General features: G+C 57.1%; 8 protein-coding genes across 8 annotated transcripts; 2 read left to right on the top strand and 6 right to left on the bottom strand.

The window, feature by feature from the left end:
* Positions 1 to 31800: 31800 nt before the first annotated feature.
* On the bottom strand, positions 31801 to 33139 carry BXZ73DRAFT_57463 (kinase-like domain-containing protein; the record flags this gene model as incomplete). The annotated part of the gene is made up of 5 exons (XM_048021586.1): positions 31801 to 32040; positions 32094 to 32412; positions 32466 to 32503; positions 32566 to 32832; positions 32885 to 33139. 5 exons carry the CDS (start codon positions 33137 to 33139, stop codon positions 31801 to 31803), a joined length of 1119 nt encoding a protein of 372 aa, XP_047871166.1.
* Positions 33140 to 33560: 421 nt separating this feature from the next.
* On the top strand, positions 33561 to 34467 carry BXZ73DRAFT_108366 (uncharacterized protein; the record flags this gene model as incomplete). Its single annotated transcript, XM_048017148.1, has 4 exons — positions 33561 to 33778; positions 33833 to 33974; positions 34030 to 34087; positions 34139 to 34467. 4 exons carry the CDS (start codon positions 33561 to 33563, stop codon positions 34465 to 34467), a joined length of 747 nt encoding a protein of 248 aa, XP_047871165.1.
* Positions 34468 to 37997: 3530 nt separating this feature from the next.
* On the bottom strand, positions 37998 to 38357 carry BXZ73DRAFT_57469 (uncharacterized protein; the record flags this gene model as incomplete). Its single annotated transcript, XM_048021588.1, has 1 exon — positions 37998 to 38357. A coding segment is annotated over one exon (360 nt), but the record flags the coding sequence as incomplete, so codon positions are not given.
* A 2758-nt stretch (positions 38358 to 41115) lies between these two features.
* On the bottom strand, positions 41116 to 41541 carry BXZ73DRAFT_57462 (uncharacterized protein; the record flags this gene model as incomplete). Its single annotated transcript, XM_048021585.1, has 1 exon — positions 41116 to 41541. A coding segment is annotated over one exon (426 nt), but the record flags the coding sequence as incomplete, so codon positions are not given.
* A 3678-nt stretch (positions 41542 to 45219) lies between these two features.
* Positions 45220 to 45822, bottom strand: BXZ73DRAFT_57482 (uncharacterized protein; the record flags this gene model as incomplete). Its single annotated transcript, XM_048021589.1, has 1 exon — positions 45220 to 45822. A coding segment is annotated over one exon (603 nt), but the record flags the coding sequence as incomplete, so codon positions are not given.
* A 651-nt stretch (positions 45823 to 46473) lies between these two features.
* On the bottom strand, positions 46474 to 49230 carry BXZ73DRAFT_83070 (uncharacterized protein; the record flags this gene model as incomplete). Its single annotated transcript, XM_048023856.1, has 10 exons — positions 46474 to 46848; positions 46907 to 47587; positions 47638 to 47667; positions 47733 to 47774; positions 47911 to 47940; positions 48019 to 48100; positions 48258 to 48333; positions 48384 to 48717; positions 48738 to 48909; positions 48971 to 49230. The coding sequence occupies 10 exons, from the start codon at positions 49228 to 49230 to the stop codon at positions 46474 to 46476; spliced, it is 2082 nt and encodes a 693-aa protein (XP_047871161.1).
* An 807-nt stretch (positions 49231 to 50037) lies between these two features.
* On the bottom strand, positions 50038 to 51296 carry BXZ73DRAFT_57464 (WD40-repeat-containing domain protein; the record flags this gene model as incomplete). The annotated part of the gene is made up of 5 exons (XM_048021587.1): positions 50038 to 50497; positions 50545 to 50601; positions 50649 to 50788; positions 50831 to 50968; positions 51024 to 51296. 5 exons carry the CDS (start codon positions 51294 to 51296, stop codon positions 50038 to 50040), a joined length of 1068 nt encoding a protein of 355 aa, XP_047871160.1.
* Positions 51297 to 51571: 275 nt separating this feature from the next.
* BXZ73DRAFT_108362 (uncharacterized protein) lies at positions 51572 to 52982 on the top strand (the record flags this gene model as incomplete). The annotated part of the gene is made up of 4 exons (XM_048017147.1): positions 51572 to 51688; positions 52009 to 52653; positions 52710 to 52851; positions 52924 to 52982. 4 exons carry the CDS (start codon positions 51572 to 51574, stop codon positions 52980 to 52982), a joined length of 963 nt encoding a protein of 320 aa, XP_047871159.1.
* Between the last annotated feature and the right edge of the window lie 5631 nt (positions 52983 to 58613).

Here is a 58613-nt window from a genome sequence, read left to right as displayed (position 1 = left end):
TCAGCAGAGCTTAGAAGACGGGAACGGCCTATCAGCGCCCCCTATCAACGATATCCCAGACGACGTGGACGATGTAATGGATGAGCTGCCATGGAAGCCGGTGGGGAGGGGCATAGAGATGGGCGAGGAGCATGCGAATGATTGTCTGCATTGGATGGGACGCAAGGTGCTAGAACATGCCGGGTTCCAAGGTGAGTCATCTATTCGTTTTGGTGAGTCCATGCGTCCAACCCTTGCATCCAGGAACCTCTAAGATGGCACTGGATGTGTTGTCGAGTGTGATGGCTGAATACATGCACAATGTTGGTAGGACAATGCGGTTCTTGTGCGACAAGTACGGAAACCAGATGACGGCCGAGGTGCGTCTGTTCTCACTAGTGTGGGCTCCCGGTCTAATCTCTGGGCTTAAGGAAATCATCCTACATACCCTATTTGAAAGCGGCATCACAGAGGTTAGCGATCTCGAACGCTATGTCAAGGACGATATTATTCGATATGGCGGCCGTCTCAACGAGCTAGAGAAGAAGCTCACCAACGCATATAGCGAGGCTGTGAGTTGACTTTAGTCTCATAAACCATCTACGATCACTTATGCTATCATCAGACAACCGAGGAAGCTTGGGACGACGAAGCTTTGTTCCGCATGGAAGGAGACGAAGAGGAAGGCGGAAACGAGTTTGTGATGTGCGTCCTACGACTTCATAGCAGTCACGGTCTTGAGCTAATGATTGATTTGCAGGGGCAACTTCGCTGATTCGTTTGGCGACGATTTCTTTGGACTGAAGGAGCTCGGTATCGCCGACGAATTCGGGCTATCGAGTCTCACCGTCCCGAAACGGTTGCTCAAAGGCAGGAAAGCCGGACTCAAAGAAGGACCTTCTATGTGTGTCAGATCCCATCACCTGCTCTATGCACAACCACTGACATGGCATACAGCGCGAAGCCGACCGAACCACCCCCGCCATTCCCTCCTCCTCCACCTTTCGTGCTCTTGGATTCGAACAGTGTCGACGATCAGATTGGATTGCTCAGGTCGTTCTACCAGTCCCGTGTGTCGGAGATATCCACCTCCGTCGTCGCTGCTCCACCAGTGTCCAGTCTCCCTCCTCCCCTCGCTCCGCCCGGTATGCCCTTCGCTCCTCTCCACCCAGGAAGCCTCGCCCCCATTCCTGCTCTCGCACCACCTTCTTTCATGTCCGTCAACCCCACCTCCGCCGAGGCAGCAGGTCCCTCCGAGCCTCCCGTCAATATTATCATCCCCGACGACGCCGCCTCGCCATCACATGCGAAGATTGGCCCGCTCGGCACGATCAACAAGGCAACCCCGGCCGCGAGCACCGCGAAGAAGAAGAAAGCGAAGCCTCCCGTCGCACCCGATGGTGCCGGAGACGGCGACGCTGGACCGACCGCTGGTGGCGGAGGTGGGGATGTGAGACCTCCGATGACCCCAGCACTCGCAGCCGCGCTGCCCCCGCCGATGATGAGTGCGTCGAGCACGGGCAACGGGAGCGCGGGCGGGGATGGGCCTAAGAAGAGCAAAGGGACGCCGAGCAAGAAGAAGGCCAAGGTGGACCCGTTCCCGCCAGTGGTCATGGCGAGCGCGTAGAGCGTCCGTGGCTTGTCGCTTCTTCTTCGTGCCGTGTTGATGACAGGGTAGCCGTTGCGGGGGAGTTGATTATGTTTACTGCTGGGGACAGTCAGCTATTGTTGTCGGATTTGTGGTGCACTATACCTGTATCATTATCGTATCGTTGGATATTCATTGCCCTGTGGGCATCAGACCTGGAGGTCACAGCTATCCGCGCATGAAGCTGCATTAGTCTCATCATTTCCTCGCAGAAGGGTCGACCGAAGGCGAAGTGCAGTGGATTGATTGGTTCAACTTCGGATCGAATTTGGTTCGATTGGTGGCGCTTACTCAGCAGGGGTTCACTGACTGACCCATTGGCTTACTAAAGCCTTCACTCTCTCAGCGACCATGGGACTGCAGCCCGTGAGCTCAGGCTTCCGCCGTTCCACGACCATCACACACCAGTACGCTGCTCAACCTCTGCACAATGCGGGCAATTCTTGTGAACGATGGCAAAGGCCCAGTTGAAAGCTTGTACTTGGGGGAAGCCGAGCAACCCAGACCTGGCCCAGGGAAGGTACTTGTAAAGGTTTGTTCAATGATCTGCATTTTTTCAATACATTCACACTGTTCCACATCACAGGTCAAGGTATTCGGTTTGAATCGCATGGACATCCTCCAGCGCGAAGGAAAATATCCAATGCCTCCGGGCGCGCCCACGATCCTCGGCGTCGAGTTCTCGGGCACCGTCGTCGAGATCGGCGAGGGCGTCGTCGAGTGGCGCGAAGGCGACGAGGTCCTCGGACTCGCTATGGGTGTGAGTCTTGACCCTGTTGACCCACGAGTGTCGAGCACTAATTGAAAGCAACGCCCACGCGACTTCCTTGAAATTCCCCTCCGACATGGACAAATTACGAATGATATTCCATTGACCAGGGAGCATACGCCGAGTACATCATCGCGCCGCACCGGAACCTGCTCCGCAAGCCCGCGCACCTTTCTTGGGTCGAGGCGGCTAGCATCCCTGAGGTGTTTCTCACCGCTTTCCAGGCGCTAGTCGTGCTCGCGGAGGTGAAGAAGGGCGACGACGTGCTCGTGCACGCCGGAGCGTCGGGTGTAGGTCTAGCCGCGATCCAGTTGGCACGTCTCAACGGGGCGTGAGTCTATCCAGCGCATCCAATCTCTGCGAATATGAGCTCATTTGCCTTTGATGCGACAGGAACACGGTGACCGCCACGGCGTCCACCCAAGAGAAGCTCGACATGCTCCTCAGCATTCCTGCGGGCGCAACGCACGCAGTGAACTACAAGACTTCCGACTTTGCCGCCGCGGTCAAGGAGACTACGGGCGGGAAAGGCGCGGACATCGTCATCGACTTCGTCGGAGCCTCGCACTGGCAAAAGAACATCGACGGTTTGGCGTTCGATGGGCGCATGACGATGCTCGCGCTCCTAGGCGGTACGTCTATGTCGGTTTTTTCATACATGCCCTCTGTCGTTGATGACTTTACCCCCAGGCTCGCTCGTACCCGAGTTCGACCTGCGCATGATTCTGTACAAGCGGCTGAGGATTCAAGGATCGACGTTGCGAGCTCGTTCGGAAGATTACCAGGGAGACCTTATAGCTCGGTTTGCGCGCGATGCCTTCCCTCACATCACTGGGGCTGAAGGCAGCGGCATGATCAAGACCTACATCCATAAGGTATACCCGTGGACGGAGATCCAAGAAGCTCATAGTGAGATGGAGGCCAACAAGAATAGGTAAGCTCTACGCGTGTATAAATCTCCCTCAACGGTATTGATTGTGGTTTCAGCGGGAAGATTATGTGTGAGATCGTTTGAGGTTGAGGCAGTCTACAGTGTACTCTAGACGAAGTTCAAACAATGAATGGTTGCGGAATCCCAAGTATGACTCATGCGAACCCACTTACTACACGGTATCGACCCGCGGCTTCCACCTGCACCGGGGGGACATGTTGATGTCAGCTGACTCATCGTCTTAAAACTAGCTCCACCATTGGATCCCCCTCTCACGTTATCCTTCAGCTTGGTATCAACATCGTCTTACCCACCACCACTGCCAACCGACCACCTCGCCGTTCGTGATGGTCAAGTTTGCAGTCACAGGAACCACCGGCGGACTTGGATCTCACGTCTTCACGCACCTCCTTAAGCTCGTCCCAGGTGAGTGAATCCAGATCGGCATCGACCTTCTCTCATCCGCCGGCCTTCCCCTCCGCAGCCTCCGACCTCGTCGTCTCCTTCTACAACCCCGCCGGGCCGTCCCCCGCCGCGCTCGCCTCCGGCGCGACGTTTCGCCACGGCGACTTCGCCGCCCCCGCCACGCTCGACGCCGCCTTCGCCGGCGCGGACGCCCTCCTCCTCGTCTCCTACCCGTCCATCGCGCACGCGGTCCGCGTCGAGCGCCACCGCGCCGCGATCGACGCCGCGGTCCGCGTCCGCACCGTGAAGCGGATCTACTACACCTCGCTCGCGTTCGCCGGCGACAGCGCCGCGGCGGTCATGCACGCGCACAGCGAGACGGAGGCGCACCTCAAGCGCTGCGGCGTCCCGTGGACGATCGTCAAGGAGGGCATATACAGCGAGAGCTTTCCGCTGTACTTTGGCCTGTGGGACGCCGCCGCCGCCGCCGCCGCGTCCGTGGACGCGGGCGCGGTCGAGGAGGTCGTCGTCCCGCACAGCGATGGGGGGATCGCGTGGGCGAGCAGGGAGGATCTCGGGGAAGGGACGGCGCGGGTCATGGTCGACGTGAGTTTCCGCCGGTATCTTGGGAATCGCGTCTGGATCGCGCTAACCGTGCTTCGTCGGAAGGGAGGGTACGAGAACGAGACGATACTGCTGTCGGGATCGCGCGCGATCACGCTGTCCGAGATCGCGGAGAAGGCCTCCGCGCTGCTCGGGCGCACAATCAAGCTCAGGGTCGTCTCGGAGGACGAGTACGTGCGACGTAATATTGGGAAGGGGGGGCCGCGCGGCGAGGAGGAGTTCTTGCGGAGGTGGGCGACGACGTACGTCGCGATGGCGAAGGGGGAGCTGGCTGTCGTGGACCCGCTGCTGCAGAAGGTGCTGGGCAGAGACTTGAAGAGATTCGATGAGACGTTGAAGGAGACGTTGTTCAAGGAGGCATCGAGTGAGGTCATGACACAGTATGCAAAATAGATGCTGTATATGACTGCAATCGGGGCTGGATGATAAAACCATTGAAGTCATCGATATTTATTTGTTGTAACAAATGGAGAGGACGAAGGTCCTTTGCAGGCTATACAACGGTAAGTTGATACACTTCTCGATTATCCTCACAAAGCATTCGAACGCCATCTCAGTCGCATCGTCAAACGGGGAGTTGACCCGGGAACGAGGAGCAGCTTTAAGCCGCCACCGAGACTCGAAGCGGCATCGCTGCACCTAGCTCAGGCTTTCCGTCCACCATCGGCATCATGATTGCCGCAGGCGTGCGGCGAATATGCGGCTTGTCGAGCGGGAGCGCGAACTCGAATTGCTCGAGGAGTTCCGCAGCCACCGCTTGTATCTGGTACAGTCTAAAGGTAATCAAAAGTGAGCAAAGTGACGGACGGGTGGGGGGTGGGTGAACGCACCCGAACTTCCATCCAATGCACGCATGAGGACCCGATGCTAATACAGTGATGGTGAGGTTGTGAATTATATGGAGTAGTAATCTCTTACAAAAGGACATTCTGCAGAGCATGGGTCGGTTAGCCGATAACCCAGAACCTTCGCAGCAGTGGCAACTTACAGATTCTCGTAAATGCCGATCTTGACCTGCTTCGCGGGGTCGAGCGTGAACCATCTGTCCGGATTCCACTCGTGCGCGTCGTCGCCCCACGCACTCTTCAGTCTACAGAGACCCCGTGCACGCCGAAGGTGAATTCATTGCTCTCACTGCATCGGGGACCGACCAGACGCACCGGTGGTAACCACACACAGAGATGTGGACGCCCGTCCCGGCGGAGATCGGGATCTCGTGAACCCACTGCCCGTCCGCGCCCACGACCGGCTCGGAAAGCGGGATTACGTCCGCCACCGCCGCGACGCGCCACAGGTGGAACGCGGTCGGGTGGTAGCGCAGCGTCTCCTGCTCGCCCCGCGTAAGCCCTCGGATCTCGTCAAGACCGTCGCCGATACGCGCGGACGCGACGCACCTTGATCGCGGCGCCGAGCAGCCGCATGCCCTCGAGCTCCTCGACGGTGAAGCCGTCGGGGCGCGCACCCGCGCGCGCGTCGCGGACTTCCCGCCGGATGGCCGCTTGCACCGCGGGCCGCTTCGCCAGCTCCCAGAACATCCAGGAGAGCGTCGTCGCCGTCGTCTCCTGCGCCGCCGCGGTCAGGTTGTGCATCTGCGCGAGCACTTCGTCTTCGCCCAGGCGGGTGCTCGCGCGCTCGGTCCGGTTGGCCTTCACTGTATAACAGTCGGTCGAGTGTGAGCGAACGTTTTCAGGCACAAGATATCTGCCCGCGCGCGAGCACGCGGAACGGCAACCACTCACCCAGCACGCTGAGGACGTCGCGGCGGGCGGTGCGGTCGCCTGACTCCCAGGCGTCCGCGGCGACGCCCTCGCGGTAAATCGGACGGCCGATGGCGGCGAAGCTGGCGTTGAGCCGGCGGAAGCGCGCGAAGGCCGCCGCGGGCGTGTGCTTGGTGAGCAGCAGGATCCGTTCCGGGAGGAGCGTGAAGAGAGCCCATACGGCCAGGATGCCCTTGCTGGGCGCGAGCAGGGACTCGCCACTATCGAAACGTCAGCGCCGGCCACGCGGAGCGCCCTAGCGGGCGGAGGGAAGCCTGGAAGCGGGGGCCGCGGAAAGGACGCACATGACGGCGTTGATCTCCTTGCCCAGCGGGTTCTCCTGCCCATCAAGGGCACCGAAGTCGTAGTCGAACGCGGCTGTGGATGGGAGGCGCAGTCAGTACGTCAGCGGTGGTTTCGCGCGTAAGGAGGGCCGCTCTGCGCGCACCTTCGCCTACGATGTCGAGCGAGCCGCGCGCGAGCCACTCGTTCACGAGCAGCGGTTTCCCCGGCGCCCTCGCGATCTCTGCCCGCCATCGTTGCGCGAGCTTTCATCACCGAAAGATTGAATGGAAGCAGAATTGGAGCCGGGAGCGGAGATAAGGAGGACATGAGCACCGTTGATAGCGGGGAGCACAACGCCCACTAGGCGCGGTCCCGAACGCACCTTTTGTGCGGTACGCTGGAAGAGCGGCACGAAAGCACGGATCTGGGCGGGTGCAAATGCTGGGTTCATGACCTTGCGGTGTCGGTGGTGCTTCTCGCCTAGTTGAAGGCAAGAGGCGGTTGAGTAACAGACGGCGTGAGCACGACATCAGTTCATTCACCTTCCGCCCACAGAACACCAGGACCAAGCATGAGATATGTCATGTGGTTGAGGTCCACACGTTTGTAGTAGTTGTATCCGGCCTTGTAGATGTGGGCGAGAGCCTGCAAAGGGCCAATAAGAGACTTCATTAGCGAGGGTTCGAGGTCGACGCTGGGTGCCACAGGCACACCTTGGGGTCTGTCGTCATGACCTGCTCGGCCTGGGATATGGTGGAGTCGTGGTGAGCGATGAATGATGGATAGAATGGAAGGGACCCACCCCAAAGTACCCGTGGGTACGCCAGGTCGGGCCATATTCCCTCATCCACGCAAAGTCGAGGTCGCCAGTCTCGGCCTGATGGAAGAGCTCGTACTCGTTGCCTGTGTGATGGGGATGAATGAGCATCGCGAGTCGAGGCACGCAAGACGACGTACCGAACAGCCAGGACGGGGAGGACGGCCCGCGGATGTTGCGCAGACTCCGGCGGCGGCGGATCCTCGTGAGGACGGCGACGGCGACCGCTGCACCACAAAGGGCGTACGCGTATATGGGTTCCATGAGGAGGGAGCGCTGAGTCGCTCAGGCCTCAGATCCCCTGCGTTTATATCTGGAACCCGAGCGGCATGGATGGCAGTCCGGAGGGCGCAAGGTTCCGCACTTGCCCAAGGTCTTGTTCGCTTCCCCCGACCGCCCCGGAAGGTTTAATAGCGGCGCTCGGGCCAAACACTGGCAAGATGAGCGCGAGGCGTGGGCTGCGCGTGCTGCTCGCCTGCGCTAAACACATGTGGATTCAAGGGGCGCGCACCTCGAAAACAGCCCGCGTGCAGTGCGCGGTGACCGGAGGTGAGACTGTCGGCCCCACGTGTAGAGGATTTTACACGATCTGTGATAGGGCCCGACAAGCTTGACAGATCAAGAGTGTTGAGGCAGCTAGGAACGCGAGTAACAATAACTCATCTCCATCAGCACCAGCTTGCCGATGAAGTGCATCTCTGATAACGGCATGCATATACGATTGGGGGATCTGATTCCCGGATGAGCTCGCAAATCTGAGAATTGCTGGAGGTCATGCACATCGTGAAGAAAAACTGAAAATCGCCATGGTTATATCGCACATCCCTAATACACGTTGTCGTATGAGCTACGGCAGCGTTCTCATTCATCCAGCCATTTGCACTGCAGAAGTACGTTAGTCAACGATATGTACGGGCGCATTTTACTCACAAATTGACGGAAATGGATTGTCTTGCCCTTCTCCATGATCTCTGCCACCTCCTCGGAGGTCAGGTCCGGCAGGGTCTCCGTCGCGAGATATTCCTTGATCCGCTCCACCTTCGAGCTCGTCCTGGGATACAGCCACAATCAGCACATGGTAGTAGAACCCCGCCTCGTGTGGGAACATACGTGATCTCAACGACGTTCTGTGCCTTGAGCCAAAGACCGAGAATCTGGCCGGCAGAAACAGGCTTCCCGGCATCCCTCTCGACGCGCTGCCGCACCGTCTCGAGCACGGGGTCGATCGGCCCTCCCGGCTTGCGCACAATGGGCGTCAGGCCGCCGTAGGACGCGGTGACGATGTTGAACTGCTTCTGGTACTCGATGATTGGGGCCGCCCACGCCGCCGTGTACGGGTGGTACTCGATCTACAGCCAGGTCTGAGCAACACTGACTACATGCGCATAGAGAGATTGCGTGCGCACCTGGTTCACCGCGGGGACGATTCGCGCGGTCGGCATAAACTTCTCGTAGTCTTGAACGCGGAAGTTGGAGACCCCGATGGTGCGCGCGAGCCCGGCGTCCTTGCATTCCTCCATCGCGCGCCAGACGGCGGCGAGGTCCGCATGGTGGATCGGCATGTGGATGAGGAAGAGGTCGACGTACTCGAGCCGAAGCTTCTTCAGGGACGCGACGAGGGTCTCGCGCACGGTCGTGCCCTCGGGGACCTTGCCCAACTTGGTGGTCACCCAGAGCGCGTCGCGCGGTCGGCCGCTCGCAGCGATCGCGGCGCCGAGCGAGTCTTCGTTTCCGTAGAGCTGCGCGCCGTCGAGGTGGACGACGCCCACCTCGATTGCGCGTTGGACGGAGGCCTCAGCGTCGCGGCCATAGAGTGCAGTGCCTGTCCCAAAGCCGATGAAGGGGATCTTGCGGCCATCGTTGAGGGTGATGGTGTGCGGTGACATGGCTCGTGCGGGGATGGGGCGAAATTGGGCTCGGAGGGAAGTTGAGAGGGTTGAGACGAGTAGGGGAGGAGGTTGGAAGAGGGGCTTTATCTGGCGGACAAGCATGGATAGGATGGGAGAATGCACCTGCGAGAGGGGCGCGGGCCGCGACCAGCTCCGTGGATCCTCCCTCACTCATGCTTTGTCAGGACGAGTGCATTTGTCGGGTACATGCATACCCGTGCGACAAGTGCGCATGGACGACGATGGTGTCGTGCGAACAGGCTCGCATGGCGACTGAGAGAAACATCGACGAATTGTTACTTAGCACTTTGAGCTTCGGCCTTGCGGGAATGTCGATGGCTTGAATGCGCATTCGAGCAGTGTGTATGGAGGAGAGTTGGTGGTGAATGGGGGCAGCGGAAGCCGGCGGACCCACTCGTCCCGCCACCAAGTGCTCACGCGCTCACGCGGCTCAACGGACTGACAAAGCGCGGCCTTCCGACTTCATGCATGATCAATGCTTTACCTGTCCCCATTAAAAAAAGTTGAGCTTCAACACTTCGCCAATATTCCGACCGTCAGAAACCAAGGCTCGTGTATGCGCCTCCAATTGTTATACAACTGCCAGGGAAGAATACCACTGATGACATCATACGGGAGCGCGCAGGGAGCGCAACGACCAGCATATCACGCGCGCCTGTCAATGCTTGAACCTGGCCCACTGCCAGGCAGAGCACTCAATCTGCGGTGGTACTCGGGGATCGCACCAACACATCGAACCGACATTTGATGTCTTCTGTGAGTCATGCAGTACTCCTCTGATTCCCTACTATGCTCACCTCCTCGTCATCAATAGACTGGAGAGCACCCTCCGTGCCGGGTGGAAGGTGAGAGCCTCTCATTCTGATTTTGTCATGGATCAGTGTGCCAAATTTGCACCGACTGCGAAGGTACATGGTAATTTGAGCGTATTTGCAACCCAGTCTATACTGATTGCAAATATACGCTCTAGTATGTCGATGATGTCGTCTGCGCGCCGTGACGAATCGTACAATGACATCCGCCGGGGTGCTTGCTAATCTGTTCTCACTCGCAGCCTGTGCGCTGCAATCATGTCTAAACAAGAACACGTACGCTCCTGACAGATGCGACGACCACGTCCGCAAGCTGTATAGATGCTGCATGCACATGTATCGCGAGACGAACGGAAAGGGCGAGTCGACAGCCTGCCCGATGGAAAGCGTGGTGAAACGGTGGCTCAAACGCAAGGGACTAGACGTACAATAGCGCGTCCGAGAACGCCATATGATTTCGAGCCGAATATCGCTCACAAACATGGTTTTATCCGTGTTCTCTAGCTGGTCTTCTCGGAGATGGACCTCTGATGAATCATTATTCCAGTTCGAATATACATACTGCTGTCGCTCAGAAAGGCTGCTCTTCGAAGTCGCCTTCGAGCATACAGCCGTCCGCCACAGATACAAGAGGTGGCGATTTCGGGCGCGAGGGTACCGATAGAGCATTACCCTCCGTGAGCGCGGGCCAGGACCTTAGTGAATGCGACCCGTTGCCAGTCGCAACCTCCAGCCAATTCCGCGGCTTTGACCAAGCACCTTGCGTGCCGAGGGCCCTCTTGCTTCCGGCGGTAACATAAGCAGCAGAGCCTGTAGGGGCAGTAAAAACCCTGACTGACGCGGCGGCGGGCTTCTTGGTGACTCCAGAGGCAGGCGCAGAGAGGCTCTCGTCGATAGAAGCTGGCCTACAAGTCGTCTCCGACGGCGTCCGCGCGTTCGCTGCCGGGGCCGCGGCTTCACGCACGACCGCAGCCGCGGGCCCGCGCGACAGGTGCGCGGGCATCGCGCGCCCCCCACCCGCGCGTCCGTCTTGCACAGGCTTCCCAGTCCCATTCTCGCCGCGGCCGTGCGCGCGGAGATGCGCGGGCATCTGGCCGCGCGCCGCCCCTGGCTCCTTCGCCCTGGTGCCACTGGCGGACGCCGCGCGGTCAGTCCACCCCTTGCAGGTCGAACGCCGCCTGCCCTTCTCCACCCGGCGTTGCTTCAGGGCCTCCTCCTTCTTGCGCGCGGCCTGCAGCGCGCAGATGCCGGACGAGCACAGTGCGCCGTGCACCTCGCAGGTTTCCTGGACTGAGGCGTCCTCGGTGTCGTACCCCGCCCATAGCGACTCTGAGCGTCGGGGGACGGTGGAATCAGGATCGCCGTTGCTGTCTGTGTCGGTTGTCAGGGGCTCTGTGTCGCCCTCAGCCGTCGCTGGGTCACGATTGGCAGGTGTAAACACCGGAGCACTGGCTGGAGGGCGAGCCTCGAAGTGCGCCTGAAGAAGAGGTCGGCAAATGGCGACTGCAGTGACGTTTTCCGTAGGAGGCTTGCAGAACGTAGAGGGTGGGTAAGGGAACACTACTCTGCTGGAGATGGGAAATGTCAGAAAGTCGCGGCGGAGATCACAGAAGGTATGAGGAACATACTAATCACGTTCTGGGGACCACTTGTTGAACCAGGCCGTAGAGAAGTCGGTCCGCATCCATCGGGCCTTGTCGAGATCCCAGGTGTTGTTCTTCGTGCATTGGTATACGCAGGTGGCCTGCGTCTTCTCTTCCATGGAAGCATCTTTCAGTAGCTCGCCCCACTTGTGCTGGCCTAACAAAAGACGCTGGTCAAAGCCATCCCTTGTGGTTTCCACAAGGACTATGTTCGAGGACTATGGACACGGGAAGACACATGGTTTGGTCAGCTTCCAGAAACCCGTAGAATCATCAACGGGGACGTACGCTCGGTTTGTACCAAAAGGAGATTAGGTTTTCTGCACCCACAATACATGCCAACCATCGCGCAAATGTCTTCTTGTCGGCGAGGGTTCCCTGCGGCTGGCATGGATACGGGTTGAAGACGGCGAAGAAGGCCGAATCGCTGGTGGACGGGGGCGGGGGGAGAAGGTCAGGCATGATGGCGGATAAGCGGCGGGATGTGAGCGATGTCTTCCTTTTTATACGTCCCAATCAAGTCGCGCTACGGTCGTCTTGGAGTGCATTGAGCGGTTGTGTTGGAGGCCTTTGCAACAAAAGCTGACGAAAATGGTCGGCCATTGAAACGTCACAAGCATGCTCGCGATGTCCTGCCATGATTGTTCATGCTGCGCTCACAATAAATCATCCGGGCCATGTATCGAGGTGAACAGGAACGGCGTGAGTGGTTGAGACAGGAAGGAATATTGGAGGTGAGGGTCGACCGCCAAACGCGCCGCCAGGGAAACGCCTGTCGGGCGCCAAAAGCCCACCGAGGAAGTCACGCCATTCACAGGCTCACTTCTACTCTTTCCCCGAAACCATCTCTCGTGGCTAGTTAGTGGGTGCAAATAACGCTTCTCCGCCTGTTTCGTACTAACCGATCACATATTTTTCTGGCTGCACACAAGCCATTCATGGACTCTAGAAGGCTGAACGATGACATCCTACTGATGGTGACGAACGAGGTGTCCGAAGCACAGGACATCGTCAAACGTTGTTGATGCCACTCAATCGTTGTCTCCACCATGAAGGGGCGAAGATAGTACTCCGCAGACCTGTCTCCATTCGATCACCGCAGAAGGCCCGTCTGTTCCTTCCCTTTCTTAGAGCCGAGAATGGTACTCGCTGTCGGTACCTTACCTCCCTCGATTTCTCTCCAGGCGACATCTCCGAAGACGTTGCCGGGCTGTATGCGAAGCTCGTCCCTCGCCTCATCAACCTCAAGGTCCTCATTCTCGATGGTGGTGATGATACGCTCGAGAGATACAGCGCTCTACCAAGCGCCTTCGCATCACTCCCCTCTCTACAACGGCTCCAGATGAAGAATGTCCAGGAATTGTCGTGTCTTCTGGTTGAACAACTGAAGTCAACTCTGTCCCGCATCTCCCTCAACTTCATCGATCCTGATGACCGTTTGGGCAGAGGGACTACCGAGGAAGAGGCCCTCCCCGTGCTCCATCCACTGTCCTTGCTTTCATCCCATTCTCCTACTCTTCAAGATATACACGCTGTGCAATGGCCGGCCTGGGACCAGTCGAATTCGTCCTCCGTCTATCCTAGCGTGCGACGCATATCCTTGGATCGAGGCCGGATCATCAAGTCAGGTTGCCCCGTCCGCGCATTCCCTCACCTGGAGTCCTTGGAGTACCATGGCACTATCGACTGCCCATACGACATCAACGGGATACGAACTCTCCGCAGCGAGAACGTCGTAGGACAGCCGGAGCAAGCGCGCGCCTGGAAATGCATGCAACTCTTCAGTGGAGGTCTTCTCGAACTCTCCTCTCTCGGCGTTGCCTCTCATATCAGCCACCTCCAACTGAGGATCCCCCCGGGGGACCCGAACCCTCATTTCCTTTTCCTTGTAGAAGCATTGGACGAGATACTTCAAACCGTCCGCCCTCTGCACCTCAGCCTCGACACCGACTGCCGCTTTCTCGGGGACGAACAAACAGGCTTGATCGCCATTCTCCGGAAGCCGAGCGCTGAAACCCTACGGTCCCTCGTCTATACGATCTGGCTAGAGAAACAGTATTGCGACTACGGTCTCATCATGGTGCGTCTGAGAATGTTGCTTTGCTCATCGACAAGCGTGGCACTTACCTACGTCCTCTCAGGCGGCCCTGGCCGAGTCTTTGCGCCGGCTTCCGGCTCTCGCCGTTGTGGATCTGGATGTGTACGTTCATGCCCTGGACCCCACGCCGTTCCGAATCCGTAGACAGCTTGTAACCCCCCTTTGCACGTCCCCTTGCCGCTCACTGCTGCGGAGGAGTCTATCCTTTGTCTGGACGTTGACGAATTCGTGTGCGGGCTTGTCGGCGCCGTTCCGTCTCTCTGCAACGTCAACGTTGCTATCGATATACCGCGTAGAGGAGGGGTCCGCAAGGAGGCTATCTTTTCCCGAGGAACGGCGAGGCGAGAACACGGCGAATGGCGTCGTAAATATGGGATAACATGGGCGGATGAAGCGGCTTGGTGCCAACTGAGTGTTGAACGTTGAACTGTGGCAGTAACTAGGTTGACTGTGCTATTGGGGAGGAAAATGGTATGTGAGTGTTGTACTATCTACTCACGCTATCTTAATCCATGGATGCGGCATAGTCTGAAGTGACTAAACTCGGAATAGAGGGCATGAGTCTTAGTCAGCAGAGGCACTGGAAACACCAAGCGAGTGTTCCTGCTACCTGCCCTTCTCTCTTTCAACACTCCGTAGTTCTGCCCCCTCGTGTGCTGCTGCGTGCACATGCCTTTGTCGTGCCGTAACATGTCTACCACGTTTCTCTAAGTTTGATCATCTGTTTAGCCGGGACTTACCGCAGCTACAGCTTCGAATCCAAGACTAGATAATACACGCTCGTCACGTTCATTCTTTCGCCCCGCCAACACCGTCCTCACCCCCGTCTCCCGCCTAGATCATGGTCAAACGCGCCAAAACGCCGCCTCTCGATGATGGTGCAAAGTTCCTCACCGTGCTCCAGCCGTATCCCTTTCGCCCCGACATGGAACATGAAGGACACCAGAAGCGATTGGCGTGGTGGATTGCCTCGTGCATCGACGCCGCCTACTTCCGATGCTTTTATTACCGGATCATCGTAAGTCGCTCTTCGATCTGGCTATGGCGCGCACGCCTTGATATTCGCCCCGCGGTGTTCGCGCTAGTCCCCCGGAGCTGTGATCCTCGAGGTGGACAAGGGCTTGGGCACAGACGGCTTCAACAAACTGCTGGGAGCCCACAAGTGGGGGGAGTTCCTGAATAATCCCGGGGACCAAGCGGGGCTGGAGTCCAAGATCTTTTACTGCACGTACTCATCTGGCCGCGAGGTGCAGAAACACGGTATGTGCTCCTGCCTCTGCTGCTGCTACCGGCTCGCGTGACACCAACGCTGCTTAGGGTGGAAGCGGGTGGACGTGACCGACGCATGGGTTATGAACCAGAAGGCGTACGTTCCACTGCTTTGTCTACTCCTTGGCAGAACCTCATAATTGCCGTTCCTCGCAGCATCAATAAGCTGTTCGTGTCTCCCTACCCGCAAAGCCAGTGGTGCGCGGTTCCCCGCCGCATTGACGACGTCATCCAGAACGACCTTTGTCGCCCGCTTCCAACGCAGCAATTTCCTCCTCCTCCTCCGACCAAGCCTGCGCCTGTGGGTATGTCGTCTCACGTTTTCTTTCCATTGCGTTCTTGCGTCGATGTTCTATTTGCAGTGGGAACAGCAGAGTGGCAGCGACAGAGGGATGCTCCTGCAGGTGTGCGCGGTCCAAGCAAACCCCAGAGCTCCGGTAGCACCCCGCAAACCGTTCCCGGAACACCCGCCGTCGTTTCCCCGCCGCCGTCCTCTGCGTCGTCGGTGCACCACGAATCCCTTTCGGGAAGCGACGATCCACTATCGCCTGTGACCCCCAACGACCGCATCCTTTCAATCGTGGACCTCGCTCTGGAAGAGGACGAAGACGACGCGGACTACGACTACTTCGATGGGAATCCAGTAGGCGACATCCCCCTCGACCCAAGCAAGTATCCCGTGATGACCACCACCGCGGTGCCGGAGAAAGTCACCGTTGTCGAGAACCTGTGGGCAGACTACGCCGAAGAGGGCTCCGACGACGACTACGAATTCGACGACGAGAAGGATGACGACCAGGAAATCATGAAGGAGGTCGAGAAGGATGACGCCGTCTGCCGCGTGCACGGCGTCGTCTGCGCGAAAGGCGTCTGCAAGTTCCAGGGCAAGCTGAAGCGCGAGGCGATCATCGCCGAGCGCAACAAGGAGATGCAGAAGATGCGCGAGGAGTCCGCTCGCAAGCGGGCGGCGCGTGAGGAGAAGATTGCGAAGAAGTTCGATCAAGCCGGCGACAGCGCGGGGGCGCGCCAGCCTCCTTCGCACCTACGCCCGACGGTCGCAGGCCGAAAACTCCCCTCACACCTCCAGGCCGGCGCTCCACCACTCTCCCCGGGAACATCGGTGCCGTGGTTCCCAGTTGACATCACTCAAGAGTCGCTCGCAGCGCCTCCGCCTGACGCACAGTCGTCCGTAGGCTGGAGCGGCCCTCAGGATCGTCCTCAGGACTGGGCAGCGGCCGCGGGGCCCAAAGCACAGTCCAGCGCAGGCTGGGATGGCCCCAAGGATCACCCTCAGGACTGGGACGACCCCTCGCCGTCCACGCAGAGGCCCGCACCGCACACCAAGAAGATGCCAGCGCACCTCATGAAGCCCAAGCAGATGCCCGCACACATCCGGCCGGCCGCTCCCCCGCCGACGCCTCCCACTCCCCCGCGCTCACTCCTCCCGCCGCCTCCCCGCCTCCCCCCGCGCAAGACTGGGGCGCGTTCTCCGGCAGGGGCAGGGGCAGACCGAACCCCGCCTCCGGCACCGTCAAGACCGGCTCCTGGACGCGCGCGCAGGGCCCCGCCGTGCCCGCCGCGGGCGGCGCGCGTCCCTTCGCCGCCGCGTGGGGCAAGGCGCCGTCCCTCTCCGCGTCCTCCGCCGCGCGCAACCACGACAGCTGGAGCGAGAGCGCGCCGAGCGAGGCCGGGGACGCGTTCCCCGCGCTCAACGACGCCGCGAGCACCGCGTCCAGCGTCCGCTCCCAGTCCCGCGGCGCGCCGAGCACCCGAGGCAGCGGCAACGGCAACGGCAACGCTCGCGCCGGACCCTCCGCCACGAGGGGTGCCGCGCGAGCGCCGATGCGGGGGTGGGGTACGTGGGGGAAGGACCAACTGGCGATGTCGACGGCGACGCCTGGGGCTGGACGCCAGGACGGGCCGTGGGGCAACAGCGACGCGGTGCGCGCCGCGCGGCCGCCTGGGCAGCCGGGTGCGGCGATGCGCTCGCGGACGTGGGCGGAGGAGATGGACGACTACGACGGACGGTCTGTTGCGCCGAGCACGATCAGCACGGCGACGTGGGCCGCCCCGGAGCCTTTCTGAAGGCAACCCAAGACGTGTCGATGACGAAGGAAGCGCCTTGAATAGAGGTGACGGCTCTGTTTCCGTATGTTGTGTCACCCTCCTACGCCCCCCTTGTTTCGTCGGATTACTCTCGAATCGCTGTTCTCTAGCTCTTTGATACGCCATGCCGTACCTGCTATCGCATTCACAGTTCCGTACACTCTATATCCCTGTACAATGTCCCTATTCCGGATCACCGAACCCTCTGTACCAGCAATGTCCTCGACACCATAGCATGTTTAATACTCAGGAAATGAAAGGCACCGCATACATTCGCAGTTAGATCTGGCTGCCATAGGGCGCCTGGGTCATGAGCTGCATCGAACCAAAGTCGAATCCGTACCCTTCCACATAGCCTCCCCCGCCCTGGCTCTCCTTGCTCTGCTCTTGAGACTCGTCGGGCACCCGCTGAGCGGCGATGTCAAACCGGAGACGGGGCTCGTCGCCGATGTCGAGCTCCCGCTTGACTTCGATGGACGTGCCTTGGGCGAGCGAGACCTGCGAAGACTGCGAAGACGGCCGCGGAACGGAGAGCGTCCCCGAGCGGAACCCGCCCAGTCTCGGTTCGACCTCCGCCGGCTCGTCGCCTGCAGGCGGTTCGTTCGGCTGCTCGTCGACAGGCGTAAGGCCGTCTGGAAACGAATGTGTGCGCGTTAGTTCGTCGTCGGAGACCGTAAGCTGCACGAAGGACGCACCCGTAGGGTTAGGGTTCGCTCTCGTTCTCCGTCCACTTGGGGCAGGGGTAGCAGATGACGGACCCCTCGACCGCGTCCGACGCGTCGAAGGAGGCTTCGACGGCGCGCGAGGCTTCTTCGATGTGCCCCGACCGCCTGCCCTCGTCGCTGCCGCGGGATCCTCCGACTCCGAGGGATGTTGCAGCTGCATCGTTTGGCCCTTGGCCGCCTGCATCCTGGTGTGGGTCCGCGGAAGCGGGATTTTTGCCGGGACTGGGGGCGGAGGGGCGGGGGCTGGAGTCTTGGACCTGCTCCGGAGCACGCGGGCAGGGGCAGGGGCTGCCGGCAGCCGCGACGTAGTAGACGAGGCGGACGTCACCCGGTTCCTGCGCGGGAGGGGAGGGAGAAAGCTGGGGCCCGGCGACAGGTCGGGCGCGGCTTGAGGACGGAGAGGAGAGCCCCGTGAAGGGGAATACGCAGGGAGCTGGCTTGGGGGGGACCCGGACGCGAATAGGGGTAGAGATGGGGGGAACGACTCAACGGCGTGCGAGCCCATCTGCGACTGGGTGCTCTCAGACGCAGGAGCTTGCGAGGGTCCCGCCTGTGGATGGGGAGATGTCCCGCTTGCTTGTAGGCGGTGCCTTGGGCTTGAGGAGGCTCGGGTTGGGGACGCGGGATGAAGCTGTGTCAACGATTCTTCAACAGCTTGAGACGAGGTGATCGAGGCATTCGTAGGGCTGTCGTGGACCGTCTTCATGTAAGGGAGCTAATAATGGGAGGTGTTGGAAACAGTCCGGGAATGCGCACTGTAATTTACGCACCCTTTCTGAGCGAGAGGAGCGGCTGGAATCACTTGTACTCGGTCTGGAGCGCAGAGTGGTCGCAGCAGCCTGTCGCGGACTGGCTCCTGTAGGGGGTTGGTTGTTTCTAGAGGGGTGTATGTTGCGAGTATTGATCTTCGCAGACGCATTTAAGGCGTCGGCGATTATGGAATTCAGACCGGGGGATGGAGGAACAGGTCCGACTGAGGGAGTGGGAGACGACTGTGCGGCATAGTCCGCAAACGACATTTTGCGACGTTTCGCAGGACGTGACGACGAAGGAGGAGTCCCCTCATTTGATGTAGAGGAGCAAGAGGTTTGGTGGGGAGGTGGGGATGTTGGACTGTGGGTGTTGGGCGCGTTGGACTGGAATGCAGCGAGCATGTTGTCTGTAGGACGCGAGCTGAGTTTTTCCGGCAAGAGGTTGGCAACGCAGACGTACCAGTAGCCCCACTCCTTCCTTCTGTCGAGCGCAGATACGTGCTCCAGTCCCGCTTTGCGATGCTAAGGATGGCACAGAAATGCGCCTCGTGTAGATGCTGTCGCAGCTCGCCCTTGTCGTGGAATACGTGATGGCACCAGTTCCAGTTACAATGCCACATTGCGACAGCATGCGACGACATGGTAAAGCACGACACAGGATGGAAGATGTGATGGAAGGGTCGTCTTCAGTGGTGAGTGATGGAGAGGGAGGAGGTCTGAGGACACAGGAGGTGGTGGACGACTCCCAAGTTCCCGCCTACAGCCGAGAGCCACCACGAGCCGGAAGAATGATAAGATAGACGCCCATTGACTGATATCGTTTGCAAGACGACATCTGCATCCAGGCCCAGCGCCGTCTACCGCAGCATATGGGCGCTAACGCAATTCCTGCCCTCCGACCTCGGGCGGAACGGGCAGCCAGGCAGTCAGATGCATAGACCACGAAATCAGGGCAATAGTTGCTGCTACCTTCCCAACAGAAACGTTGTCTCGGACAGAGGGCGACGGCCGTCATCGCGAGCACCGGGCTCCAACATTTGGGGAAAATCTCAAGGCGCAGATATTTGTCAACGCCGACACGCGGCCAGGAATCAGGATGTGATGCATGTAGCTTCGCTCCTCGTCCGCGCTGACGAAATGGGCACAGATCCCAAAGGTCGCCAAATTACTCATGGCATCAGCCAGCTGTGACTTCTGCGGGGTGTTTTTTGACTCCGTGAAATGCTTGACCATCTCCGATGGTTGATGACACCAGACTCCGGCTCGGGCAGGTTGTATCCGTCTGGCGCCCTTGACTCCTCCACCACCTGGCGATGCTGCGCGCACGAAGGTTGTTTCCGTATCGCGCAGCAGACAGGCATGCCCGGTTCAACGTCGGGAATGAAGGCTTCTCAGTGCGCGCCCGCCTGACGATGCTTCCTCGGGCACTTTGCGCAGGCTGTCCTAGGAACGTGCCCACTGCCCATCTCACATGCGAGCGGGGGCTCGCAATCTCACTGGGGCTGCCCTGGGAACGAGGACGGTGCACGGCACGCCGTCTGTCAGATGAAGTGCTCCCTCGTTCGGTGAGGCTCTGGCCAGGAAAGGGCCCATCGCACCGGCCTGTCTCTGCTGGTGGTTTGTGGGCGTACGGTGATGTGTCACGCGGTTGCCTCGAGACACGCTGAGCCGTGATCTCGAACAAGGACACCCGTTGGCGCGCCCAAAGAGCGTGCGGACGCCAAAGACTGAGCCCTCCTCGGCGTGTAGTTCGGTGCCGGAGCATCCGAGTGTAGCACCGAGCAAATCCTGTTATACATTGCGCAAGATAGTACAAGACCGAGGTCGGATAAAACACAAGGCACAAAGGAAACAATAATGTATAAATACTACAACGCTTGAGCCTGACACGGAGACGGCAGCGAGGGAAGCAGAAGACGGCAGAACAGGACCACAACGGAACGACGACGAGACGGGGAGCCACATCGCGGCGACGTGGGAGAGGGGAGAGACTGGGTCGGCGTGGAGGCCATGCGTCGGCCCAAATGACGGGCCTGGAGGAACCAGAGCGAGGAGAGTATCTTCGACGTCGGGGAACCGAGCCAGGGTGAGACGCGGTGAAAGGCGGCGCGCCAGCAGCAGGAGCGGCGAGGGAACACTCACTGCTCCGCTCAGATCAGCGATGACGGCCATCGGGAATGAGTAGGAGGGGAAGCTCGGGAAGGCGACGACGGCGATGTGAGCGATGACAAGGGGGCGGGCGTAGGAGGTAATGGTGGTGGGAGACCGTCATTAGGATCTGTGACATTCGAGCGCGTCGATGACTGAAGAAGCGTCCACGCCGCGCTGTTGTCTGTCTTCTCAGCACACACAGAATTGAAGGTATCGACGAGTGTGGCCTCGGTGGGTTGTCGAAGGCGAGCGCCACGTTTCCTCCCCATGTCCCCGTAAGAAGTGTATTTGTGCTTGCTCGTGCGTGGCGCACTAACCCGAGCACACACCGTAGACCAGTAGCGCTTGAGATTGACCTTTACGAAGCTATATCTTCGCTTATCCGAGGTCGACGGCGGAGGAGAGGAGAAGCCGAGGGTACCACATTCGAGCTTGTCAAGTACGGTGTTGTTGGCTGTGCGAGTCTCAGAGTGAGATTCAGAGTCTGTGCAGACATGAGTGAGCCATCTTTACACTGTCGACAGGTTCTTACCATTTGCAGACCCCACTGGTCCTTGGCTGGCATGTAAGTGCAGACGCTTGCGCATTTTAGAAGCACGACGCTAGGAAACGTTGGTACACCATCAACGTCCAGAAACGAGTCACATACTGCGGCGATCGCTCCAATCAGCACAAGCTCGATGGAGTAGCTGTCCATGGTGGACCATGTCTTGATCCAGAAATGAAGACGGTTCCACCACCAACGACTGATGGCCAGTTGGCCTCGCTGAACCATTATCATGTCTTCAATCCTGCACAACAGTCTAAGCAGCGATACGGATGTCATATCACGTGAATGGGTACTCACCGGTCTATATCCTTCGACGTCTTGACAAAGAACTCATCGTCTAGCAGTCCTTCGGCAAACAGCTTCTTGAGGTAATCCCTGGTGTTGTTGCACTTTGTCTCTGCTTGGCAGATGAGCGTGTTTGACGGGGTGCACAGGAGATAAATGGTGATTGCAGTGGCGATGATCCCAATGATACCAGAGACGATGCCGAAGACGGTGGCGAAATCGGACATTGCGTGGATGAATGCGCGTTGAGCGTTGAGCACAGGGGGGGAGCGCGTGCGGGTGGCAGAGAAGGTGCTTTGAGACGAAGGGGTGGCGGCAGAGTGGATGCTCTAGGGAGGGATGGGGTGGCGCATCGCGCATATAAATCACGTCGCCCGAAGGTGCGGAGGACGACCACGTCCCGGCCTCATGGGCCGACATACTCCTGCATCAGAAACGCGCGCGCTCGGAGCACCGCGCATCTTCTGGGCTGCCGCGTGTGGGGGGACCGTCGTCGAGGTGGGCGACAAACCGGCAAGCGCCGAACGGCGGGACCAGTGGTGGGAAATCTACCAGGCGTCCGTGCCCTGGGCCCTCGCTGTCCGCACACAGTTGGCGAGTCCCGACGGAACAGCGCACCAGCCGGCCTTCGATCTGCCCCGATGTCCTCCGCCGCCCCTCAGAGACTGCCCTTCTGGGCGCTTCTGCAGGACCAAAGTGCGATTGACGGTCAAGCCATGCTCGTTCGAGCTGGTACCTACGACCACAGGGATCACGAGAAGCAGTGGGTCGCACGCCAACCCGCCCTTTACGAGCTTGGCTACTCGCTCAGGCCGCGCTATGTCCCGGGATGGAAGCCGTCCTGGGAAGGCACAAACCGAGACGCTTTATATTGCGAAGATTCGGTTGCCCCGCTCGTGAGTCCCAAATCTGGTTTACCATGCGCTTTCCCTTTGATGTGATGAGCGTGTTAGATGACAAACGTCATAGACGCTACACGCCTCAGTGACGGCAAGCTCGTGGCCATCAAGACCACCAACCGTCAACAAGAGCTCGATATAGCTCGATACGTCACCTCGGTGAAGGATTCTCAAAATCACTGTGTTCCCCTGATAGATGTCCTTCCGGACTCTTTGGTCCCTCAGTCGTTCTTGGTCGTCATGCCTTACCTTCGACCTTTCAACTTCCCTCCTCTGGACAACTTTGGGGAGCTGTTCACCTTCATTGATCAGACGCTAGAGGTACGAGGATTCGGCCATCTTCGAAGCAGCGCTGAGCATTGTGATTTGTCTGTCTCCTCGTCGGTAGGGTTTATCCTTCCTCCACAGACACCGAATAGCGCATCGGTAAGCACAGAGACGACACATTGCCAGGTTCTAAGCTCATGCTAGACACTACAGAGACATTTGCCCCCTCAATATCATGATGGACGCCCGGTCGCTGTATCCTGGCGGACACCATCCCGTCCGGCTGGACACTACGCCTGATACAATACACAAAGTGAAACCCCTCTCGAGAACGACCCATCCAGTGGCATACTACTATATCGATTTTGATCTGTCACACCGTTTTGCTGAGGGAGAATCCACTATGGTTCTCGGCGACGTTGGACAAGACGCAGACGTCCCGGAACTCTCCGAGACTGTACCATACGACGCGTTCAAGGTCGATATCTTTTCCCTCGGTAATCTGTACTTCGCAGAGTTCTTGCAGGTGCGCGGCATTTTGTCTGATTGTCTGCAGCTCATCGGAGTAATGTCATCTTCAGCTGTACCAACGACTGGAATTCGTCAACCCATTGGTCAACGATATGAAACAGCACGATCCAAATGCGCGTCCACACATCGATGACGTGATCAAGGGTTGGAAGAAGATCCGGACTGCGAACGAGAGCAAGTCGTCATGGCGTCTGCTTCGTCACTCAGAAACCCAAGTATCACGCTTGATGGAGGACGTTACGACCACTCTCATGACGGGCTTGTTACACGTCGTGGACCGCTTTTCATAGTCGTAAGCATCTAATCTAACTGTTCCAAAATGTATATGTACTAAGTGTTGTCAGGAGTCATCATCGCTATCCGCTTTCCTAGATGCTATCGCGACAGCTGTCGAACCCCCGGTGCAGGCGTCCACCACGTTGCATTGTACTCATATCTAGCAAGCGCACGGAATTCATACATCCCTCCCTATACTGGATCCTGCATAGAACCGGTGCGGCACTCTGCTGTGCCTCCTCTCGGACAAGCAACGTCACGCCATCCTGATCTAGTACAGTCACAGACCCAGCGAGTCAGGTGCGAGGTCTTCCTTCTCCTCCAGGACAGCCATCAGGCGTCGACTGTACGGCGTGTCCACGGCCCCGCTTCTACCCGGACATGACCTCGTTGCCAGACGCGCTGCGTCCGCCCAGCCTCTCATTAAAGTCCTGGGTCCGGGTCGTCGGAGCGGGCTGTGAAGCCGACAGTCCCTCGGACGCACGCCACGCCTCTGCCCGCGGCCGGGGACCGTCCCTCGTGCCGTCCACTGCGTCCGTGGACGCGCTTCTCGAAGTCCCGATCTCGCCGATGGCTGTACCCTTCCTGACGGATTTGCCGAGCTTGTTGGCACGCGTGCACGGCGCCTGGCCGGGAAGGGCGCAGTTGGCAGTGGAGGCCATGCGGACGTCCATGGCTGGGGACGTACTTGGTTTGGAAGGAGGAAGGTGCATCGAAGAACAAGCGATCGACGCCACAGGGCGCTGAGGGGTACAGACAAGGTCGGAAGCTCCAGAGGGCCGTACGTACGCTTGACGATGGAGACTCCTGGAGTATCCTTCCTGGCCAGGTTTGTGCGAGTTGGCACAGAGACTACGGGCCCAAATGGTGACGGCCGTTGTCTGAAGAAGCGCAGTCGACGGTCGGGGCGAGCGGGCAGCATACGCATCGCTGGCCCAACGTCGTGGCAAGCGCGAGGCACGCATGGGCCATGGCTTCTGCACACAACACGCCTCGCGCACCGGAAGCATCGCGGAGACGTCCCGCGCACCGACCGACTCGGTCTCTCATCTCACCTTACGTTGCACAACGGCGCCTCCAGCTTCCCAAGTCAGACCAGGCGTCTTCTTGTCTCATCAGTTCTGATGACTCCTCGCACATGCGCGGCCAGGCTTTCGGCCGCACCTTCTACGAGTCAACTTGGCGGCCAGCCGCGGAGGGATGGCGGCGAGTTTCCGCATCATCGCATGGCGCGTGGGCGCAGGGCGAACGCGTGGCGCGATAGGAGACTCAAGAAGAGTAAATGAACAACTCACCCGTAACGCCTTTCCTATATTACAAGGATTGCTTTGGATTTTTCTTGCACGAGCACAAACAACTTTGGATGAAGATGTAGACGCCAGCGGGCGCAGAGCACGCCGGTATTAGTGGCCGTGGACAGACGAGAGGAAGAGAAAATCGTCATCCCCAGTAATAACCCGGGAACTGCCGGCGGAAACTGCCGTCCTATGGCAAGCCACGATCGTCGGCGTCGCCCGGCGAGATTTCACCCGGAAATACCCGCGTTGACCCTGATATCGTAGGCGCCAGAGCCTCCCGCCGACTCTCCCGTGTCCCCCACATACTGTCGATGGAGTAGGAGGCATCACGCGACGACCGAATGTCTTGTATAAGCTGCAATAGGATGTTGTCAAAAGCGACGTCCCTTTGGTGGGTTTGGTCCGCGTTCAAGCAGCGTCTATGGGAAGGTTCCGCAGTACTGAGTCGAGCATCCATACACTTCATATTTCAAGTAGATAGTACATAGCGGTTGCGCTACTCTGTCGGACGGCGAGAAGCTCACAGGACGGTGCGGGGTCGGATGGCTGCTGCACCCCTCTCAATGGAGTCCCAAGGCACTCCCCTGTAGTGGGAGCGCTGAATCACAAAGCTCTCTCGCTCTCCCTCCACTTTACAACGGCTACTTTGACTCCCTGGGCCTTTCCATGCTCTCAGAAGCACCAAACAAAATGCCAGGCTTTTCCCCCCTCCACAGCTCGTTTTGAGAGCGTCACGAGCCCAAGAAATTGCGGGTGTCATGGTGAGAGAGACTTTGGACAGGTGCGTCCGCTTCACACTGCCAGTGCGCGACCATGTCACCTTCATGTTTTCCGCGATCACGGTCGGAAAGTTCACGCCCAAGTGCGTTGCTATCACACGTCCGTGTGAGTTATCACGCACCTCTCTCCGACCGGTCCTCTATTATGGATAGGGCTGCCCGCGAGTCCCAATTACAACCATGGTCATACCGCATTTTTCTCTCTTCGACCAGCAACACATCTCAACATTTTCGGTCCCGCTCAGGAAGCGAGGGGTCTCCAGGTCTGTCCTATCTCTCATCATTGCCATTCAGCCTCTCGTCACTCCAACGCCCAACCCTGGATCTTGTCGTCCATTTCGTCCCAATTCGCCCACGCACCTTTGCTACCGTATACGAACACGGCACAATGCAACCTACGCGCCATTGCCGTCGTATCGTCGCTCACGAACCGGTGTTTCTTCACTTAAATGCGCTTGTATAATACCATCATCGTGCAATGCATTGCCTTTGCATCCGCCCCCCTCGCCGAACGCCCACCCCTTCCCCGTCATTTACAGCACCGACCCTTACCTCGCATCAGTCGGATGGTTATAACAGAAGTTCATGACGCTCGTGGCAGTAATCTCGCCAGTCCCTTAGACTTAGACAAGGTACAGCCATCGGCGAAGACGGGGCTTCTGGAGCACTGAACACGTGCATGGGGGAGAACGGCCTGCGGAAGGCGAGGGCGTGTCGCGAGGGTTCCAGGGGCAGTCGACCTCGCAGCCCTAGTCCCAGAGGCACGGCAGAGCAGTCGGCAGCCGAGCCTTCTGCCGCAGCGAGGCTCTGCGAGCGGAAAGAAGTTGGCTGTCCTAGGAACGAGTGTCGCGCGCGGCAGGCCTCCCCACGGATTAATTAATCACTCTATCTGAGCAGACGGATGTCGGGCCCGGCGCGCGGCCATGCCATCTCGTGGCGGGTGCCTCACGCTGCAGACTCGACTCGCTCGAGGGGAGGTGATGAACGACGAGGCAGGCCGGTCGGGGGATCATGGCGGTCCACCACGCTGCATCCTGGCGGTCGCCGTGCTCTGGGATTCGGGAAATTGTCACCGCATCGGATTGTGGTCCATGCTGCGTAGCGCGGAGGTCGCCTTCGTGTGTCTGGCATCAGCAGAGAAGTAGGGTAAGCATAGGTTCTTGACGGATGCGGAAGCGTTGGAATATAATCTGCACTGGTTTTGGGACAAGACGATACCGAGTGCGCGACCTGATGGAATGGAAGTCCCCCTGTCCGAGCCGACGGTCCTTCCGCCTTGCTACGGCGGCGTTTGGAGTCACTAGTCAGGACTCCGATTGTGTACGGAAGTGCGCGTCGGGATGTCAACAGGGGGTGCGGTGACGGGCGAAGACCGTCTTTGTGTACGAGAAACGTCTGTTCGGCAGCAGCCTTCGGCTGAAGCTCCCAGTGGCCAGCTGGTCGTATCGATGGACGTCGGCCTGCGTAGTGGACGTCCATCCCAACAGCACCGGAGACAAGGTTGTCAACGCTTCTATGGCCAGTATAAACCCACAAAAAGGATCAGGTCCTCACGGGGCGTGTCCAGACACGAGGACAATAACCTCTGATGGCGACCGGCGCGTGGCGCGTGCAAAGACCCCACGAGGTCCGCATCGTTTCTACTCGATGGAGGAAGGATCGTTCACGGCTGCCGGCTACAGCGACAGGACAACGATGGGATTTCCGACGCGCATGGGGACCCCTGTACACTCTAGAGCCCCGGGCGGCGCGCCGTCCTGCCCAAAGACAAGCTTCTCCGCCGTGGATACTTGGTGCCAACTTTCCAAACCAAGCACTACGAGCGTTTATGCATGAACGCACCATAGGCCCCTGCGGCGTTCTCATGGCACTGGACGTGACTGTGACGCTCACTTCGACTTCGAAGAGCCATGCAGTGACGAGGCGAGACGAGGACGACGGATTGTCTCAGGGTTCGGGGGAACCGTATGTATGTGGTGAAATAAGTAAATGTACCCAGACGAGGCAGCGCGGGCGCATCAGTAAGTCTGAACTTGGATTAGTATTGTGCATTGTACAAATGGTGATAGCGGGTACACAGCATGATGGACAATCCATGATAACAAGGGCAGAGTGATAGGACAAGGATGGTACAATCTGCATGAAGAGACGTATCAGCGCGACGCTCCAAACTTCACGCTGACAGAAACGCACTATGGCGAGGGCGAGTTGTGCGCGCTAACCGGTAAGGGATCTAAGGCCTTCCCAAGCCACCGACACCGTTTGCTGGATAGCCCGCTCAACGAACGTTTCGGCCTTCACAGACGTGCGTCGATTTGACTGTGCCACAACTCTGGCGCGAATCTGCTGCCAGTGTTGATGGACCTGGTGAATGGTAGGACGAAGCTTGGGGTCACGCTGTCGCATGGACTCCGTCAAGGGTGCAAGGAAACCGAGATGAAAGTATTTCTGTATAAGGTACTTGTCAATGCTGAAGATATCTGCAGTTCAACACGCTTACCTCTTGAAGGTCGTTGAGGTACAAGCTTCCGAGGGCGTGGATGTCGACAGGGAACGCCTCGTAGGGGACGTCGGTAGAGAGCTCCGGAACTGTGTCGTCTCGGCCAGTGTCGCCTACCACGAGTTGGGAGTCGCCTTCGTTGAACCTGACGGAGTGGCCAAAATCGATGTAAAAGTAGTTGACCGGGAAGTCTGTTCGCGAGCGAGGTTTAATCCTGTACACGCCATCGGGGGTTTGCCATTCCCTGACCGGATGCCACCCGCCGGGGAGAAGCTCGCGAGCATCCATCAGAATGTTTGCTTCGTCAATATCTCTAACAACCAGTGAGTTGTGCAACAGACGGGTTAACATAGTGCTCACCGATGCGCAATCCGATGGTTGTGCAGGAACATCAAGCCCTGTGAAACACAGCGTATCGACGCGTGAGTTGATGTTTGAGGAAACAGGCAAACTGGAAAGACGGACTTCTATGCTCTGGTCAATGAATGAGATAACCTCGCCAACAGCGCAAAAGTCGGGGTCGTTGTATCTTCGCATTAGAGGAAGGAACATCAGCGTGAGATGGGGGTCGAATGGGTCAGGTAACGTCTCGAGGATTGTCACGCAGTGACAGGTGGGGTCGCGCTGTGATTCGATGTACTTGAGTATTCGGATCTCTTGTGAGTTAGCCTTGACTTTCTTGATCGCCACGAGCTCTCCGGTGTCTTTCCTCCGGGCGTCCATGGTTCGTTTCTGCAAAGCATTGAGATCAAACAATGCATATTGGGGGTGACGTAATACCCACGGGTGATATGGCAGGCGCATCCTCGCAAAAGGCGGGGTCGCGCTTATTCCCAACCCAGGACGGGATCCAATCCGGTTGGTAGCGTGCTCGGAGCAAATATCCGTGGTCGAGTAGAAATTGCCGGCGATCGCACCAAGGGGTCTCGTTGGAGCGGAGAGCCCATCGACCCTCGAGGGTGTCCGTGTCGCGCCTTACGATATTTTCCTCATTAGAGTACAGTGCGTAAGACGGAAGGTGGTCTTCTAGCGGTGTGTGGGCCATGGGTGGCCGGGGGTTGATCTGGGAAGGCGATGTCGTGGCTGGGGGCAGAGGCGGCCCACGCCCAGCGGCGGGCACGCGGCAGATCATCGACGCGATCTCGCTCTCTCACGGGATGCACCGAGCGCCCACTGCGACTGACTCGACTCGGACGGGGGTCTCCTTCGTGCTCGAACCGCCAGCCAAACGCCCCCGAAGCATGATGCGCCCAGAAGCCCGGTTCCCCGTGCCTCGCTGCCCAAGATCCACGCTCGATATGCCATGACGCCTCTCTGCACATAAAGGGCACTTGGAAGCAGCAACTCCCTGAGTATCGCCGCCACCCCGCCACCCGACCCTCTCCGCCACCTTGTCCGCCCCACCGCCTCTCCCTCCTGCGGCTCCACCATGCTGTCGCCTGATCTCATTCTGTCTATCGTTGGCCTTATTCTCGGCTTCATGACTTCGTTCATCATACGAAGCATTTTCTCGTGGTTGCCTCATGGACAGCTTCGAGACATAGAGCTTAAACTCGCGGAAACCGAAAAACGGCTGGGGATGGTGTTTCTGGACGGTTTGGTATCACCTCAAGATCTTCCGGCGATCAAGCTATTGCACGTGGAATATTGGTGGTTCGTGTCCTTTGCCGCTCCTTATGTTATGGCGCTCATCCACTCCTTAGGTGTGTCAAGGAAGTGGCCGACACACACGTTGCGCTGAACAAAAAGCACGCGTGGCGTAATCTCTGGCGCGAGGCATTTTCCAAGATCTCCTGCCTGTATACCTCACAGGCCTTTGTGGACAAGGAGATCATGGTTCGCGTCGTTTCTCTACGTTGCGGGTATCATCATTCTCACCGATTTGCTCCAGAGGTACAGCGACAGATGTCGCCAAGCTCTTGGCTCCCAGGCCCGCGAGGCCCATTTCGAACGGCTTGTTCGCCAGGCCGGTGCGTCCACTTTCCCATTTGTCGTCACTCTCTGTCCTCATGACGCACTCTCCAGGTTGCGATCACCTTCTGGGTAACGAAGAAGCCGCCAGTGACTCAGCTATACCATCGGAGGAGGCCGCACGGGATAACAGTACCGAAGCCACTACTTCCCCTAGTAGTGCAATCACCGACTCAACGTCGCCCCTATCTCCATCGGACCTGCCTTCAGATATCTCTTGCTCTCCCGCCTTTTCACCATCGGACCCACCAACACGTCCTCCTCGATCTCCGCTTCGCACCACCCCACAGGACGAGGTGCCGCAACCGTCTCTCCCGGAATCTGCATCTCAGTGCGCCACGCTCTGTTCCACGACTACTGCCGAGTCGACGACGGTGTCCCCGCAGGAACAGTGTGCGGACGAGAGAGGTTAGTAGTCCTGCGTAGCGTTGGAACCGTTCACTCACACCATCGTTCGCAGACCGATCGAGCTCTCCGACCACCACCGACAGAAGCGAAACATTGTCAACAGAACACACCGATTTTGGTCTGTTCGAAGACGGGACGCTCTGCTCATCGCCGCCAGCGTCCATCCTTCACCATCAACCGGAGACGCGGCGCCCTCGCTACGTACGCGTACTCCGATCGCTCTTCCGGCTCCCGCCGCCGCCGAAGAACAAGGCTCAGTGCTGCGAGCCTTGATCGGGGACAAACGCCCGGATGACAATGCCTGCTCTTGGATACCATCGTCGACGGTCCTACCATCCTCCCTTCCGCCATCACCATCCAAGGCGACGCCCAGCATGGTTCGCCTCCTCAAGACCTCATTCCTCGCCCTTCGCTGCCCAATGAACGTCGGAGCTGACGGTCACGTCTGGTCGCACGCCATACTAGAGTGGGGAGCGCTCACTAGTGTTGAGGATCCACCCTTAGCCAATCGGCTCCTCGCCGCGTGGATACCGTGTTCGTAGATCGCCGCCTCCAGCCCCAGTCCTCCCGCTTCCTCCCGTTTCTTCTCGCGTCTCTCGTCCGCCCTGCCTCCTGCTTGTACTATGTTGCGATGTGTCGTTGATCGGTTGTACGTAAAGTAGGCGTTGTTGTCAGCGTTGTCCTCCTTATTGTATTCTGTATCTGTGTCCGTGCTTGTAGTTCGTGATGAAATGTACAACAAGGCTGTCTCCACCGTGCGCAAAGACCGCTCCTACGTCCACAATTGCGGAGACGCTCTGGGGCCGCGGCGCCAGTCGCGCGGTCCATGGTGAATGATGGTGGTGCGGATGCGAGGGGCAGTCACGCCTGTGAGCCTAATTGCTCTGGTGCCGCCGGCGCGTTAACGCGCATGCTCCTGCCACGGCGCTGATGCGGCTTGGTTGACTGCAACAGTGCGAAGTCAACCCTCGGCAAAGAGGTCATCTCCGCAATTGCGATACAGTTGGGCTGTGCGCGGGGTGCGAGTTGTGCTGCAGCAGAAGCGGATGCGGAGCCATGTCATAAACGCCTGCGGCAGGAGCTGGATTCATGATCTCCCCAAATATAGCTGGTAGACATATCGATGTGCGTGACGTGACCGTGCATGCTACAATGGTAAGTTCGATTCAAATACATGCTGTGTAGAAGTACATGGGATGGGATGGATGGCTGCGTTGTCAACAACGTTGGATAGGGAGCAATGCAGGAAAGCAAAACATTGAGAGCGTTATAGCAGATAGTACACGACCATTCTATGAATGGTGTACTTAGCATGCGACGGGTGCGGGAACATCAACAACCGTGTTTACTCACGATTAAGCGATGTAATTGAGTACGGTTCCTATTCCGCTCATGGCAACGTCGTGGATGCCGTCTATAAGTCGTGACATTGAGGTCTCGGATTTCAAGCTCAAACGCCATGATGATCTGTTCTGGTTGTCGGTGCGGATCTTTTCCCACATTTTGACAACTTCGTCTACGGTAGGTCGCGCCTGCGGATCGTGTTGTTTCATCCTGTTTATCATGCCATCGAGAAACTCCAGGTGTTTGTACAACTGGGTAAAGTATGAGAAGGCGACCTAGCGCGAAGCGAGATCCGAAAACGCACCGCAACGAACTCCTTTAAGTACAGGTTCCCGAGTGCGAAGATGTCGACCTTGAACGCGTTGTACGGCACAGTTTCGGATAGTTCGGGGACCTCCGCGTCGCGACCTATGTCGCCAAGAACCATCGGAGACTCGCCCTCGGCGAACATGCTGGCACAGTCGAAGTCAATGTAAAGGTACTCCACAGCGACACCAGGCTTTGAACGCGAGACAAATTTCGCATCGCGGACGCCGTCGGGCGTCGATGCAATTCGAGCAGGATGGTGGCCTTCAGGGAAGAGAGCGTGGCCATCCATCATGACGTTCAAAGGAGCTATGTCTCTGTGTGGTTCCTGTTGGCTTCAGCACAAACACTTCGACGACTCTGCGCTCACCGATGTGCGATGCGATGTCGATGCAGAAAAGACAGGCCCTGTCCAGAATGAACCGTGTTAGACTGAGCATAGCTTGGCCATAAGGGATCGAGTGCGATACCTCAAGGGTGTGGTCAATGAAAACGAACAACTCCTCGATGGTAGCCATCGGAGGATCATTGAAAGGTCGCAAATAAGGCATGACCATCAAAGTGATGCCGGGCTCGACAGGATCTGGGAAGACGTCCAAGACATGTATGCAATGGCTTCGTGGATTCTTCAGGGCTGCGATGTAGTGAACGACGTCCAGCTCCCGAGGTCTGCGTACTGTCTTGATGACCACCAGCTGCCCGTCTTCGCGTCGAGTAGCATCCAGAACATTTGGTACCTGAGAAGCGTACTGGGTCAAGAACATAACTGAACCCGAGGAACGAACTCACTATGAACCTGATTGAATCCTCGCAGAACAACGCTCGTCGGTTGGTGCCTATCCAGGACGGCTTCCAGCCCGGGACGTAGCGGCTTCTTAGCGAGTAGCCGCGTGCGTAGAGGGCGGGCTGTCGAGCGACCCATTTCTTCTCGCCGTCGCTGAGATTATAGACCCCGGACTGGTTCAGGCGAGCCTGGCTGTCAATGTCGCTCTGGTCCTGCAGAAGCGCCCAGAAGGGCAGCTTCGGGGGCGGCGCGGGGGACATCGGGGCCAGCGATCGAACGTCGGCGCGTGCGAGTTGGCGACGCTTTCCAGATCCGGCGGCGGAAGTGAGGGCAGGCTCGGTCGGGACAGACGCCCGTAGGTCCAGCGCTTGTTGGCGTGCGGCCAGCGCGCGTCCACTGCGAGTCAAGGCTGCGTTCATCCGGATCCACGACCTCCCCACGCACGCGGCAGACGAGAAGACGGAGTCATCTGGAAATGACGTGCTTTCTTCTGATGTGCCCCGTGCATCGATACCTGTGCTTCTCCACATCTTCAGATCCCTAGGCCCGAGCGGGTCTGTTTTTATGGAGGCATCAGCCTAGCCCTCGCCCGCCACTCGACTCACCCGCCCCCGCCGGTACCTCGAGTTCTTCCTCTCAAGAGGCTTCCCTCCGCCTTTCGCTCCCAGAACAGACGCATACATGGCCGACGCGTGGACCGTCATTGGCATCCTCGCCAGCATCCTTGGCATTATAGGCGCCGTCATCGCTACCTACACCACTATGGTCCCGCCCACCGTGCTTGTGGAAAAGTCGGAGAAGCTACGCAAGGAAACCAGGGAGTACCTGGAGAAGGTCTACGCTGATGGACTCATCGACGACACATTCTTCTCTGAATATGATCAGATTGAGATGCAACCGTGAGTGGCCCCCTCACACTGTGATACTTCGCTGGGACTCATCAGCGTGCGCAGTGTTGAGCTGGATGTGATGGAGCTCCACGGAGTGCTTTTTGAGCCGCGCCCGTGGTATCGACGACCCCACTTTTGGTACACGACATGGGTGAACGTCCGAGTGTGTTGCCGTTGCCTGACGCGTATCCAGGCCAACATAGCAGTACGTCTTTGTCACTCGAATCCATGTTCGTGCCTCACCGTGGCCATGTATTCAGTCTCGCGCATCCATGACACGCAGACAACAACTCGACCAATCCCGTACATTGGAGCGAGGTGAGCATACATGTCGCCCCTTCAAGCTCGAGGGCTGACGGTGGGATGTAGAGGTCACGTTGACACCGTCAGAGTGTACTCTTGCCTCCGACGAAGCCGAAAAGACCGTATCCCAAGACGTTGTGCTCCACAAGCTCGAGCGTGGCGCATTCGACCCTTCCCCGCCACCATCCGTCGCCGAAGAGCCGCCGGTGTCCTCGCGTACTCGCTGGTCCTTCGACGTCGTCAAACACAGTTGGTCTTCGATGCGCGCCCGCATCGGCCCCTCCCGCAAAAGCCAACACGAGCTTCCACTCTTCGTGGGCGAGAAGAGACGCAGAGCTGGCACTGCGGGCGGGGGCCCCATTACCCACGTGATGACAGCCTTGTCGCAATGTTGATAGAGGTTTCCTTTGTCCTCAATGGACACATGACTGTCGCACGACGCCGAACTTAGACTTTTGTTTGCCTTCCGCATCGCTGCCCCACCGCCGGATAGTCTGCCTTGCACATGACTGTCCCTTGACTGTCCCCCCGACTGTCGCCTCACGTGATAGGTAGACTATCGCATCGCTGTCCCATTGCGCACCAGGCAGACTGTCGCTTCATTATACCTTGACTATCGCCCCGCGCGCAAGGTTGGCTGCCGCATCGCTATACCCCAGCTATCGCGCCGTGTACCAGGTAGACTTCCGCTTCACTTTACCTCGACTATCGCCTCGCGCGCGAGGTAGACTGCCGCTTCGCTTTACCTCGACTACCGCCCCGCGCGAGGTAAATATCCGCTTCGCTATGCCTCGATTATCCCCACATGCGTAACTATCCTCAAGGGGGCTACACACAAGCTGCACGGAAAGACTGCTTGATATACATATAATCAATGGCGATGGCCGCTCCGTTGTCCTCGTTTACGATACGCCTATCCCACCTGAACAGTCATGCCCTCCTCGTCCCGTGCGTCGCAAGGGCGAATAGCCTGCTTCGCTCCGTCGAGCACGGCCGTGCGTTGACCGTGCGTGCAACCGCCGAGTGTGTTCACCCGGAGATTGGCACATACCACAGCTCGTCCTTGAGCGTGTCATCGAGACAGCGCTGCAATGTATGATGGTTCTGCCAGACCGCGTATTGGTCGTCCCGTGTACACGCGCGGCCGACAGCGCGCCGAGCTCTGTATGGGTGTATGCAGGTATGCACGCGAGCGCACCGACCTTGCCAGCGGCGGCGAATCAAGTCTACAACCTGACGTTAGCGTGGTCGCATAAATCTCAAGTAGGAGTGACATACCCTGTCAAGAGATCGAACGACAATGCACGGTTGCATGATATCTTCAGGGATGAACTGGAAGGTAGCGGCGTGGCAGGTTATATGATGAAGGGGTACAATGACTTGGCGGGTAGAGGAGGAGTAGTACAGACGAGTGTTGATATCGGCAAACCTGCGCCAAGGATCCAACTTCGCATCGGGATCGGCGAGTTCATCAAAAAGGCTCACAGCAACGAACGCCGCAACATGAGTCGAACCTTCTTGGACGCAACGGTGCAGGAAGATGTCGAATATCTGTCCTGCGACTGGCTGAGTTGCACCGTTGTTGACCATCACGTACGAGTCCCGTCGGCCGGAGCGTTGAGTGGCGAAGGTGACGGCCAGATGAGAGACCCTTGGGAGGCGTTGAATGTACGGAGAAAGACGAGGTAGCGTGTTCTCAAATGGAGCGTAGTGGGATGCAACCGTAGACGGGAACCACCGTAACAGTTGTTCGTATGAGACCTCATCGAGTAGAACCACCTTCTCTTCGTCGTACAGTGCGTTGAAGGCATGTCCGTCGTCGGCCATAGAGAGGGTGTCTGTTACTCGAGTTCCTCGTACTACGTCCTGGAAGGCACGTCGATATGAGTCTACCATGTGATGATAGACTGGCGAATCAGGCCACTGTGTTGTCTCCATGAGTCTTCGCGCGTCGGCTCCTGCATAGAAGCCGTGCATAAAAGTCAATGGAATTGTCGCTATTTAAGGACATCAGCATCAGCAAGATATCGTATCGAAGTGAATGCTCTTACCAGTGAGATTGTTGATGTTGAAATTCTGTAACAGGCCGTTATATCGCTCGAACGGAAATCCCCACCAGCCTTGAACGGGGCCGAAGGAGCGGAGACAGTTCGCAAGGTGGAGGGAAAGGTGATGATTTGGAACGAGCTGGTGCGAGAAGATGGTCTGGATGCCGGTGAGGTAAGCAAGCATATGATCGTCGAATCTCTGAATCCTCTCTGCATCCATGGATCGTCGAGTGGCGAGTTCCACCGCGGAAACGAGGTGCATGAAGTTTTGCAGGACTGCGTGATCTTTGCTGAACTCAGTGGCTTGACCCCATAGACGTACAAGAGTGATCATGAGACTGACGGTGCAGACCGTTCGCCACTGGTCGGCCTTCAGTTTGCCGTGGGAGGGATCACCGAAATTATGAGGAGGGCGGTTCAACCAAGAAGGGAACGTTGTATGCGCGAGATCGCGACGGATGGTGTTGAGCACGTCCTTGGTAAGAATTCGAAACTTTGAGATGTCGTAAGGACCGTTGGCGAGGTGGAAGTCGTCGGTATCTTCATCGAGCACAGGCGGGATGATGAGTTCGTCGATGGTATGGGTTTTCGCCTAGAACCGTAAGGCATTAGACGCATCGCCGAAAGGAAAGACGAACCGAACTTACCCATCGAAGAAGCGCCTCGATATAGTGGCTCTTGGTGACACGCGATCCGGGTGAGAGATTGTTCATCTGAGCGACCGTTGCGAGATACCCGACACGGATCTTGCCCAGCGCTGTCGCGGAGTCGCGTTGAACACCTTCCCGGAGCTGCTGGAGGGATTGCTTTTGTTGTTCCGGCGTGTGCGCGGAGACCCTCTTCGTGGAATCAGTTGAAGCCTTCCCCTTGACGTCGATTCCCCATACCTCCATGCAGTGATGACGTAGGTTACCCAGGAGCAGATTGTGCATTGCGTCGACCACTGCAAAGCGGGCTGGATCCCAATACGGTAATCTCAGCAGCTCCGACCATCGAATGCCGTGTTTGTCGAAGAGGGACTTCCGATCCGCCTCCGTGGGGGCATCGCGCCAGCGGGACGCGAGGTTGCGGTGTTCATCGGCTGTCCGCGTGGGCCATGGTCGTGCGAGATCATTGATGTTTGGCTTCTCGAGACGACAAAACGAACAGAACAGCTTGGCTGAGTGACTTGCAAATCCACCAACTTTGCGCAGGGCTGGAAGGTCACAGACGAGTGGGATGATGGCGGCGCGCACAAGGCGACCAGTGAAATGGAGGGAAGTACAATTGAGATAAACTCCACGGGTCCAGAGGGTGAGGAAGTCGTCAATGAGCGGACGGAGAACATGGTTGAGCTGCTGAAGGGATGGCTCCTTGGGTCCTGGAATGATAGCGGCCAGGTAGACGTTCTCTGGGCGAAATCGAAGGCGGGGTGGAAGGTTGAGACAGGCGAGATAGACCGCACCGATCGAATGGGACTTCCCAGCCTGCTTGTTCCCGAACGGATTGAACCAGTCGACGAACAGGCTGAAAACGAGATGACTCGACCCATGTGGCTCTATCGAGAACGGTTGACCATCCGGGCCTAGGAATTGCTGGACGACAGGAGCCTGGAAGACATCGGACCACTTGGAACCAGGTGGAATGGGTTGTTTCCAAGAATCGATGAGGACACGCTCGATCTCTGGACGGGAGAAAAGCGACGCAAGCCAGGACGTCGCACTTCGGAAGGGGAAAGTCTTGATGGCTGTGTAGACAAAGGGAGGCAGCTGGTTATCGTTCCGCGCGACTAGAGGGGTGCCGCATGGCTTCTTGTTGGTCTCGCGAAAGTCGCATATGTGAGGGTAGGGGTCTTTGGGTTTGGATGGATCCGGTGGATAGATAGCGAAACACGCGGGACAGCATGCGTACCGGACGTAGTCTGGACCGATGTTCAATAGTTTGAATGCGGCTCGTACATCTGTGGGCACCATCTTCAGGAGTTCTTCCTGCTCGGGGGTGAGCGTGTTCGCAGAGCCGGGGAACATAAGGGCACCGGCTAGAACGACTCGAACGACCGCGAGAATGAAGGCCATTTGGGTCCGGGAGACGGAGGTGATGGCGTGCAAGATGGTGACCATAACGAGAGCGGCAGCTATGAACGGTTGCAGATTGGGACACCGTGACCCGCCTTTATAGCAGGTATGAGGGTGTGCAAGAGTAGGGAGAGGTAATGCAATACTCACCGGTGTTGAATACAAGCGGACCACATGTTCCATCCGCAGATAGGTCGTAAAGTCCACTCCTCACCTTCTCGAGCTCCCAAGACTCCTTCACGCTCTTCTCTAACGCTTCGAGTCGATCATGCACCCGGCATGTCAGTGAGGCGAGCATGCCATCCACGTTGGTGTCATGTAATTGAGGAAGCTTGGCGAGCATGGCGCGGGTTGAAGTGAGCCACTCACGGGATCTTACGATCTCCTGATTTGCGCGGGTTGTGGTCTCAATAGCAGGGGGTGGATCGTCGAGAGAATTTGGAGAGATGGGGAATGTGATATGAGTTGCATGAAGAGGAATGGAGGGTTGGTGCGCGAGTCGCGATTCGATGAGGGAGAGGACAGTGAGACGCGTCTGAATACTGTGATGAACATTCTGTTGCTGCTTTAGACTCCGTTAGATGGGAGACAGATTGTAGCAAACATCACGTACGGTTTCGGCTGCAGATCTGCTCTCCTGAACGGGGGGGCTGGTCAGTGGATTGGACGGTGACAACGGTGGCTCGGGCGTTGGCGCCGGTTCCTGTAATATGTCTTCGGGCTCAGCCATCAGCAAGTCTTGCCCGACAGTCGCCAAGAAAACCAAATCCGTTGCAGCCTGGACGGCTTCGGCAGTTTCAGTCGCAACTTCTGCTTGAATACCGCGCTGTCTTGCGAACATTCTGTCCGAATTTTCGTGGCGCCGGATCGCGATAGCATCCTGCATAACGCCCTGGCAGGTGACGCCATATTCATCGACGTAAGTGTGTAGGGAGCACTTTGAGCAGAGACACGGACGTCTGGATTTTTGCTTCGGCATAGAGGGGTCGTTCGGTGGCACGGAGGACAGAAGACGAGGGCTAAGGCGCCCGCGGACGGTCGAGGGGCACCATTTCAATAATCAAGTCTTTGTTCGCATGATAATACATTGACATATATCTTTTAGTGTAGCATGCGGGCCCGCTCCCATAGAGGCCGGCTGTAAGTTACAGCATTGCGAACATCATGGCGATATCGTTCGCACATATACAGTAACCCAGCGGTGATACAGACGACAGTGAGAGCAACGAGTACTGCCCCTCGCGGTCGGCCACGGTTCTGCTCCGACTTCGACCGAGATGCGCCCTGCAGAGACTAGGAATCAGTACGCCGTTGGGAGATGAATGGACGGATAAGTACCATGGCCAATGCACCTTCTTGGCGGATCTGGAATAGCACACCCTTCGCCGCCAGCTTCGAGAAATGCGTGATCGTGATTGCTGTAGAGGAGGACATGAGCACAACGCGTGCGACGCACTTCGTTGTGGGAGATGCGCCCTGCAAAGTCAGCACATCTGCGGGTATCATCAAACACAGCCAAAGACTCACCTCCGCCATCCAATTCTGCTTGATAGGTACGAGTGCACTGACCATACTACCCTTCTTCTCCGTCTCGTTCAGGACGACAAGGGACTGAAGGGTCGTGTGACGGTCAGCTGGGGATGTGTGCTCAAGCTCCTTGTCAAACAGGTGAGTTGATGCGGTGCTGGACGACAAGTCTTCTGAGCTTGATACAGGATGGCGTGAAGTCGGAGAGATAACGGCTAGTCATCGCCCGCAAACCGCCCGGGCCACATCGCATCAGTCACCCAGCAAATTTATGTCAAATGACTCACCGCTTTCCCTGGGCCACGGCAGAAATTCTGCGGCAGAAGAGACTACCATCTCTTGAGCCAAGGTTCTCGATGATCCGTCATGTACGACAAGGGGCAGATCTTCTGCGTATGAGCCCCTAAGTTCGTCGACGACGGCTTGGTTATATTCAACAGCAATCTCGAGCCGTGCGATAGCCTGTTCCATGCGTTGTACTGCAGCCGATACACTTGAGGCATTAGCATAGGATGAATCGATAGTAAGCTCGAGCTGATCGGTTCTGAGTCGGTCACTGCGCCGCTGAGATTTGAGTATATTCAGCTCGAGCGTCAGCTGTGCGATGCTGTTAGCATGGGTGTCGACTGTTTGCGTTAAACGATCTGAATGGTCGCGAAGCTGCCGTTTTTCTTGCATTACGCGCTCTGAGACGGTGCAGAACACACTGTGAACACACAGTACACACGATACACGTCGTGACATACCTTTGGTATCCAGCAGCACCTGTCGCGAAACCTGAGATACGTTGTCAATCTTGTTGTGAGCCTCCTTAACCTTGTCTTCTAGCATGGTCGTTCGAGCTATTGTTCCAGCCTTGTGCGACGTTATAACAAGAGTCGAGAGACATTGAGCTAGCTGATACGCACCTGTTCGCGTTTCAGCATCGAGATCTTGCGGACCAACTCTAGACGACTCTCCAATATTACGTCGACACGGGCTTCAACTTGAGACAGTCTTGTGGAACACTCGATATTGTCACCACCGAAGGGTAGGCTGATGTACTCCAGGCCTCAAGAGACGAAAGCAGGCGAATGTGGTCCAAACTCACCTATCGAGAGTCGCCGTGTCCATCGCGAGAGTATTGCAATGTTGATACCACCCTCGAGCAGACGGCAATGACGCAGATGGGATGCGAGGGAGGTCTCAGAGCATAGGGTGGAGGAAGTGGAAGTGGTCAAAGTCATGGTGGTGGTCAAGCATACCAGCGGAAGCATGCGCGAAAGCGTTTAGTGAATGCGCTTCATGTGACACGCTGTCACAACCCGACAGACGTGCATTGTTGGAGCATTGTACTGGCTGCCTTTGCATGATTGCCAGAATAATACACGGCAATGCATTCATAACAGAACGAGACAGCATTCAAGGACTATAATTACATAACTACATCACTGTCGAACTCCTGCGTAAGGTCAAAATCGTAGTGGGAATTGATGATGTTCAGCTCGCGAAGTTTGTATGGCTTGAGTGAGGCCAACCACTCGCTGTCATAGCAATTGCGCCACAAGCCTTCAGGCGCACATCCATCCACCACCTTCGGCTTCTCAGGCTCCTTCCTCTGACGAAACGTGTTTCCACCACCTCCGTGGGCCATAACGTGCGCGTGGTAGATTTCGTCCAGGCCGCGCAGGAACAGCTTCAGCGCTTGGCTCTGCCAACGGCAGTCGATGATGTAGAAGATCCTGGCTTGTCCAGGAAGGGTGGTTGGATCCATCTCGTCGCCGCTCATGTGGCGAGGCTCCAGCTTGTCGATGAGAACATAGTGACGCTCCAACCCGAGATGCGAAACGGCAAAGATGCGAATTTGAAGGAGCTAGACAAATATCATGAGCAGCTGCTAAAAACGGTGTCATCTAATGGTACATACAGATTGGTTGCGTGCATTCGCAGCCTTCCTCAACTTCGCCTTGAGCGCCTTCGCAGCTTGTGCTTCGTCGACTCCCGAGTCATCGTTCGCGTCGCGATAATGTTCACGATACTTGCGTCGGCAATATACCATGTGACCGTCTATAAGTTGTCCGATCTGGAAGACGACTGAGAACGCGCCTCAAAGAGACAAAACGAAGAAGCTTACCTGATCTAGGGTGACGCGTGCTGCGAGACCTTCAGGTTGAAGCTTGTAAGCACCACCTTGCAGAGCCTGAAAGAGATTAGAGCAGAAGACCGCCCGAGCGTCTTGATTGAAGAGGAACGTGGTCCAACTTTGAATGAAGTCGACGCGGAAGCCGACAACGTCGACCAGCATATCTCTACTGCGGACCTTGAGGAGTTTGTCAAGCTCTGCCGAGGTCAGGGGCGGGCAACGCTCGACTAAGTCGGGCCATGACTTGAATCTGAGCATAGTTCGTAGATGCTTGCGCGTGAGTTTCTGTAAAGCGTGAGTCAAGCGTGAGTGGGAGGCGATAAACGGTACAAGTTCAGCGTACTTGCAGCTTGTCCAGACTAATCTCGTCATACACATCAGATAAAGGTGGCAGGTCTTCAACAGTGTGTGTCACCTTCGACTTGGCCTTCTTCTCCGCCGAGTGAGATGTCGGCACTCGTTGTGACGGTGCAGCAGGTGGGTGACGTTGGCTTCGTGAAGGGGTTGGAAGTGTGAATGGTGTCGATGCCATCGCTGACGATGACGCGGATGCCGATGAAGTCGACGTCGAAGTTGATGAGGATTGTGCTTGATTTGGAGTGACGAGCGATCGAACCTCAGCTACGAACTGGGCGCTGTAAATAATGTCAGTCACCTGTAAACAGTGTGAGTAAACGTACGTACACCAGCTGCGCTTGTTTAGCATCCTGCTCACGACTGCGAATTGACCGATCAGTGATGTTTCGAGGGAAGAGGCATAGAAACTTACCTGATGCGGTCATGCATAGCCCTCTGTTTGGCCCCCAAATCGTCTATCTTATTGTTGAGGTGATCGTGGCTCTCTTGAAGCTTCTCTAGCAGAAAGACTCCAAACGTTCCGGACATCTTTGTCGCTGGCGAAACTGAGTACGGAACTCCGGGAACCACGGGCGCATTGAACGAAGGGGGCAGAGGAGGCTGCGCAGGATGCGCGTGCTGGTGTGGTATGGGTGCGCCATGTTGGATGGGCTGGAAAGGACGCATTATCTGGTCTTGCCCCTCGAGTGGCGCGACCTCGTCTGGGTTGGCAAGCTCCGGGTGCTGATTTGCTAGCGGCATGAGCTCGTCTTGGATTTCAGGAGGCATAGACCAATGTGGATTGACACGCGGGTCTGGGTTGTATTGGCTCGCGAGTGGCATAGGTTCGTCGGGCCTAGATGGGAGATGCGATTGCATTGGAGGTACGGGCTGCCACCAGAGACGGGAGGCCTCGGTTTGCGATGGAAAGCTTGCCGGTTTTAGCGCCGACGAGAGCGCGTTTGCGAAAGGAGACAAATGAACATTTGCTGGGGGGAATCCATTTGCATGTTGAGGGTGCACCTGCAGGAAGGTGGTTTGCGAGTGCCTGCTCATCTGTGCCGAAGTGTTCGACTGTATGGACGCGTTTGTCGGTGAGGGCATGTTCGAGTGCGGCAGGAGGTTCGTCTGTTGCTCGGACGCGTTTGACAACGAGAACACGTTTGACGGCGGGGGCGCATACCACTGCGACGGGGGAAAGTTTGTGGGCAGGGGCGCGTTCGACAACGGGTGCGCGTTCGACAGTGGGGCCGCGTTCAACGGCGGGGGCGCGTTCAACGGCGGGGGCGCGTGCGAAGGTGGGGGTGCGTTCAATGGCGGGGGCGTGTTGGTCTGCTCGCCAGACGCGTTCGACGGTGGGGCCACGTTCGAAGGCGGGGGCGCGTTCGAAGGTGGGGGCGCGTTCGAAGGTGGGGGCGCGTTCGAAGGTGGGGGCGCGTTCGAAGGTGGGGGCGCGTTCGAAGGTGGGGGCGCGTTCGATGGCGGGGGCGCGTTGGTCTGCCCGCCGGACGCGTTCGACGGTGGGGCCACGTTCGAAGACGGGGGCGCGTTCGGTGGCGGGGGCGCGTTGGTCTGCTCGCCGGACGCGTTCGACGGTGGGGCCACGTTCGAAGGCGGGGGCGCGTTCGAAGGTGGGGACGCGTTCGACGGTGGGGCCACGTTCGAAGGCGGGGGCGCATTGGTCTGCCCACCGGTGGCGTTTGTCTGTGGGGCTCCACTCGCCTGCGGGGGTGCGTTCGACGGTGGGAGTGCGCTCGTCTGCGGAGTCCTGTTCGACGACTGGATTTGCGTAGGGTTAGGGTTTGAAATCGGCATACCGACGGCGTATGGCTGCTGCATCGGTGGCGGAAAATGGGGCGGAGGGGGTGCGTTCGGGTGGAAGAGAGGAGGTACAGGTAAGGGACGGTTGGTTGGGGGGGGAATGGTCGACAACGCAGGGTTCACCAATGCGGAAGGGTTCGCGGGCGAGGTGAACGCACTGAAACTCGACGAACGAGACATGTAGCTGGGAGTCGGAGGCTGAACAGGAAAGCTCATTGGGAGTGTAATTCGGGAGCTTATTTCCCTCCAGTATTGCACATTCTCGTCGTATTTCTGAAATGAAGTATCAGCAATGAGTGCTGCGTATATGGTGAACAACAACGCACATCGATGAAGATTGGTGGTTTCACAACAGACTGTTCGCAAATAAGCGCAAGAACAGTGCGAAGAGAACAGTCAAGCTCACCTGTGACGCCACCTCTTGGCCTTCAGATGGCTCCGGGACCTCCGCCACCGTAGGTAAGGTGGACTTAACCGGGGGAACCGCATTGCGAAGCATGTTGGGAGCAGAAGCTGTGCGTATAATCTTCGACTTTCTGGGTCCTTCCGTTCCATAACTAGTGTCCTTTAGCTTCAAAGGTGGAACATGGGTCTGGATATGCGGTCAGCCAGCACGTCAACAGCAGACATGAGGACATACCGAGCAGTCTCGGCGTGAAACTTTGCCGTTGACGAACTGATGCGGCAGATCTCGGGGAACATGCTTACGACTGCGAAGACCTCATCAGCGGAGGGGGGACGAGGTGTCAAATGAGTACGTACCGCGTAGGTCGCCTCTCCTCTTCAATCCCGTCCATAGCCTGCGGTGCGGATCCACTGGTCGTCTGGGAAGACTGCGGCTGAGAGTCCATTTGGTAGTCAAGAGGCGGTTCTGATAGGTCCATTTGATGATCGGCAGGTGGTTCCGACGGGCCCATTTGGTGGTCAGTGGGCGATTCCATAGTGCACGATGGATGAGCGGGTTGGAATATTAGAAACAAGATAAATACATGCGCACCGAGCCTGACAAAGTCCATGCTGATGCACAGCCTGTTCGGTGAGCGGGGCGGATAATTGTGGCAGCATCTAAGCAAAGAAGCGCAGCGTTGAAACCAAAAGACGGCAAGAGAGCAAGAGTGGCGTCGTCAAAGATGAAAAGCTGGCTGTTCAAGCGATATACGCGCCACGGAGAGCTGTCACACCAGCGTCTATTTCAACGGCATCAGATTCAAGAGACAGTACAACTAGTGCATGATTATTCTACTGAGCTGGCTGCCCGTGGATCCTAACGCGATATATGCATACATCCGACGCACCCCAATTGTCCATAATATCGAGGAGGAAGATACCAAAGTCCATTCCGGAGAGCGCAATATAATCGAAAACCGGGAATGTTTGAACTGGGGCACCGTCATGTATACCGTACTCAAACTCTGCAAGTGCGATGATAGAATGTCCAGATAGTATGCGAGGAGATGTAAGAGATGATAGCGTACGCAGTCGGTGTTCGTTCGAGTCTCCATCTACTACACCCCACAGTATCATATGTCGAGGAGCACGGCGAATATCAGCGGCAATTTCGTGGGGGATATGATCAATGGTAACGTTTGAGGGGTGAATCAGAACTGGCGTAGAGATACCTACTTGGCTGGGTACAGTAGTCCGCCAGCATTGCCCTATCCTGGTATCCTCCTCGAGAATGACGTCAGGGCCTACTTGAAGAGGGGCGGCTTCAGCATTGACCGAGGTGAACGTCGGGTATATCATCCCTCCATCCACCCCAAGTGCGAAGTCGCGCATGAGGACAGGGGGTCGAGAAGCATGCCGCAGAAGCCATTGTCCAAAATCTTCATCTTCCTCGCATCGACAGGCCGATTTGCCGGAAGAGAAGAGCGGGATGAACGAGAAGGGTGGAATGAGCCGGTAAGACGGGATTGACGAGATGGTGTGGTCGAAATCCCGCCATGGTATCTCTCGCCAAATTGCCCAGACAGACTGGGCTGCGACGGAAAAGCTTGGAGTGGCGAGGGCGACCCAGGCAAAGGCGGCAGTCGCGACGGAAATGAGCAATGGCAAGTAGCAGCAGACGACCCGGTGGCCTTTCTTTGAGTGAGTACGAGCGGAGGCGAGTGTGCGCGGCTTCAACGGCTTAAGGGATTGAGCTGTCGGATGGTGAGCCACTTGTGTTTGTCGTAGCCAGAAATCACCGACCTGTGTGAGGTTTTGGAAGTGGTTGGCGTGTTGGATGTAAGAACCGCGACGAGTCGAAGGGAGAGCTTCGTGCAGAACGATCGGCCATTCGAGACACGGAGGAATGATTAATGAGGGAGGAGGAGCAAAGATAGAGTGGAAGACACGGGGCGACATGATTTGCATGGCTCCTTGTCACACAGTGACATGTACGTCGATCACCGGGTGACCGCGCGCTGGCCATGCGTACACATTCAATGCCACTCCGGCCGTCTTCCTCATAGCGTCCACGAATACACTTCGTATCATTGTAATACAACGTAATCAGACCCAGTAATTGTCCCAGAAGTCCTGTGCGATCGCCTGGGGTCCTAGAACGGTACAAACTCGAGTCCAGTCCTCCAGCCTCCCTGTGACAGACTCCCACTTCGACAAAATATCTGGGTCCATGCCTGGCTGTGAGGAGTACGCCATGTGAATACTGTGCAAGGCGGGATGGGGAACTCCTGCATGCCCCCCGACCCACTGAGTAACGACGCCTCGTTCAGCCTCCTCATCCCCGGTGTCAGTCCCGTGCAGGGGAGACATGGCCAATAGGAAGAAATGCACCAGGACGTCGAGATCGCATAGTGCCTGATACCATCCGTTGTAATCGTTCCAAACGCGGCGCGACGAACCACCCCTGCGCCTGCTGGACAGCTGTACGAGATCATCCGACTGAGCGAACGTTCACTCTAGACAAAGGATTTGCACTTACCGAAGCCACCTTCGTTTCGAGCAGATACAGGTCCGCCAGGTTAGGAAATATATGTGCAATGTCGTGTATGACGAGATAGTCATCTGGAGCAACTTGAATAGAAAGCTGGTATAGACGTGGAAACAGCGCCTGTCCCGCAGCCGACGCCGTGAGATGATGAAGTTGGTCAGACATCGAACGGTGGCCGTGGCTGAAGCCGAGATAGAGCTTCTCCAGGTGACGAAGCGGGAGGTATAGACGATCGAGATATCCAATGGCGCAGACTAGATGTTCGACGGCGGCCAATGGGGCGAGGGAATAGGGAGGACTGGTCCCCTCGTGCGTCAAGGTGAGTGTACGGATTTTGCGATGTGACCGTAGGAACGTCGTCAGAAGGTGGGGCTGCACGTTGGTGAGGAAGTCGTCGAGATGGGGAAGGAAGATGAGGTCGAATAGGTCGGGGGGAGCGCCGTCCGGAAGCACAACTTGCAACTCTTCGATGGAAGGGACGAGGCGAAGAGCTTGCTGTACTTGAGGCCAAGGCACGAGCGCATAGTGGCCGAGCTCGATGACAACCTTCTGGTACTCGCGGACAATGAATCTGAATTGAGGAGCAGTCGGCGTAAAGTTGAATTGGGGAGCAGCCGACGCGAAGTTGACAAAGGCCTCTAATTCAGCGATCGTCCGGATAGAAAGGACAGTCTGATGGGACGTGAGAAGCGTAACGGAGGGGTGAAGTGGCACAAGCGTACCTGGCGTCGTATCGCTAACGTCTGCTCCATCTAACGCATCAATAAACCGGCCGTCAGTTACACTCCGAATCATGCATATGAAGGAAGTGACTCACCTGTACACTTGGAAGGTATTCTGGATGCTGGGTGCCAGGTACCTTCGACATATATATCCTTACACTGGAAACAAACACAAAGATTCGCATCAAAGTCAGTTGAAGACAGTTTTGAACGCTGTTCCGATCCGCATTCGATACGCACCCGCCAGGTACAGCCCATTGCCGTGCTGCTTACTGTGCCGCCTTTCAACCAGTAATCTTGTATCTGTAACGGTGACAAAAGTCAGAACAAACCGCGCATACAAAAGCGATCTCAACCAAAACAAAGCGGACCCGCACACACTCCTGGGGGAATCGGGCTGCCAAGGCCCAGGTCCCATGCATTCGCCTCGAACGTGGACTGGCGCATGTTCTCGGCTTGCAGCCTGAGGGAGCGCCAGAGGAAGAGGGAGGTGGTCGAGCCTCATGAAGTGATGCGCAAGCGAATCACGCCAATCGCGAACAAGGGCCTTGCCAATTGCATATACCGAACACAATCCATTACATATCGGAATGCGGACAGAGATTCTTCAAGAAACAGACAAAGACAACGACGAAGATGAGGGGTCCTTGCAGCGCGCCTGGGGAGCGGAGGAATAACCAGTAGCGCATTTCTTCACTGCAGGACGAGTGAGCATAACGATAACGCAGAAGAAACAGTCCACGCACTCTCCGCCCGACGTTGGGCTCCCCATTTCCCTCTGACCCAGGATGGATCACGACGAAGTTCCGTGATTGAGAGCACTAGTCCATCCGCGCGAACGAACCCCGGCGAGACGCTCTGCCAAGACCCCTTATCCCCTTCTTCCGGGACCCGCAGCCAAAGCTGGCAGTACTCCTTGGTACGCCAACACAGGACATCGCCGATCGCGATCACCGATTCGTCTCGAAACGTCGGCGGAGAGAGCACTGGCTGGTCAGCATCCACAACGGCCCATCCGCCGTGTTTCCCATCTTTTCGGTTGTACTGGAGCTGCTCGCGGGTATGATTACCAAATTTGCGCTTCGGACGAGCATGCTTACCGGTAAAACACAGGGATCCACCTTGGATGCAGGAAGGCGACGAGACCGGGAAGCGGAAGCGGAAGTGGAACTCGCCCCGACGCCACTGCTCTTGAGGCTCGGCGGCTGTTTGCGGGAGGATCGCGAGATGGGATTCTGGTCTACAGGCTGTCGAGGTGTATCTTTGCGCTTCCTGGATAAACGAACCATGACTTAGCAGTTGACTTAAAGCGCCATTGAGGGCGAAAACTCACCGAGATATAAGTGTCGATGAATTGTATATTTGGAGAACAGTGGGGGTAAACTTGGGGCGAGGAGCGGGGTATGAACGCGCCGGAACAACAACACTGGTGGTCTTCCCCGAATGGATGGGTGTGCTGATAGAGAAGATGGGAGGATCTTGGGCGCCGCGGACACTGCGACGAGGGGAAATGCAGGAGGCCAGCCACCGCATGACGACGCATGCCGACAAAACAGCTACAGATGAAACACCGAGACCGATGAGAGGAGTCATGAAGAGCGGGATGAAGGAAAGGACGGAACGAGGTAGCACTTCAACTCACCTTTATGCCAGATGCCCGAGTGGCAACATACAAGAGCTTTATGTTATGGCCGCATCCTACGATCCTCAATGCACGACGCCATGTAGGTGCCAGCCATGGGAAGTGAGACGAAGATGAAGAAAAGATACCCATGGCAAGAACTTCCGAGGTGAGTTTTCGTGGAAGCAAATAGGGACAAGACGCGCAAACATGGAGGAGGGACCCTGGGGGAGCAAGCACGAGATCGAGGGCGCCTACGGGCGCTGCAGGCCAAAGGGCGAAGGGAGACCAAAAGATCCCACGCGAAGAGATCGCGAGGCGCGAGAATCGACGGAGATCGTGTGCCGCTTCGCGTTTTGATAGGAACCCTTGTCGATATGGCGCATCGTGTTGAGACACCTTGCGGGACAAAAGACGGCGAGGCGCAACACGGAGGACGCGGCGGTGCTCGTAATCACACATGCGTCTGAGTGTGGTCGACGACGGGATTGTGAGGCGTGGCACTGGTGGATGCACATGATTTATCAAGCTGCTGCTGTCGTTGATCCTGGCGGAATGCATGCAAACTAGTACAATTGGTACAACTGCCCAGCCAACGTGAAGACAAACGCCAATGCAAGACCAACCACCACCTTCACAAAGAAAGAGAACCAGCTGACCCTGCCGCCAGACGTGGCCCCGAAACTAGTGGGGAAACTCGAACGCACTGTATCCCAATTAGTGGGAATTTCCGAAAAATGCTCGAAGATACGCACACACATCCTCAGTCTTCCACAATACTACTTCTGTCGACGACGGACCATCAGCAATGCCTGTCGCGATGTAGAACGTGTCTCGAGAGCGGTTGTAGAACGCCTGAGGATTGCTAAGCGTCGTGCTACAAAGGCAGGCAGAGTAGACACACGTACGTCGACTGCGATAACCATGTCGTGATCTGATAACGAGCGTGTCAGAGTCGAGCAATGTTGTAGTATCAAGCACATACCGCCGAGTGTGAGACGAGCAAGCTTCTCCGAGGTGTCAACGTCCCACAAGTGAACGTTTCCCATGGCGTTGCCACCAAGTAGTGCATTGTTGCCGTGGATGAAGCGAACATGCACGGCTCGAAGGGCATTCGGAGCCACTGGATGCGAAAACGAGCGCACGGGACCCTTAGAATCTAACGGATAGACATCGAACCCATTAATCATATTCGAAACAGCGAGCAGCCTTCGGTTGGAGGCTAGCGATGCATGCGCACTGGATAAATGTAAGCGCTAGTGATATGCTCTGGCGCAAACACGCACATTTGTCCGGCGACGTTGATGCTGCGAATGTAAGCCCAGGTGACGGCATCTATGAAGCTGCCCCTACGTCAGACAAGCGAAGATGATGTGTTCCCACAACGCACTGAATGCCGTGGTTCATAAATGTCACTAGGAGCTGTGACTGATCGGGTGCCAGCCAATGTAAACTTGTCACCACAAGGTCCTCCTGGCTCGAACGCGCCACAGAAGGTGCAGGGATCCTCGCTTCTTCTATCCAAGGGCTCTTATCTAGCAACAGAAATCAACATACGTCTGAGTCGAGCACTGATCCGATACCTTGTGCCATCCGCTTCCAGACATGAATATCACACCTCGCTCCAGATGCAAAGCGAGTCGAAGAAGCGACCGCTAGGCAGTCGACCGGAAAAGAGTGGGCCAAAACTCCAGATACTACAAGTTCTGTCTGTCCGTGGGGTGAGTAGAGGATACGCCTGAGACTCTGTTCGCCGGGAACTCACATTTGTTATGGAGCAATAGACGATGGTACCATCGCCGAGGCCACACACAAAGCTATCTTCGTCCGGAGGCATCCAGGCCACAGAGAGAATGGGTATGTTACCATTCTGAGAGATTCTGTGGACTAGCGAGTAGTCTTCCATGCACCATACGCATATTTCGCCGTTGAGATCGACTGATGCGAGAAATGTGCCGCGGGGACTAAAAGCGACTGCCGTGGTATTGGACTTGCGTTCAAGAGAGAGATTGGCGGCTTTGATGTACTGGAGACTCATCTGAGGTAACTGGCTAGGAAGCAGGGACGAATCGAGAGGCAGAGAAGGACCCTACGGGAGACGAGTGGCAGCGATCAAGCAGACGCGAGTTGGTGCACGTGACGCAATTTGAACGCCGGAATGCGTGCAGGCTTTGCGCGATCGAGTGTGTTGAACGTTGACCACCCACCCCTTCTTACCTCTACCTCTCTCTCGCTCACCGATCCCTTGTCAATAAATCTCGGACTCAGTCTTTTCATGCGTCTCGAAACGCTAGAACCTCGACATCGGACACCATGGCCTCAGTCTGCTCGCTCTGCTTCGGGTTCATCTCGGCCCCAGTGATGTTCGCGCTCTCTTCTCCCGCACTCGAAAATGTGGAGACGACCATCTATCGAGGGGCCGATCCTCAGGTGTGTGTGGATAACTTTCGCCGGTGATATGTGCAGTGGTATGTAAAGTTCGCTTCTTTGTCACAAAGGATCTCAAGCTGAACAACTTTCCAAAGGTCATGGTTCTCCGACCGTCCATATCGCTTCATCTTCCCCCTTCTGCCCGCTCAAACTCGTCCCATTCCATATTCACTGTCAAGAAACCACCTCCCAACCCAGCATGCCTGTCGAAAGCAAAACCGTAGTTTCAAGCTCCCCAACTCGTAGCCAGCGTCGTAGGATTTTGGCCCTGGTGAGTCTTTGTTCCATACGTGCGGTATGATGAGCTGATCCAGCCTCAGAGGGCTCACAGCGCCCGGCGGGTCGCCACACGTCGTTTCTACAACGTGGAGTCTCTGACCGAGTTCATTGATTTTGCTCGTCACGAAGCTGACCTCGGACTTTGTGTCGACGAAGTCACGATATCACTTCCTCCGCACTCTATCTATCCTGGCCAGCTCATACAGCAGTGCCTTTCCCTCACTCCGAACGTTGAAGTCCTCGCCATTCACCTACCACGCCCCACTCCGCCCACCATCTTATCCGGAATTTTGCTGCCCAAGCTCGCAGTCTTCACTACTTCGCTCCCTCACCGATGTATCGCATCTTTTCTCCTCTCCAATCTATCCATCACCGCGCTGTCTATTCAAGCCTGCGGACCCAGCCTCAACTGCCCCCTTCGAAGACTGGACTTACGGCACATCACGGATCTTCAAGGCCCCGCTCGCTGTGTAACGCGCGTTGCAAACGGTCAAGTTCGCCGGGCCACTGTCAACCTTACCCGTCTGGCGTCTTCCGTCTCCCTCGCCGTTCAAGCCTTGGCAACATCCCCCCTTCACTGCCTCATCATCGACTTCTTCTCCCACGACTACAACATCTTGACGAAGGTTGCGACCTCCTTACCCAACGTCAAGGCGCTGAGGTTGATTGAAAAACCGTGTGCCCAGGTGCGTAGTCTGGCTATCATCGGCGAGCACAGATTCATGATCATCTCGCTCCTCAGGGCAGGGATCATATCGGCCCATGGCATCATCCCTCCGAATGGCACCAAGCACTTCTTCGCCTCTCCAGCCTGGAAGAGATCGAGCTGCAAACCACGGACGATATCAAGCTTCCGTCCAATTACTCCCTCGCGAAGCTTGTGAGTGCGTGGGCGAATGGGCTGAGACCACATCAAACCCATCATCCGACTCTCTTTCACATCACGGTGCGGGCAGCAGGGAAGCAGACTCACTGGTTCAAGCGTGGTAATGGAGAGTGGGAGAATCTGTCGTGACGGTCGTTTCCAGTTTTGTAAGCCACTCCGTTCAAGTTTATTTTATCGTCTATATCTCCTCGGCCTCGGTCTCGTGTGGCATCAACCCACTATCCCACCTGAACAACCATGCATTCATTGTCCGGTGCGCTTCCAGAGTGAATGGGTTGCTTTACTCCCTCCGACGCGCCCACGCGCCGAGCATGTGGCCTTACCGTGCAGTCGCTAAGTGTGTTCACTCGGAGGTTGACAGGGCCCATAGCTCGTCCTCTCGTCCGCTGCAGATAGCGCCGCGATGTATGATCGCTCCACCAGACCGTGCCTTGGTCGTCCCGTGTATGCATGCCGTAGAGAGCGTGCCGACCACGCCGCCACTGGATCCTAATCTGTTCTTAGACTCTGAAGAAGTGCATCGCACACAGTGAAATTCGACCCCCTTGAGGATAGTTACGCATGTGGGGATAATCGAGGCATAGCGAAGCGGATATTTACCTCGCGCGGGGCGGTAGTCGAGGTAAAGCGAAGCGGCAGTCTACCTCGCGCGCGAGGCGATAGTCGAGGTAAAGTGAAGCGGAAGTCTACCTGGTACACGGCGCGATAGCTGGGGTATAGCGATGCGGCAGCCAACCTTGCGCGCGGGGCGATAGTCAAGGTATAATGAAGCGACAGTCTGCCTGGTGCGCAATGGGACAGCGATGCGATAGTCTACCTATCACGTGAGGCGACAGTCGGGGGGACAGTCAAGGGACAGTCATGTGCAAGGCAGACTATCCGGCGGTGGGGCAGCGATGCGGAAGGCAAACAAAAGTCTAAGTTCGGCGTCGTGCGACAGTCATGTGTCCATTGAGGACAAAGGAAACCTCTATCAACATTGCGACAAGGCTGTCATCACGTGGGTAATGGGGCCCCCGCCCGCAGTGTGGTGCCTTTCGACGCGCCGCCCGCGCCGCCTTGGCCGCTCCCTTCCAGGGCCGGCGCGTCCGGACACACAATGACGAGGTCGCGCCTCCACCAGCACCGCCGCTCTCTGGGGGACAGGTCACCAGCATTGTCGCACCTCCGTTCGACGTTCCTCCATCGTCATCGTCCCCCGCTGCTTCCCCGGGCATTTCTTCCCGACTAACGTCCGGTCGAAGGGCGGAACAGTAGTCAGCGGCGTGTCCCTGGTCGCCACTCTATCACTATCGTCGGTATCCAGTCCACACTCGGCTATCGCAGTCGAGTGTTGCGCCGCTCCGCGGACAGTGGACACCTCGTCGTGTGGGATTTTGTGTCGGCGTTCCCCGAGGCCACGCATTCCGGTTCCTCCGCGCCAACTCTGAGGGCGCGGTCGACGCATGTCAGTAGATCTCGTTTGTCTCGGCCAGGTCCCCTCCCCGTCGCTGCCTTGCCTCCTGCCGCTTTTGTGTTGTCCGGTGTCCTTGTTTCCTTGTCCGTTGCCGTCTCGATGTCATCGAGGGTTGTACTAGTATACTTATTCGTCGCTGTGTTCGCTTTGTATGTTCAGTGGAAGTTCCTGTAGTCTCCAGCGCAATGTATAACAGATCGTCGGTCTTACGCGTGAGAGGACGCCTCAGCATGGGAGCCCACTGGGCCGCACCGGCCCGCGCAGATTTCACGCTCGCGACGGCGCATGCGTACAGGGGACGAGCTGTCCTAGGAACGAGGCCTGCGTACGGCGGTTCGGAGTCACGCAAATGAAACGGCCCCGTTCATCTCCTTCCATGCAGCCTGAACCCGGCGAGCGCGTTGATCCCGGCTGGTGGTTTGTGGGCTCACAATGATCTGCCGCGTGGATCACGGCATGTCGACGCAGAAGGTCGGGGGCCGGGGCAGTGGAGCCAAGGCGGTCCACCACGCTGCAGCCTGCAGGCAGCGGTGGCTCGAGCCTGGACGGTGCGAAGTCCGTCCCGTGCGTTGCCAGAAGCGTACGGGGTCTGCAGCTGCGCGCGTGGAGGCGGTCGGAGTCATCGGATGGCCGACATCAGCCGGGTGGTCTCACGGACACTACACACATAGTACTTAATGTGGAAGGCCTCACCTCGCGATTACGCCGGCACTGATAAGTAAACGCTGAAGCCTGAGCGCATGATGGCGGGGTGGGGAATGATCTGGGTGATTCATTGTCAAGAATAACGTGCAGGTCTTAACGACGAAGGCAGAGTACAACAACGATAGTACAGATTTAGGAGGCTTATTGTGTCGGCGTTGTCAAGGACGCCTGGAATCAGAGCGCCTCATCCGACGAGGGACCCGACGATCGAGGCCGCTTGCTGGATCACTCTCCCGAGGAACGTCGCCGCCTTCGCCGATATTTGTATGTGCGACAGCTCCACTGCTTCGGAGCGGATCTGCTGCCATTGTTCGTGAACTTGGTGGATGGTTGGGCGACGTGCCGGGTCGGGGTGCCGCATAGACTCTGTCAAAGGCGCGAGGAAGTCCAGAGAATAGTATTTCTATGGTTGCAGAGACACCGTCAGCAGTGCATGCGTTCCGAGGATCCAACACCTACCTCCTGAAGATCTTGGAGATAAAGGCTGCCGAGCGCGTGAATATCGACGGGGAACGCCTCGTAGGGAATGTCGTGAGAGAGCTCCGGAACCGTATCGTCCCTGCCAATGTCGCCTATCACCAACGGGCGGCAGCCTTTTTTGAACCTGACCGAGTGGCCAAAGTCGATGTAGAAGTACTGAACAGGGAAGTCTGTTCGCGAGCGAGGTTTGATCTTGTATACGCCATCTGGGGTTTGCGACTGGTTTACCGGATGCCACCCAGTAGGAATGAGATTCCGAGCATCCATCATAACATTTGCTTCTGCAATGCCTCTGATGGTCGTTCAGTCGTGCGGAAATGGCTTAAAGGATCTTACTCACCGGTGTGCAATTCGGTGGTTATGGAGAAAAATCAATCCCTGACAATCGGAACACGGGCAAGTCTGTACCCCAGCTCATGACGGTAGATGATCAAGAGTACTGACCTTGATGCTCTGGTCAATGAACGAAATGACTTCACCAACAGCGCAGAAATCAGGATCGTTGTACCTCCGTAATAAGGGAAGGAACATCAGCGTGAGAAGAGGATCGAGTGGATCGGGCAGCGTCTCGATAATTGTCACGCAATGACAAGTGGTGTCCCGCCTCGATTCGATGTACTTGAGTATTTGTATCTCTTGGTTATCATTCTTGACTTTCTTGATCGCCACGAGCTCTCCGGTGTCCCTCTTGCGAGCGTCCATCGTGCGTGTCTGAAGAGCTTCATTGAGCAACATCGACACCACACCGCACAAGAAAACACGCACAGGGAATATCATGGCCGCATCTTCACAAAAGAATGGATTTCGATTCGTTCCCAACCACGAAGGTGTCCAGCCTGGCTGGTAGCGTGGTCTGAGCACGTATCCATGTTCGAGCAAATATTGCGCGCGATCTCGCCAAGTAATCTCGACGCTGTAAAGATCCCATATACCGTCACGAGTGAATTTGTCGCGCTTGGCTATACGATCATCGTCCAAGAGGGCATAATCCGGCAGTTGCTCCTCTGACGGTGGATGTGCCATGATGACCGGGCGGAGAAGCGATGTCGTGGGTAGGGGTGGGGGGGGGGCAGAGGTGACATTACGCACCGCGCGGCGGGCCCAAGTTGTACTTATCATCGAGTGGCACAGACTGCGGTGAATACCGAGCGCTCGTATGCGCGGCCGGGTACACGGTCTCCACTGGGTGTGGGTGCGTGTGGTGTGGTGTTCCGGAAGGCCTCGACGCGGCTTGTTCTCGCAAAGTGCCCGACATCAGGATTATTGTCTTCATATCTATCGAGATGTCAGGATAAGGCGAGACAGAACAACAACAACCTAACAGCTCACGGAGAAATTGGACGAGACATCCACATACAGATGGTTTTCAATAGAGGCGGGGCGATCCAGCGGCCGGCTTATGTGGGGTGGAATGGTACCACACTAGGATTAGTACCCTTCTGCCCGCGAAGCTGTATGAGTGCGAATGAAGACGCCTGAAAGAGATTTGAAGCACCCATCCCGAACGACGCTCATTAGCCTGCCTCTGGAGAACATAACCTTTGAGCTGCTTGCGGGCAAAGTTACGGTGAGGTTCAGTCAGAAGTACATCCGACCTCCGCATCCTGATTACAGCTGTTTCCGAAATGATTGCCCGACCAACTCCGATGATACGCGAGCGCGCATCACACGCGAGCTGCACGAACGCACACGAGAAAATCGAAAAAATCGAGAAAATCGTCCTCGTCGTCTGCAGCTTCCGTACAACGCTTTTGTGCCCTCCAATCCACTCCGTTTGTCTCTGCTTCACTCTCTATCATGACTGGGTGCTCTATTTCCCAAGATATCGATGCTGGTGCGATCTACTCGGTCGATTCAAAGCCGGTCGCGGGTCGACCTTGCTGAAGCTCTCGGAGTGTCCACACGCTCCATGCGACGATGAAAGGACCACTACAAGGTATTAGAGCAACTTCAAGACCGCCAGATTCGTCGCTCCCTGCCCCACGGTCCTTGAGGATCTACGATATCTCCTCCCCCACCCTTCATGTACCCCCACGAAGCCGCCGAATGGTCTCGCCGCTGCCCGCCGTATCCTCGTCCGACTCGGGGTTTCGCACAAGAAGCTGTGAAAGGAGCCAGCTGAACGCGACGGGATCGCTCGGTATCAGTGGCACGCTCAGATCACCTCCCAGTCTTCGGCCCCACAGCTCGTGTTCGCGGACGGCTCGAGCAAGGACAACCGAACCGTTCAAAGGCGGTATGAACGCGGTTTGAACGGGCAGCATGCTGTGGAGAGGATCTTGGCTGAGCGGCCTGCAGGTGACGCTTCTCCATCCTCCCCGCCCTCACATTGAATGGCATTTCGATCACCGCGCGGGTGCCAGATGGTGCAGGCCTCAGGCCTCAGGGTTTGGTGGATGGTGGCAGGTGCTGAGTTCTACGATTGGGCTGTCGCGGAGCCATGGTACGTCGTCTCAAGTCGTCTCGGTTCTCGTCCCGTCTCAGCAGCTGCTTTGATAGCTGCCCAAGATGAAACTGTTCCCGGCCCAAACGGTCTTCCCCTTGTCGACATTCACTGCACACACAAGAACTATGGAGTTTGATGTGTCCCTTTGTCGGGGGGCTTGAAATTATGGGCCCGCCGCAGGTCCACTAGTGCCATAGCGCCGACCAGCACGATGACAGTATCTCTGTCGTCCATGGATTGCAAAGGCATGTACATGCAGCGCTCGAGCAGGGAACAAGTAGAAATAGTAATGTATGTGTGCTGGCAGCCTCGCCCTCGCAGTCTCCCAATTTCCATCATTTTTTCGAATTTTTTGTGGAGCTCGCGTCTGGTCGCGCACGCGCGGTGGACTTTTTCGATTTTCCCCGAATTTTTCGGAGTGTTCGTGCGTGTTGCCGCTCGCGTATCATCGGAGTTGGTCGGGCAATCATTTCGGCAACAGCTGTAGTCCCAGCGCCTGTGAGTCATCGCCGATTCGCAACGCTCTGAATGCCTTCGTCAGTGCCTTCGTCCTTGTCTCCCTCCACCTTGTTCCGCATCTCGACTGTGCGTCTCATGCGGAAGATGCACGCGTGGGCAACTCCACGACGTTCTTGGGGGCGACTTTCTCGTACACACTTGCGTCTCTACCACA

This window comes from Epithele typhae (genome assembly GCF_022376455.1).
Source record: "Epithele typhae strain CBS 203.58 chromosome Unknown BXZ73scaffold_157, whole genome shotgun sequence".
Classification (NCBI taxonomy): Eukaryota; Fungi; Basidiomycota; class Agaricomycetes; order Polyporales; family Epitheliaceae; genus Epithele; species Epithele typhae.
This window is presented reverse-complemented; position numbering and strand designations above follow the sequence as displayed.